Source organism: Myxine glutinosa, chromosome 8, assembly GCF_964187855.1.
Source record: "Myxine glutinosa chromosome 8, kmMyxGlut1.1, whole genome shotgun sequence".
In the NCBI taxonomy this organism is placed as follows: domain Eukaryota; kingdom Metazoa; phylum Chordata; class Myxini; order Myxiniformes; family Myxinidae; genus Myxine; species Myxine glutinosa.
In genome coordinates, this window is record NC_136268.1 from 139,586,333 (window position 1) to 139,658,421 (window position 72,089).

Sequence of the window (72,089 nt, forward strand, 5' to 3'; positions counted from 1 at the left end):
CAGGCCTTCGGCCTGGGTGTTAATCCATGGCCCAGTATTAGATACTTGTGGGGTCACCCGTGGGAATCCCACGGGCATGGACGTGTGTGACATTCCGACATATTGAGTTAGATGCTGCACCTGCACATTCAGTTTCACAAAATGGTTACTGGCAATTTATCAGATGCACAAATGATGTAATCTACACAATGTATTTACTTCTAATAACATGTGAATGCATGTGCGTGCACACCCACACACACACATATACACATACACACACACACATGTACACCCACACACATACACACACACACATACACATGTACTCCCACACACGTACACACATACACACAAACACATCTCGTTTTTTCATTTCTGTTCCTCACAATTCTGTCTCTCTCTTATTCACAGACACACACACATACACACATACATGTATACCCACACACATACACACACACACACACACACACACACACACACACACACACATATATATATATACACACATATATACACACACATACATACATACACACACACATATATATTGTTGCGGATTCGGGGTACGGCACTCCCGTTACCAAGGGGGGGGGGGGGGGATTAGTCCCCTTGTCCTTTAAGCTGGCCGTCTCCGATCCTGGAAACTATGACGTCACTTCCGGTCGGTAGTAGCCAGGGTCATTGGTCAATTACGTCCCAAATACCTGCTTACTAGGACCGACCGTAAGCGAGGAGATAATTTCCACCCGAGCCGCAGCGTTAATGGATGCGCCGAGCGAAGCGAGCTGCGACTCGGGCCGTTAACAAAAAGACTAACCCGATTCTGAGCGGTTCTGCCAAATCGCGCCGCAGGTACTCAATTGAGGAAATCACGAAAGCGATCGGATGAGAGGAAACCAAAATAAAGGAAGAACAGATATTTATTAATTATGTTCACGAAACCCGAAGAGGAAATGAAAGAAGGGCATATACAAGAAGAGGAAGAAGCAGATACACAGGGCAAGCTTAAACTACACAATCTTACTGCACAAACCCAGGACAGAACAAACAGACTTACACGGGAGTTGGTAATGGTAGGGATGGTAGGAGGAGAAGGGTCCAAGCAGAGGGTTTGGGTGATGGGATCCGTCCAGGCTCCGGCCCCGATCCACGCTCCAGCTTCGCGGCGAACCCGGCAGGCAGCGCTGATGAAATTGGTTGCACACGAGCGGACCTTACTCGGCGGGGTTGCCAAATCGGGGAGGGTATATTGCTCTTCTCTCCACTCGTACTTCGGGCTTCCTCACTTGTCTCCGACCCGTCCCTTCTCTCTGGCTCACGCCTCTCGTCTCCTGGCTCACGACCCACGCACGACTCTCTCCTCACCACTCCTTCCCAACCACTCATCCTCAAGTAGTCCGCGCGCGGCGCTTATATTGGGTTTTTGCGTATCAAGCTTCGGCTTTTAGGATACACCCACTGGTGAGCTCGCCTCGGCCCTGATTGGTCGCGAGGGCTCACCGGCTCCGCCCCTTGATAGTGCATTGACGGGGCCACGCCTTATTCCTGGAGCTCTGAGGACTCCTCCCCCTTCTTCTCCGAGATGAAGCACATGGGCAATGGCGTCTTGTGGGGAGAGAGAAAACCACTCGCACCGCTTTTGAAGGGAACTTTAAGGCCTACTCTTATTTCATTAATGCAACATGGATTCAACTATTGGGAACAGATCCTTAACTGAACACATATTAAGGACATAACTGAAGAGGTTTCTATGGTGTCCTACATGTTGCTTGTGGCCTATCTAGGGTGCGATCTTTGACCTTTGGAGATGGGATATTTACAGGGAATTATTTACAAGGCTTATTATTTTACAAGTGAAGGTTCTAAAAACCGTAACAATACACACACACACACACACACACACACACACACACACACATATATATATATATATATATACACACACACACACATACACACACAGCTACACACATCCCACATGGCCCACTTGTATATATCCCACATCCCACATGTATATACATGTTTAAAGTGTATGTGCCCTTCCCCCCCCCCTAACCGCCTCCCCTCTCCCCCTCCCCCCTAACCGCCTCCCTCTCCCCCCTCCCCCCTAACCACCTCCCCTCTCCCCCCTCCCCTCCCCCCTCCCCCCTCTCCCCCCCCTCCCCTCCCCCTCTCCCCCTCCCTCTCCCCCTCACTCTCCCTCCTCCCCCTCCCTCTCCCTCCTCCCCTCCCTCTCCCCACCCCCTCCCTCTCCCCCTCCTCTCCCCCTCCCCCTCCCCCTCCATCTCCCCCCTCCCCCTCATCTCCCCCCTCCCCCTCCTCCCTCTCCCCCCTCCCCCTCCTCCCTCTCCTCCCTCCCTCTCCCCCCCTCCCCCTCCCTCCCTCTCCCCCCCTCCCCCTCCCTCCCTCTCCCCCCTCCCCCTCCCTCCCTCTCCCCCCTCCCCCTCCCTCCCTCTCCCCCCCTCCCCCTCCCTCCCTCTCCCCCCCTCCCCCTCCCTCCCTCTCCCCCTCCCCCTCTCCCCCTCCCCCTCCTCTCCCCCCTCCCCTCCCTCCCCCTCTCTCTCCCCCCCTTCCTCTCCCCCTCCCCCCTCCCCCTCCCTCTCCCCCTCCCCCCTCCATCTCCATCTCCCCCTCCCTCTCCCCCTCCCTCCCTCCCTCTCCCCCTCCCTCTCCCCCTCTCCCTCCCCTCCCCCCCTCCCCCTCCCTCTCCCCCCCCTCCCCCTCCCTCTCCCCCCCTCCTCCCCCTCCCTCTCCCCCCTCCCCCTCCTCTCCCCTCCCTCCCCCCTCTCCCCTCCCCTCCCTCTCCCCTCCTCCTCCTCTCCCCCCCCTCCTCCTCTCTCTCTCCCCCTCCCCCCCTCCTCCTCTCTCCTCCCCCTCCCCCCTCCTCCTCTCTCTCCCCCTCCCCCCTCCTCCTCTCTTCTCCCCCCTCCCCCCTCCTCCTCTCTCTCCCCCTCCCCTCTCTCTCCCCCCTCCCCTCTCCCCCTCCCCCTCCCCCTCCCCCTCCCTCTCCCCCTCCCCTCCCTCTCCCCCTCCCTCTCCCCTCCCCCCTCCCTCTCCCCCTCCCCCTCCCTCTCCCCCCTCCCCCTCCCCCTCCCTCTCCCCCTCCCTCTCCCCCTCCCCCTCCCCCTCCCTCTCCCCCCTCCCCTCCCCCCTCCCCCTCCCTCTCCCCCTCCCCCTCCCCCTCCCTCTCCCCCCCTCCCCCTCCCCCCCCTTTATTTGGGTGGTGTATAAAAGTAATATATCTTAACAGAAAAGAAAAAGCGAATTTTAAATATATGTCGACATTTCCCCCTTCTGTTATTTAAGGCGGTGTATAATACACGTGTTGCGATTTAAAAAAATATATCTCGGCATTTTCCCATGTGTGCGTGAATGTTCTCAATTAATTCTGACACCGAGTCTAAAACCATCGATAAAAATGAAATCAGGTGCGTGTACTTCACTTTCATTTGTGATCTGTTTAAAGATGGCCGACTGATAGGCGGCCATTTTCTTGTAAAAAACAACAACCCGGTATTGAACACATCCTCAACCATTTTTCGAAGGTACATTTACTGATCTTCTTCAGATGTGGCACACAGATAACGAATGATGAGTTACATATGCAAGTTATCTTATTTCGAGATCAGATCCAATATGGCCGACTTGCACCATTTTGTTACTTAAACGTGTACGCAACCATTTATCGGACATGCATGGACCAATTTTGTTCAGACTTGGCACAAAGACAATACATAAGAGTATACATATGCAGAAGATTTTGTTTTGTAATCCAATCAAAGATGGCCGACTGATGGCCTTTAACTCCGTACAGCAAAATTACTAAAACCACGGGGGCTAATGACATTTTATGTCTTTTTATCCTTGTTTACCGTCTGATTGCCGTGAAACCCAAATACAGTCCTTCTACTTTATGGTCCGCAGGATCGCCCGGTCTTAGATTTTACAATGTCGTATCAGGGGTCTCCCAGAGGATCTGGGAGGGTGCCCCAAAATCAGCAACGGTCTGAACTACAACCTCGAGATGACCGTCCGCCCACTCGGGGCTATTTATTTTATTACGTTCGGCAGATCGGCCGGCCTTAGGCCTGGGTTTTAGTCCATGGCCCAGTGCAATTGGAATGATCCCAGATATATAAATGATATATTATTTATGCACATAAGCCATACGCATGTTTTTTGCTTCATGTATGTACATCGGAGTGCTCCCCCCCCCCCCCCCAATCACTGAACACGGCATTATACACCACCCAAATAAAGGGGTGTTTACTGATATTGAACTGAAACTTGGCAGGGGACATGTATTGCAAAATCAATTCTCACTCTTGTTTTCATTTGTTTCCTGCGGTTTGATTCTGCTTTCCATCCTTAATGGTAGTCTCCTTTGCTCTCCTAGGCACACACTTTTTCTTAATTTCCTGACAATTCTACTATTCCCCCAATCCTCACTATCAATGTAGCCTGGCACCATTTTGTGCTGCTTGTCTTGCACGCATGCCAGATATTGTGCACCATGATCCCGATTTTGGCCATCAGCTCGGCTTCCATTTGTTCCTGCTTGGCATGGCAGATATAATTTTTTGCTGCCAGCTTGTCCGCCAGCTCAGCCGGCCCAGCTCTCATGCCATTACACAGTTTAGCCTACCTTGCGTCCATTTTGGCCTCCATCCTCTCAAACATGGCCATCATGGCCTCAAATTGTCAGCTCATGCCTGGTTGTGGCATCACCAGACTGCTGTTTATTATTGCTCGTTCGTTTGGGGGGGACTGGGCTAGCTCAGGGTGTAATATAGGGTACAAGGCAGTGAAGGTAACTCCACCGGGCCTTCTAAAAGTCCTTCTTCAACAATGTCAAACTGGTTAGTGGTGGTGTCTAACCAGTACGTGCCCCCTGGTCCTGCTCGCCTTGACTTGATTGTAGTGACCGTCTTAAAAAAAAAAAAAAAAAAAAAAAAAAAAAAATCGCTTGACATGCACTCCACAATTTGGCTTTGAGGCGACGGTCTCCCATGCCTCAGGTCCACCGAGTCCCACTGAACAATGTAGTCACACCAGACAGCCCCGGTGAGTTGTAGTCATAGTAGTTGTGTTGTTTGATGAGATGCAGCCATTTGATTATTCCACCAATTGTCAGTCTGCCATTGATCTGTTTCATTAATTATCAAATGGCTGCATCATATAAGACAAAAATGACTGCGTTTTACAAACTACAACAAGAAAAAGAGCAATCAGAGATTGCAAACCCTCGCCAGGATGCATTTTCAGTGGTTTTTAAGGCTTTTGTGTTAAAACAAATATGGCGGCCGAACCACGTGACTGATGGTCATTATTTTTTTTCGAAACTAATTTATTCCTAGATTACGCTCAATAAATTTCATCTTAATCGGATGAAGTTTTGTACTTGTCGAATTATGATGTCATAATGGAGGCACCTATGACATCATTAACATATTTTATTCCCCATGGAGAGTTCTTTACAATGAGCCATGTCTCAATTTTTTCTATTCAGCGTTTTCCGAGATATGGAGGTGCAAATTTTTTCGTTTTTTCCAAGATGGCGGCCGAACCATGTGACCGATGACGTCATCATTTTTTTTTCTCCACCAGTTTCAGCCGACGTGGTGCTCAAGATTTCTCATCTTGATTGGATGAAGTTTTGTACTCGTCGAATTATGACGTCATAATGGAGGGACCTATCATCATTATTTTATTCCCCATGGTGAGCTCTTTACAATGAGCCATGTCTCAATTTTTTCTATTCTGCGCTTTGAGATATAGAGTTGCAAAGTTTTTCGGTTTTTCCAAAATGGCGGCCGAACCACGTGACCTATGACGTCATAATTATCATTAAAAAAAAATCTACAGGTGGAGTTGCACCTGTGGTGAAAATTTCCTGTCAATCGGACCAACGGTTGCAGAGAAAATCATATTTATTCTGTGCGGACAAACACAGACTCAAATGCAATACCCTCTCCTCCAGCGATGGTAAAAATTGTCTTTGGTTCTTTATTTTAAAAGGGGTATTCTGCAAGTCATTTACAAACCAAATCCCACACATTAACAACAGGAAACAACTGCAGTAATCAGAAAAGGCATTTATTATTGGCTCTCAACCCTTTCCAAAGTACAGAATTCCTGCCTTTGCACAATGCTCCCTAAACATAAATCTCATCTGTTCAACACATTTTGCTAATCCGACGGGGTGAACATTGAAAAAGTTCACAATGCAAGCAACTACTTCCTACCTTCAGAAAAGCAGTTGCAAAAGATCACTCACAAAATCGCAACATTAAATCTCAGATTCTTACCCAACACCGAATGGACGGAAGAACTTGGTTTGAAAATCACCTTCAAATTTTACGCTTTCACCATCTCTTTTACAAACCAAAGCAGTCTCTTTTACAAAAGATTTACACCTTCCCCGATGTGGTTTTCACCCCAATCCGAAGGGAGTTTTTTTTTTATTATAAAAGTTTTCAATGAAAATCTATACCAAAAGCGCCACCTTCCGAGCACCACACAATCGAAACGCAAGATGCAGTTTCTTCAATCAACGAACGTAACACCAGAGTTCGCGAACTCAGTACAAAATCGGCCTCGTGTACGCATCTTCATGGAGGAAATCGCCAATTTAAACAGTGGAGACGTGTGAGCCATCTAATTTTGACATCTCAAAATAATTTAGCGTCGACTTTTTAGAGGTTAACAGGAAGTTTTCAAAATGCGGTTTGAAAAAGATCTCTCGACTCTGAGAAACAACTGTTTTCGATGTTCATGTTTCTACTCTTCAATTTTAGGAAGAAGTTTTGTTGGCCATGTGAAATCAGCATTGGATGTGACAAACTTCCGAACCGCTCGCCTCATTTTAACAACAAGTAAAAGTTCATCATCAACCTCCCTTCCTTTTGATGTTGGGTTCACTTTTGTGATCCTTGGTTTCATTTCTGTCACGAATGAGATTAACTGATAATTACAAACCACTTTAGGGTGTTCAGGAATGTTGGACGGATGAAAGCACATTACAAACTTGGTCAATACAAAATGTTCCGTGCGCTGACATCATGGATGCAAAGGCTTCTCGCAGCCGGAAACAATCACTCGGGACAACATCGATTGTGCACTTAATGTATAATGAAATCACTGTATGATGAATGAACATAACCAAAACCCAGAAATCATCACTCAGAAAGAAGGTGGGGTAGTTAAACGCATAAGCAATGCCGAACACAAGTTAGAAAGGACGAGGTAAGAGGGAGGAGAGGTGAAGGGACACAGTAGCAAACTCCTCCACACTCTGGGGTCAGGACTGAAAGTGCTTTTGCTGTGCACCAGGAATGCAGTGCATACATCGAACGAGTTACCAAGTAGCAAGAACTGCTTCAAGAAAGTTCTCCCTTCCAAACTCAACCAATTCCAATGTCACTCATGCCAAACGTACAAACACAGAGCCTCGTGTTCATGAAGACACAAAATAAATTGAACAAGCTCTTTCAAAATATGTTCACTCGACTACATGTTAGGCCGAATGCATCATCTGGGGTTCACCTATTTGGTTGTGGAAACTTGTTTCAACAATAATGTATAATGGATCATGTGAGGTCAAGATCGATTTGTGCATGGAGATTTTGGAAAATGACCTGATAATGAGGAGACTCAAATAGTTGAAGATTCAGAATCCACACACAGGTTCTGCATCTCAAATTTTCATTAGGACTCATTTTCAAGAAATTAAACTCGGCAATGTGGAAATCGGAATGATTGTGTTACTTTAATTTAAAAAGGGCCCATTCTTTAATAGCGATTGCGAGAGGAATTGAACATTTTGAAGAACTCCAAATCCAAAATAACTGACTGTCGACCCATAAATCTGGACTTGTCTTCATCCATGTGTTTGAACATTTGGCATTGTCACATGCAGTCAAAGACGCCAGTCAACGCATTGCATCATATGCAGCCAAAGATCCCAATCCAACATAAGGACAACAGGAAGAATCTTTGCTGGGCGAGGCTTTGACAAAGTACCAGATTGTAAGCCAATGCTGTCTGCATAAAATGATACTGGGTAGTGTGGCAGAGGTTAAGTGACATGGAAAGCTAGTCGAGGATGCGTGCTACTACAGATCCCGGCTCGGATGTGCTGCCCACACCGTGCCACATCGACTATGACTAGTTACTACATTCTCCCGTGCGCTTCTTGCGAGCTTCGATCACGCCCTTGGATACGCTGTGCCGCTCTCCCGCAAAACCGAGCCAACAAGCAAGATCGATAAACGCTGTTGTTAAATTGACTTTCCAGCCAAACTCGCTTGTAGCGTAGTCGTAGGGGAAGGTGTGATGGTAATTGTGGTATCCTTCACCTAAGTAAAAAAAAAAAAGAAGAAGAAGTTAGGCAGATAATGATAAGGTGATATTGGGGAAAAGGAAGGATGGAGGGGGTAAAACAAAATGTATTTTTTAGAAATATTATAGAACTAATAACACGTACAAGACAGTTAAAGTTTTCTTTTTCCTCTTTTACAAAAGGCTTCAGAACCAAAGCATGACTTCATTTTCGGTGACAAGAATGTGCCATGCTGGCTGGAAACTTCATCAAAAAGGGTTAACGTCATTGCTGAGTTTCACCCACTCAGGACCATTCCTTTATCCTCACCAGAGAAGAGGGTATTGCATTTGGATCGGTTTGTTTGTTTGAGTATGTGTATTACTTACATTGGACCCTTTAAAACCCCAAGGCCCTTTATGACCCCCCAATACCCTTTCAAACTGTTACAACCCTGAGACTCATTAACACCATGAAGACCCTAAGCACCATGAAGACCCACAAATACCCTAAGACCCCTAAAACTCTTAGGACCACAAAGACCACTAAAGACACCTAAAACACTTTAGAGCCTTTAGAACCCTAATAACCTTTAAGAACCGTTAGAACCCTAACACCCTTTAAGACCCGATAGAACTGTAAAACCCTTTAAGACCAAAAAAACCCAGAAGACCCAAAAGGCTCCAAAAGACCCTTAAATACCCCAAAGACCATGTAGACCCAAAAGACACAAGAGGATGCAAAATACCTTGAAGACACAAAATACCTAAAAGACGCCGAAAACCCTTAAACACCCAAAAGACCCTTAACCCGAGTCCGCAGGCGTGAGTCTAATGGACCCGGTACGTTTTTTATTTTTGCTAGAATTTGTTTATAAAAACGCTTGACACTCCATGAATGCTTCTACAAGTTGGTGATAAACATTTATTCACTTTATCCAAAAAAAATTTTTTAGTTCCGAGAAAAGTTCCGACAAATTAAAATTTTCCTTAAAATGCAGTCCTTCGGGTCTGCAAGACCCGAGTTATTTTTTGCCTTTCTTTTGTTCTCACAGTACCTACTTTGCATGTGAGCTGTGCTATGGAAAGTTACCAAACTTATTCACTCGGGTATAAGTCATCTCTGACGTAATTTCCGGTCACGTGGTTTTTTTTCATTCCATTTTCCTTCCTGCTTTACGTTTTCCTTTGCTGTTTACGTGAGTTGTGTTTTTGGATCGTTCACAACTTCTCGTAGCCTTTTCTCGTGTTTGGACATCGGATTATTGCTTTTGTCGAGGTGAGCTTATTTGACACCATTTTACGATTTTTACTTTTTATTGAATTTGCATTGTTTTTTTGATGATCTCCCAGACCCAGACCTGCATCAGTGTAAAATTTCACAAAATCCTTCAGTACGATTTCAAAACAAAACGATTAGTGAATCCACTTTCTTGAGCAAAGACTACTCAATTAACCAAACCTTTATATGCAAAATAAATCATTTGTATAAAAATATAAAAGTAAAAGCAAACCAACATTTGAAAGAAAAGTTCAAGCATATATTGTTTGTATGGGTCTTATTCAAAAAAAGTGTATAACTGAATCACCATTATGGCGGAAATACTACTGCAGGAAGCCTCTACTTTGCATACAAAAGAATAACCAAAAAAAAATAAAAATAATAACAATTCACACCAATGCGCTCCTGGGGTCTTTTAGACCTGAAGCCCTGCATTATCGTTAGAACAATATAGCTGGCGCACTAGAGTTAAATATCCAGAGGACCAAGAGGACTGAAAATACCCTTAAAGACCCGAAATACCTCAAAGACCCAGAGGCCCCAGAGCCCCAAAAGACCCCAAGAACCCAAAATACCCTGAGGACCCAAGGACAAAACCACACACGTCTAGGTGAGGGTGTCCAATCTCCGATTGTTCTTTCTTGTTACACTTTTTTGTTCTGACAAAGGGAAAACGACTGAAATGTCAGCTTCACTTTGGTTCACATGCCAGTTGCATCGTCATTTTTCAGAAAACGTCACAATCCTTCCATAGCTGTGAGGGAAAGTTTGACTCCTTATTCAGAAATGGAAGCAAACAAGGCAAAGAAAATATGGAATATTGTCAAGTGTTCACCGAGTGGGAAAGAAAGCCTCCATTGATGCAATTTTGTTGAGAAACAGAACCTGCACAACTCCACAGGCTCAGGGACCACTCCAAACAGGCTGTTAAACCCCTTGGAAAATGCATCGACAAGAGCTATCAACTATAGCGCATGAAAAGAAACTTACAACAATCTATAGTGATAATGTAACCTTGAAGGAGCCTTTAGACTTAGAGCATCAACTTTGGAATTAGCAAATCTTCCGTTGACACGCAGGATAGAACAAACATTGAATGTAACCAAGAATGCATATACAAACAAACATTTCAAACTGAGTAATCATGTAACATTATTTACTGGCAAATTATCCATTGGAGATTACCAAAGATGGATGGAGGTTATGTTTTCACCTCTGTTTGTCTGTCTGTAAGCAGATCTCAAAACGTTATGGCCAGATTCGCACGAAATTTGGTGGATGGGTTGGGTGTGTGACAAGGATGTATTGAGTAGATTTTGGTGAAGATCTGGATACCACAATTTTTAGTGATTCCTCACCATTGAGAGATGGGCCCAAAACTATATACAGCAGGATATCTCCGGCCTATCAGTGGGATACAAAACGTAAACTGTTCAGCCTGGCAGAGGTATGCGCTCTACCGAGTGCCATTCCATTTTATTTTGTATTCGTCATAATCGATCAACAGAATTTGTAGCTTATTGTGCATCATAATAAGTAAAAGCTGCACCTGTTTACTCACCAATAGCAGCGAAGACCACAAAGCGGTTCTCACGTGGGTTGATCGTACGGTCATATGGACGCATGCCATACATGTGCGCAGCGCTGTTCACCAACCATGTGCAGTTCAAAACCAAAATGTAACGCAGCACTGCTGCCAGGAAGTAGGCATTCCAGAGGCTCTCGCCCCACAAGGCCCATGGTACAACGGTTGGTATTACAAAGCACATGAGAACCACCGATTTCTTGTAATACCTAAAGGGGGAGATTATGTGTACATGCATTTAATTGGCACTTTCACATTATGCTTGTTTAAATGGGTACTTTTGTAAAAGCCGACATTAATATCATAACAAACTATGCTGAAAATTTTGAGACACTCAATCAACAGCTTCATACGTTTTGACAAAATATTGGCATCAATCTGAATGTGGAGTGTTTGGGATGTGTGTGTGTATGTATATGTATATATATATATATATATATATATGTATCACTATATCAGTGGGGCATGCTTTTACACTGCAAGCAATGACTCAAGGACATCCGACATGCAGACATTATTATTTAAGAGCTTTATACATTTGATGAAGTGGTTTGTGAGAGACATTTATATTCAGGAACACAAGGTTACAATGATATGCAAGCCAAAAGACAAACGAAAAACGTTGCTCAGTTTATAATTAACTTAATCAAACAATAACCAAAAATGGCAAGTCAAGTGACCCAAAATGCAATACAATTAATCTGTATTGTGAAACAGGAGTGTCTGTCTGTCCTTCCCAAAACTACTCCCTCGGTTTTGGGGCTAGTCCCGCCAGTCCTGTGGAACGTTCTCGGGTCCCAGCGGATGTCGTAAGGTAGGTAAGGAGCTTACATAAGTTCCTCGACAAAATTATGATTTTGAAATTGGTTCGATATGGACTTGCTCCCGAATCAGGAAGTGAACAGACGACAATGGGCTGCTTTGATAATATCTCAATACAATCGTGATTTAACACAGTATTTTGTTATAGTATCAATTTATGATTGGAATGATGCAGTTTGGAAAGAAAATAGAGATATTGAGGTTAAATATGAATGAGGAAATTACATGAGGGTCTCTACTTTATAACTGTGGCATTTGCGGATTCACCATATGCAGATTCGCCATATGCAGATTCGCCATTGACTGGGGATAGAACTATTCAGACGGGGTACGGTTTTTGTCAAAATCGTTCACGAACCTGCTGTCTATGTCTGACATTGGACTGAAGGTGGCACAGGAATGTGGAATTTATTGTTTCCATGGTTCAGCATTCACCGTTTACGCATTGTTTGTTTGCTTTTGGTTTCCCACTCGTGTGTAGCACGGGTACCTCGCTAGTATGCAATTAAGTGTGCTATCATTACTACGATTACTTAGGAATTAACAAATTGCTAATTACTACAACTAAGTAGTAATTTACAATACTGCATTTAAACATATCAATACTTAAGCACATCATAGATCAGAGTCAGATATAAGAATCACTTGCAATTGCTTCCTTTCTAATGTACAAAATGTCGTCTCCTTCGACTGTTTTTAAAGCCCATTGTGGTTGCATTCTGCAAACAGCGAAGTAACGCAGGTAAATCAACAATAAATCATTATAACAACCTCTTTATGAAATTTTATAGCCATAGTAATTACCCTCGTCAGAGGAGAGGGTATTGCATTTGGGTCTATTTGTTATTGTTTTTATTTGTTTGTTTGTCTGCACAAAACGTGAGTAATGTGTATAAATTACATTACACCCTTTAGAACCCCAATACCCTTTACGACGCCTTACACTTTCAAACCTTTACAACCCTGAGACCAATTAAAAACACAAAGACGCTGAGCATGAAGACCCACAAAGACCCTTTAAAACATATTAGAGCCTTTAGTTTAGAACATCCAATACCCTTTGAGATGCCTGGTAACCATTAAAACCTAACACCCTTTAAGCTCCTTCAGAAACCTAAAACCCCTCAAGACCCAGAAAACTCAAAAGATCCAGAAGACCCTTAAAGACGCAGAGGACCGAAAAAGACCTTCAAGACCCTGAAGGTCCGGAAGACCTTTAAATACCCCACCAAAAGACCCAGAGACCCCAAAATACCATGAGAACCCAGAAGACCCAGAGCCCCACAAGACCACGAGGACCTAAACTATCCTAAACACCCAGGGGACCCAAAAGACACAAAACATCCTAACCACACACGTCTTGGCGAGGGTCAGCAATCTCTGATTGCTCTTTCCTGTTTTTAATGTAAATACGGCAAAAGGTATAAAATGGAGGAGGAAGAGGCGTTTGTTACCATTGCCTAGTAACCTGCTCCAGTACCAGCTCCGGTATTTCGTGTCATCTGGCAGTGAGCAGACTGAGGATGCACTGGCAGACTTTTATTCGTGGATATTTTCGTTTCAGGAAAAATGGCTTCAAACAAAACCCCAAAACAAACAAATCCTAAAATTAAACAACCAAACAAAACCCTAACACCAACCAAGCAAAACCCGAACACCAACCAAACAATCAAAACCAAACAAACTAACACCATTTCAATGTTAGAGAAAGACTTCAGAATCAATGGCATTGTACCCAACAGACATCCATGTAGAATGTGGCATCACACGATTTTAAATAAAATGTGGACCGACATCGTGTGCGTTTACTAATGCATAATTAAAGAAAATTAATATATGGAGTTCATTCAGTTTTGGGATGTAGTGACACACGTGTTCCTTGTAGATTTCAGAAGCTGAAAACTTCTTATTATTATTATTTAATGGACACTATTATCCCACCTTGTGGGGTCGGCCAGGGGAAGATTGGCCCAAGTCTTCACGAACCGGCTGGCCAGGCCTGACATTCGCCGAGTTAAGGCAGGAATTCTGGAATTTGGCCATGGTGCCGGTGATACTCACCTACTTTTTAAAGACACCATGCATGGGATCTTTAACGTCCACCAACAAATGCTGGCAGACGGGACTCCTAGTTTAACATCCATCCGAGGGACGGCACACGCATTGATGAATCACCCTGCCTGTGAAACACCAAACTGACAGTTTATAGCTGGGTCGGGATTCGAACCAAGGCTAGACAGCTTAAAGGCAAGTGTGCGTACCTGAAGGCCATCCTGTCAGCCTATTTCAGAAACTGAAAACAATGCCCTTCAAAGAAAAGAATGTGTTTGCTTTGTGTCGAATGTAATTATTGTTGAGGAAATAGTTTCCGAAAAGTTAATTTTCTACCTTAAAACACGAATCATCACATCGTGAGAACAGTTGAGAATGCCTGTTGTGGTCAAGAAGCATTGCAACAGAAAAACCATACACTCACACCTCTCCACCCTTCCTCCTAAACTCCAGCCCCACGCGGACGGACGGACGGGCGGACGGACGGACGGACAGACGGCCGACACACACACACTTTCCAACCCCACACAACTCAACACGAGCTTCACGTACGATATAGAGCCATTTTATCTGCAAACAGCTCAGCTAGAAACTAGTCTGCAAAATCCCAAATCGAGGAGAGGCAAAATCTGGTTTGGCGTGATGTCACTCGTAGTCAGAGAATGTGTTGGTTTTATCGAGAGATGAGAAATAAAACTTTATACAAACCCAATTTTGTGTGCTAGTACCTTCTTCAAAATTGTCGACCTTGACATCAAACATCCAATTTCTTTCTTAGCTAAGGCTTTTCCGAGAGTAAATCAACAATAAAATGATAATAAAGCAAGGAAACTTGTTTCAATAATAAACCAAACCAAACCCATTTAAGCACTTTTCTTCCATTCCAAAAATCTAGAATCATCACACTGCTACTGCAAAGTCAGTCAAACATGGCGACATTTCATGATGTCTCATTATGGCAAAGCAACTTGGACTAGGCCAGGCTGAGCCAAATGATAAATGGGTCTTCCCAGGCCCAATGTAAAACAGCATATTAATCAAAGCCTCTCTTTTGCTCCAATGAAATGTTAATTCCCGAAACATCAGCTCCTCGTTGCTTCCCGCGACGGCGGTTGGCATACCTCGATCCACATCCGTCAGGGTTAAATGTAACCACATAATGTACGACACTCAAAACTATGGAACTAAAGGTTTGCATTTGCTTTGAAAATGTAATTTATGGTTCAGTCATGAAAGGGACTACTTTCATAACAACTATTCAACGGAATCAATTTATAAGCAATTTCATAGACGTTTTTGTTTAAAATAAATCAGACAAATTGGATTTTAGAGCCGCAATCATTTCACAACACATGCCATCCAACTCGTCGTTTTCTTTATTTAAAAAAATAATCTTTACTTCAAAAGGAGACTTGATATTTTTGGCAAAATTCCTCAGGGACGAAACAAGTGGCTAATTTGTTTTATTACTGATAGATATGTTCGTACAGGACAGATGAGGGGATTTAATGGTATGAGAGGGCTGAGGAACAAAAACAATCCCACAATGAAAAATAAATGGAAACAACAACAACGATCTTGGAAAAATTGGTTTTGAAAAGCCCCGCAACGAGAACACCATGAAGTCATCCTACAAGGTGAATGCTTCGAGAAAAGTCTACGTTAGATGGGTCCGAGCAGGATAAAACGAGGAGCTGTAAGTAAATTTCGATGCCATGAGCAGATTTGTAGGAATTGGAGTGACGATGTGTGAAGTGGGAAGAGGAAATAGGAAATCAGACAAAAAAAAGAACAGACGTTCCTTTCAGAGTATAGTTTTATAAATTCCTGTATTTAATCCGTGATACCAGTCAAATTAATGAAGGTTTCATTGTTTTCCTGCATTTATAACTGTTATAAACAGTTGTTTCCAACTTTTTCCAGCTTCTTCTTCATTCATATGCAGCACAAGGCTGCGGGGTAGCATCTTTGGATGAAGATGCAGGTGTGTCGCTGATGCAATGCCCTCTGCTGGTTAGAGCAGGAATTTGTAATTTGTTCAGGCTCGGCAATAGCTCGCCAACTCTTCGCGAAGAACACCATGGAATCTTTAACGTCCACCCACTAATGTCAGTAGACGGAACGTTGATGGCAGTTTATAGCTGGGCCGGGATTCTAACCCGGGCTAGATAGCTTAGAGGCGAGTATGCACGCCTCCAGGCCATCCTGTCAGCCCACTTTTTCTTGCACATGAGTGTGCTTGAAAGATGACCGAACCATCGTTCATTTTGCTTAACCCTTAGATGCAGGCATCAAAAATCCTACATAAACGCAGCCATTGGGCCTTGGAGGCCCAACGGATGTATTCGTGTAGTTTTTTTATTTTTTATGTTTTATAGATTTTTTTCTTTCATATCCTTTTTCAATCCAAGTCGATGCTCATGGATGTGTATTTGCTCAGAAAATGTGAATCATTCATCCTATTATTTGGAAGAATCCCACACAAGTAATGAATCTTTATTTATTTATTTTTTGCAAATTTGTTTTTTTTGTTCTTGGTTTTTCAACTTTTTTATCTCTAAAAAGTTGAGGCTCATGAAGGAGTATTTGCTCAAAAAATATGATTCACTGATACTTTTATTTCGAATATATATGACCACAACTGTCAAACATCCTACACCAATGCAGCCATTGGGCCTCAGAGGCCCCACAAATGTTCCCACTAACCTGAATGAAATTTTCATATTTTTGTCACTGAATTATTTGTAACCAAATTATCGGAGCATATAATGAGACTCATATCAAGAAAACAATGATATAACATAATAGTACAACATTTATGCGGGGCCTCGAAGGCCCCAGGCCTACATTCGTGTCAGATTTTCGGGTTATAAGTGAAGAATGAAGATTTTCCCACGAGCCTGAATGAAATTTTTATTTATTTATGTCACTGAATTTTGTGTAACAACATGAAAGTTGGCATTGACATTAAATTTTGAAAATATGAGACAAGATTGTGAAATCCAAGATAGATGGAAGGTATGTACAGCATTTGAATATTTTGAAAGAGACGAGAGTACTTTCCAATCTCGAATTGGAAATATTACAAACTGTCCAATTAATTTTTCAATCGTTTCTCTATAAACAAATTGTGACATCTAATGCACTTTTTCTAGTGGAAATATTTGCAGTTTGGTAAAGATATTGAAGCGTCCAGGGAAGATTATCTCGCACCTTGTACGTATTTAACATCACTTTGTTGCACCGTGCTGTCTCTGGTCTTTTGTCCTCGTTGTATGCCCATCATAGACAAGTAATGTGTTACTGCAGTGTGCTCAAACAACCATGTGGATAACCTGACCTGTTCACCTTCCCAAGGAATATGAAATTTGTGGTGAATGCAATGTGGATGAAGTATTTTGTACGACTTGACTATCCCGTAATGAAGTGTTTATATCAGTGACTGGTTAATGCGTGACTCGTTCAAAGATAGACCTCAAGTGAAGGCAGAATTTGAGTTACATCTCTTTGATCAAACTAGAGCAATGCGACTGTGTCGCCAATATACCACCGCGTAGTCCTTGACCGTGACAACAAGTAGATGCCTCGTTCACCGTTAGTAAAAATAAACAAGTTTGATTTAAATCCCTCCAGCTGTTTTCATATATCACATTTTTACCAGACAAGACAAGTTTCATATCGATCGGTGAAGCGGTTTTGGAGAAAGGATTTTTTCAAATAACAGCTTTCAAGCTGATATGGCTGCCAAATCACGTGACATATGACATCAAATGTGCAAACTCTGCATAGTATGGGTATGGGATCGCATTTGTAAAGTTTCGTGCTGATCGGATAAGGTTAGTTTTTCTATCCAAGATGGCTTCCAAACCACGTGACCTACTATGTCATAATTTTCAATCTAACAATTTTCAAACTTATCCAACACCATTGCTGCATATGCATTTGTAAAGTTTTGCATCAATAGAATAAGTGGCTTCTGAGATATAATTATTTAATATTTTCCTTCAATACAATTGGCTGCCACACCGTGTGACCGATGACGTTTTCGTAATCAACTTTTAATCGCCATGCCTAGTCGTTGCCATGCAAACTTTTAGGTTAAATCCTATATGGCTGCCAAACCAGGTGACCTATGATGTCATAGATTTAATATTTCAACACAAATGCGTCATTGATCATGTGCATACAATTTCTGATTTTTAGGATAAGGCATTCGATTAAAACATTTATGGCTGGGATACCACTTCACCGATGATGTCGTCATTATCATGCTTTTGTTCCCCATTGGGAGTACTTGACAATGTGCCAAGTTTCAATTTTTTTCCAATCAGCGGTTTGAGAAATATACATTTAATTATTAGAGTTTAATCCAAGATGGCTGCCATACCACGTGACGTATGACATCATAATTGTCAAACCATTCTGCATCGGTGTAGATCCTACCCTGAAAGTTTCGTCTCAATTGGACATGTGGTTGCTGAGAAAAATGAGGTTTAGCCCGTACGGACGGACGGACGGACGGACAACCTGAAAACATAATGCCTCCGGCCACCTACAAGGGCGGAGGCATAAAAAAAGACAAAATAAAGGAACCCTACCTACATCATTTTCTGTGCTGGATCTGTGGCGAAATACCACAGAAGACAGCGCGATTCATGAATGTGTTTCCCTTGGATGGACGTTAAACTGGACGTCCCGTCTGCCAGCATTAGTTGGTGGACGTCAAAGATCCACCACACTCCCACCCGCAACCTCCGCTCTGCTGGTACCAACCTCCTGACCCCCCCCCCCCCCATCCGGACCAAATTCAGATCCTGGGGGGACAGGGCCTTCTCCATCGCTGCTCCCACCCTCTGGAACTCACTACCTCACACCATCAGAGACTCCTCCTCACTCACCACATTCAAAACATCACTCAAGACCCACCTGTTCAACACTGCATTCAACATTTAACCCACAGCATTTAACCCCTGACGATCTCTTCTCCTTCTCCTTCCTTTTGCTTTGATAATTATTTACCTGTTGATTTTTGTCTTTTTGCACTTGTTTTTTTGTACTCTGTCAAAGCGTCTTTGGGCTTCTTGAAAAGCGCTATATAAAATAAATGTATTATTATTATTATTATTATGGTGTCCTTTGCGGAGAAGTAGGTATCTCCGGCATCCTGAACGAATAATAAATTTCTGCCATAACTACAGTAATGGCAAACCACCCATTATAACCCTTGCCAAGAAACTGCAGGTTCAGCAGCACCGACGCTCTACAACACAGGTACATCAGAAACAGCTTGGTAACAAATAACCTTGGATGTTGCATTAACCAGATCATCGAACTTGAAATTGGCACTCTAGTAATTTCATGCCATCGGTGATGCTCCATGGTTATAAACAACAGCAAACATACACCTCAGTCACTGGCATCAGGGCCTGCCTTTCCTTTAAAGCCTTCAGGTAATGAAAATGGCCTACCTCAGGAATTTATTATGTTTATTTTGGCGGCGGTGATGAAAGCTTGTCCTATACCATGTACTGTAATTGCTTCAATGTGGTTGCATTGTCAATGGTCATGTTCAATTTGTCAACCAAGATGAGTCAACTGCACTTTAAAGGGAATATGCATCAACAATCGAGTTGAACAAGTTTTTCCCTTTGGGCTATTTTGATGGTTGTTGTTCCTATTGCCAAGCACATCATCATTATCCCCACGGTTTAAAAACAAACAAACAAACAAGCAAAAAAAACCGGGGGGATATTGTAATCGGGCTCTCTGCCTGTCTGCCCATCTGCCTGTCCGTCTGTCAGGCTATCTCTTCAAACGGTTGTGCAGAAATTCGCCAAACTTCGTAATCATGATCACGACATGGCACAAGGTGCAAGAGCTCATTGTACTCCCAAGCTGGCCTCCAAAGCCAGTCCCCAACTGGGCATCCTTCGTTGTGCAAACTCCTTCCTTGGCACTACTGACCTTCTCACTACATACAAAGCTTTCATCCGCAGCTCAATGGAATACTGCTCTCCTCTCTGGGCTGGTGCTCCTGCCTCACACCTAGCTGGGCTTCACGCTGTGGAAACCAAAGCTTTCAGAATCATTGGTATCTCCCACGATGAAGCTGATTCTGAGGACCTTTCACTCTCTCAACACAGGCAGCTTGGTGGTCTTTCTGTCTTCTGCCGACCCCTCTACGGCCTTGCACCCCCAGCTCTCTCTGTGCTCTGTCCCCCAAATATTCCTACAGGTCGCACAAGATCTGCCGGCAACCCTCTTCTGGTGAAACTGCCCAAATCAAGACTCTCTTCTCACCTTCACTCTTTCATTCCTCTTTTCTCCCACCTCTGGAACAAACTCCCCCACTCTCTTCAATCCCACTCCAGGTCTTCAAAACAGCTGTTCACCACCATTTCTTATCTTTCCCCATACAAACCCTTGATCTTTTCTATCCCTGCTAATACACCCCAAATCCACCTTTTTCAAATTCCGTTTTTCTTTCCTGAAATTCTTTGTAGTGTCCCTTTGTTTTAGACTGTGAACCCCACCCCAGCCCTCTCCCTTACCTCCTACTGTTGTTGTGCTTCTCTCTCTATCCCACTCTCGTCTCCTGCTCCCTTTATTATATGTTCTATGTGTTAGCTCTTACACTAGAAATAAATAAATAAACAAGAAATATGTCATGCATAGCACGATAGTTCAGAAATCCCTAAAATAAATTGTTGGCATCAGATGACCTTAAAAATAATTGGTGGTTGAATTCAGTGACCTGGTATGGAAATCCTCTTAAAATTTCAAGTCAATCAGATGAAAATTGAGGATTTTAGAAATTTGCACATGTTTGCACAGAAATTTGGCCTATGTTGACCTTTTGGCCAATATTGACCTCAAAAATACTTGGTGGTTCAATTAATTGACCATATGTGCAAATCCACTTAAAATTTCAAGTCAATTGGATGAAAATTGAGGATTTTAGAAACTTGGCCTATGTTGACCTTTTGGCCTATGTTGACCTGTTGATCTTTTGACCCCAAAAACAATAGGCTTCTTGCTTATGACCAACCCTACCATTTGGTGAAGTTTCATGAAGATCGGTTGAAAATAGTGACCTGTATGCGACTGAATGACAGACAGACATACATACACAGACAGAGAGACAGACAAAGAGAATGAAAAAAAATCACTCAGACCGACACTTGGCAAAAGAGAACAACGTGGAATGGCACTCAGTAAAGCATCCTTTTACCTCACAAATTGAATTTGGAATTTGGTGGTTGAATTATGTGACCTCATATGCAAATAGTCTTCAAATTTTAAGTTAATTAGAAGAAAATTGAAGATTTTAGAAATTTGGCCTATGTTGACCTCAAAAGTAGTTGGTGGTTGAATTAAGTTAGCTGACATGCAAATCCTATTCAGAGTTCAAGTCAATCGGATGAAAATTGAGGATTTTAGAAATTTGAAAAAAAGTGGTTGACCAACCAGTTGAAAGTGGTTGACCAGTGCCTATGTTGACCTTGCGACCTTAAAAAATAAATAGGATTTTGTCGGACCACAAACTTACCATTTGGTGAAGTTTCGTGAAGATCGTTTTAAAATTGTGGCCGACAGGCAAAAGTATAAGTGAGCGGACAGACAAAGAAACACACAAACCAGTGATCAACATACTTGTCAAAAAAACATTTTTGCCTGGTGATAACGCACAAGACTGACCAATATACTTGAAAAATCTTCGATTTTCGCAAGTAACAAACAGAAAAAACAAATTGACTCAAATGCAATACCCTCTCCTCTGGCGATGATAAAAAATATTGATAGGAGTGGAATTTGGACTATGGATGCACGTTTGGCCCAAATTTGCTGTGTAAAGTATTGTCATACAAGGAAGGCCAACGTCACCTTAAAGAAATTTAAACTGTTCATAAAAAATTTTTTTAAAGACGAAATACAGTCCCTTTAAGCAAGCTGAGTTTAGCGAACATATGCCATATGAGCATATGCCATATGGCTAACCCCCGCTCTAGCGGGGAAAATGGCCTTAAAACGATCATTCATTCATTCATTCATGCCACAGACAAGTCCTGACGTATATCCATCACATAAGTGCGACTATTTTTCATACATGTACAAGTATTTAGAATTTTGCTTATTACCCTCGCGAGAGAGTACTGCATTTGGGTCTGTCTGTTTGTCTGCACATAATGTGCCAACGTAGGCCACAAACACCACCTAGTGGCCAGTCATAAATGTTATCTTTTTTTTTCAAATGAATGTGTCTATAAAGTATGTACGATTAGAATGCAAGTACGTCTATAAAACCAGACAAAATAAGTCCTGGTGAGGGTATGCAATATTTGATGCTCGTTCTAGTTTATGATTGCGCAACCAACTTCCTATGTTCTTTTTTTTTTTTTTAACTGAGTGCTATCTTTCCATGTCAGCATCCATTTTACATGTGCAAACATATTTACTATCTGAGCTATCAGATAGTAAATTTTAGTAAATAGTAAATTTTAGATAGTAAATATATCAGATAGTATCAGAGCTCCATCACTAGGAAACTCTGATCTTTGACAAATATTCTGATGAAAAAAAATCCCAACATATCCATCACTTTCAACAACCATATACTGTTAATTTGGTGAGTGTCTTTTGGTAAGTTTATTTTGTTGAGTCCTTGGCAATGTAGTTACATCCTCTATAAACTGTTTCCAAAAATTATGACTGTACCATTTAAGGTGCGTTGTCACCAGTTCCCGATTTCTCCAAGATTTGCGATGCCAATAAATAAGGCCCAAGGACATACACTACAAAGTTAGACTTCACCTGGATAAACCTGTTTGTTCTCCAGGAGCTGTATGTCGCTTTATAATGAGCAATAGGATTTCATGGCATAAGTTGCAATGGCGATCCACAATATCACACATTTAACAAAAAAATTCTCCCAACAGCACTCCAACAATAAAAACAATATCAGCTCTGAAATCTACATACCAATCAGACATCAACAATTTCATCTTCGAAAGGTCACATCCACATCACCATTGATCTCTTCACAACATTAAAATGAACGATACTCTGTAGAGCGCATACCTCCGCCAGGCTGAACAGTTTACGTTTTGTTTCCCACCGATAGGCCGGATCTGGATTTGGACCTGAACCATCATCTTGTTCTTGTCATCTAACCAACTCATCCACCTTGTTTCGTCCGAATCCATCCACAACTATTTGAAATATGTTATATACAGTGCCTTCAGAAAGTATTCACACCCCATGACTTTTTCACATTTTGTCGTGTTACATTTAAAATTGATAGCATTGAGTTTTTGTCACTAATCTTCACATAATATCCCATAATGTCAAAGCGGATTTTTTTTTTGAGAATTTTTTTTTACAAAATAATTGAAAATGAAAAGCTGAAATGTCTTCAGTCAATAAGTATTCAACCCCTTTGCTATGACACTCCAAATTGAGCCTAGGTGCATCCAATTTCCTTTGGGCATCCTTGGGACAGCTCTACAACTCCATTGCAGTCTATCCCGCCTGTGGCAAATTCACTTGATTGGACAAGATTTAGAAAGAAACATACCTTTCTATGCAAGGTCCCATGATGACAGTGCATGTGAGAGCAGAAACTGCACCATGAAGTACAAGGAACTGTCTGTAGAACTCTGACATAGAATTGTGGAGAGGCATAGATCTGGGGAAGGGTATAAAACAATTTCTAGATTGGTGAAAGTTTCCAGGAGCTCCATCACTAGGAAATGGAAAGAATATGGATTATGGATCCACCCAGACTCTTCCTCGAGCTGGCTGTCCAACGAATCTGAGCAACTGGGCAAGAAGGACCTCAGTCAGGGAGTTGACCAAAAACACGATGACCAGTCTGACAGAACTACAGACTTCCTTGGTTGAGATGCGAGAACCTGCTGGAAGGACAATAGTCTCTACAGCACTTTACAAATCCTTGCTTTATGGGAAAGTGGTCAGACAGAAGCCACTCTTGAGAAAAAGGCACATGACAGCACGCCTGGAGTTTGCAAAAAGGCACGTGAAAGACAGAGCATGATGCAAAAGATTCTGTGGTCTGATGAGACAAATATTGAACGCTTTGGCCTGAATGCAAAGCGCTACGTCTGGCAGAAGCTGAGCACAACTCATCACCCATCTAACACCATCCCTACTGTGAAGCATGGTGGTGGCCGCATCATGCTGTGGGGATGCTTTTCAGTGGCATGGACTGGAAGACGTGCAAGGATAGAGGGAACAATGAACGGAGCCAAATACAGGCAAATCCATGAGAAGAACCTGCTTCAGAGTGCAAAATACTTCAGACTGTGGCAAAGATTTAAGTTCTAACAGAACAATGACCCCAAGCATACAGCCAAAGCAACACTGCAATGACTTCAGAACAAGAATGTGAATGTCCTTGAGTGGCCCAGCAAAAGCCTACACTTGAATCCCATTGAGAATCTGTGGAAAGACTTGAAGATTGCTGTTCACCTACGATCCCCATCCAACTTGACAGAGGTTGAGCAAATCTGCAAGGAAGAATGGGAGAAACTCCCCAAATCCAAATGTTCAAAGCGGATACAGACATACCCAAGAAGACTCGAAGCTGTAATTGCTGCTACAAGTGCTTCTACGAAGCTTTACCTCAAGGGGTTGAATAGTTATGTAAATTAGATATTTCTGTACTTGATTTTTAATTATTTTGTAAAAAAAAAAAAAATTCAAATTACTAATTTTTTTTCCCACTTTGACATTATGGAGTATTGTGTAGATCAGTGAAAATAAATCTCGATTTCATCCATTTTAAATTCAGACTGCAACAAGAAAATGTGAAAAAGCCAAGGGGTGTGAATACTTTCTGAAGGCACTGTATATATCTATCGTTCTTGAATGGTGAAGAATCATTTTAAAATTATTTTAATGTTCTTGCATCTGGATTTGGATCTTAACCAAAATTGAATTAATTCTACCTTGTCATACACCCTAACTATCCACCAAGTTTCGTCGAAATCAGTCCACAACATTTGAGATATCCTGCTACATATCGTTTTTGGCACGATCTCTCAATGGTGAAGAATCACTTTAAAAATTCTAGTAGCCGGATCCGGACCTTCACCAAAACTTTGGCCTCGTCACATACCCATCCTGTCCACCAAATTGTCCGAAACCCTCCACAACTTCTTGAGATATCCTGTTCACAGACAGACAATACAGACAAAGACAGGGGTGAAAACATAACCTCCTACCCACCCACCTTCCGTAGCGGTAGTAACTAAAGTGACGTCAATGTTGTGCCATCACAAATTCCCATGCTTCCCACCTAACGCCGATTTAAAAGATGGCAAAATTGTCCACTAAGAATGATCCAATATCAAATTTTGAGTTAAAAAACAATCTTCTGTGACAAATCTTTTGTTCTGAGCCCTGTAACACTATGTCCCCACCCCCTGGTTGGGATTCAAAGTTCAAACCCAAATAATTCAAATCGGATTCAAATTTGAACTGGGATTAAAATCCAAAAAGATCATGACATATTTCATGCATCTCCAAATGTTGATTACATATACAATGCGTCAATAAAAAAAGACCGATAGTCTAACAACGGCGTAGCCGGGCTTGGATCTCCTGTCCCCCATCAAGTGACCAGATCCTCAGCTATGATTGGTGGATGTCTGCAAAAGATATACATACACCACATGGACAGACAAACACTGTTCCAGACTGCATTGCCCTATGGGCTATGCTGTAAAAAAATATGGCTGTTGAAGCACATGACCGATGATGTCATCAATATATTTTTTTCTCGACCAATTTATTCCTAGATCATGCTCAAGAAATTTCATTCCGATCGGATCAAGCATTCTACTTGTCGATTTATGACGTCATAATGAAGGCAATTATGACCATCATTATAACCACCTTTAGAGGCCATTTTTCCCCGCAAAGCGGGGGTCGGGAACCGTGGTTGTTGTTGTTTTTCGGTCCCCTTTTTGAAGCAATGTTTTACGGCCGGATGCCCTTCCTGACGTTAACATATGTTATTCCCTATGGGGAGTAGTTTACAATGAGCCACCTTTCAATTTTTTCCATGGAGTGGTTTTGTAGATATAGAGGTGCAAAGTTTTTCGGTTTTTCCAAAATGGCGCCCACACAACGTGACCTATGACGTCCAAATTATCATTAAACAATTCTACAGGTGGAGATGCTCTTATGGTAAAAATTGTGTCAATTGGACCAACGGTTGCAGAGAAAACCAATCTTAAAGGGAATAAATCCAGCAAAATGCCGGCGGAAGGGACATACATACATACAAACATACGGACAGACAAATGCTGTTAGACTGCATTGCCCCATGGGCTACACTGTAAAAAATGCTTTAAAATGTGCTCGTAATAGCATTTTTGGTATTTGACCTGTGACCCGGTCCCTGGGCAAGAGGTCAAAAATGATACTGCTGATGCACCTTCTTGACATGTGGTGATCATAACTACCAAGTTTGGTGAACTTATGCATATCAGTTTAGGAGAAGAAAGCATTGCAGTCAGATGTACCGACGGACAGACAGACAGACGGACGGAGCCAATTACAAAATCCCACCATTTTTTGGTTTAAGTGTGGGAAATATAAACCTAAACTTCCATCCTGACTACGAGACACAACAGAGACCATAGTATGTCAACATGAAAAACCTATCGACAAGTAATCTTATTCACAATTTACTAATTGCCATTTCCCCGGGTCCCTTTGCGAGATCTAAAAAGAAAACACATATTGAAAAGTACAATACAAATATTCATAGATTTGTAAATATTGTGATCACCATAAGCCTCTCAATTTAAAATGTGGAAATTTTTTTAGAGGCTCTAAGCAAAAATAAAACCGATGTATAATGTCAGAATGCTAGAAATATAGGCCTCACCTGCGCTGCCACATGACGACAGGGTCATTACAGAGGTCACTGAAGTCAAGACACTTCCCACCAGCAATGACCTCGGGTCTTTTTCTGAGCAGTAGCCATCCCATGTGAGAGAAGAAAAATCCCCGACGTGCATCGTGAGGATCTGCATCAGTCTCGGAGTATTTGTGGTGCACACGATGGTCACGTGACCACTCATATATGTCATTCTGCAAATCAGAACAAAAACTTTAAAGGTGATGAATTCGTTTCGAGTAAGAGCCAAGATTAAAAAAAATTTTTTTAAATCACTCATTCTTGGAATTCACCAACTCATTACAATTTTTATTCTACGACTACAAGAACATTCCACTATTACCACTTTTATTCTACGACTATAGTACATGTAAATAGGTTTAAATTAATTGTTCCACCAGTCCACATGATCTACAACTGTAAAACCTGTGAAAACAACTCAGACAAACTTTGGCAAAGTGAAATTTTCACCCTGCATTGACTGCTGGCACATGCCTCCTTTCCTGGTGTAAAACCACCGTGGACCAACCAACATTGAGGTGTAGAGCGGGATACCATCCTCCTATCCCATACATGGCTGGTGAAATACATTTTTCTACAACTACCATTTATTGTAATGGCTCCAATTATTCCCAGTTATACGTGGGATCGGCCGGGAAACGTTATTGGCCCAAGTCTTTTACAAACCAGCAAGTCGGGCAATTGCACAGTGCAAGATGCAATAATCTTTATACAGCTGGAACTCCAGTGCACAACCATAAGGGGCATGGAAGACCAGGTTTGCAGGAGGAAGGAAAATAAATAAATGACACGAGTAACCCTCCATGCCAAACATTTTTAAATAATAAAAATTCGTCATTCCCCATCAACCCCATCATTTGAAATAGAAGGCTGACTAAAGTTACATACAAATAATTTAAGTTGTTTCAGTAATTATTCATAAAATTATTTGTCGGGCTTTGACGTAGAGTGTCCAAATGTTCAGGGTGCAACATTTGCGCATGTTTAAAGGAGTTACACGCCTTTTCTCTGGTCTAACCTCTGGTTGTTTTGGTTTTTTTTGGTTTTTTCAAACCACCCTTAAGCAATCCACGTTTCAGTATCTCGGAGGAAAAATAAGAACGTTTCATCCACGTTTAAAGTAACAACCGCTTTTTATGGGGGAGGAGGGGCATATGGGGAGGGAGGGTCTTCTACTTCATAAATGAATTATCAAAATACCTACACAAGTTAATCAGAAAATAAAGAAATGCATATAAAAATATGATCATGAGTCACCAGTGCTGCGACAAAAGGCTGGACTTCCACGTGGCCACCATTCTCAATGGACCATCAATAATGCAAAGCATTGACTCATGTGCCTCCTAAGCCCCTAGAGTTGTGTTCAGCTCTGACTCACTCTCCTTTTACCAAAATAAATAAATAATGTATTAAAAGTACCCACAAGTGATGTAGTGACTTGTGTGTCTTAATTACATGCCAGAGACAAAATTTCCAATTCATATACCTGGAAGGCCATGGAATTGGCAGTTGCAAGCAAAATGCGTAATGTCAAGCTGGCTTTGTAGGAACGATGACTCCAAAGGCGATGCACACCTGCAGTGATTCCCAGCGCCGAGAAGACAAAGCAAAACATACCTATAGGATGGAGGGCACAAAAATACAACCAGGAAGAGGTTATTGGGATGTTCACAACTCTTTAGGATGCGGTTATGTTCATGGGGTAGGGGCAGTCATGAGGACACAAGGGCTTAGCAGCTGTGTCTTTGCATCGTTTATATGGCATTCAAACCATGTATTAAGGACACGTGATAAGCTGAAGTTGGCTGATGTGGTCCAGCTGGGTTTCCGTTGAATCATTTCAGCATAGTCAAGGTAAGAATGTCCTGTCGTGTGTACCCCGGTCTGTGGAACTGGCCGGGAACCAGGTCAGGGGTCATTGTCCAGTCAAAACACGTTTTCCGACCTCCGACTAGCCTCAGGCTGCCAGACTAGTCTCAAGCGAGAGTTACAGGCTCCAGTTACGGGGAGATTGCTCCGCCCCTGCAGCCATCAAGGAGGGCTGCACTGATGTCAGTGCTGGTTGTCGTTGGCTGATGGGCATCGTGAGATTCATGTACATGCCCCTAAGGCAGAAAATTGTGACTACATGGCGGCGCTTTATAAAAGCTCATGCTCTGCGCCGAGGGCTCGCTCTCTCACTTGAACTTTGTGATGAGACAAATGTCACATTTGTTGCGTTTTCCTGGGTGTGCCTGCTCATCTGCTTCACACTCGCTCTCTGGGCATGTCCTAGAAGAATGGTGCACGGTGTCTCGTGGAATTTACAAGACAATTCTGGCATGTCATAAAAAGGAGCTTCCTATAATGAAAACAAGGAAGCCAACTGTTATTGCCATGATGGCATTGTCACGAGCCAAATCAGTGAAGGTTCGCAGCATCCTGACAAGGATAAATACCTGTACAAAGCATTTTATAGAAAGATTACCAACTCAAAATTCAAAGCAATTATTCTTTTAACTTATTATACAGGTGTCATGATCACAGTTGGTCTGCAACTCACAGAGGAACAATGAACCAATGCACCACTGCAAGGGAACCCAAGTCATTTCATATAATTAATACAACAATCTTCATTCTGATAGTTCTGTTCATTATCATTTTGATCGAACTATACCTGGACATATTGTAGCCACAAACAGTAAAAGTGTGACTAATTTGTTACGATCTTTGCTGTACAATATATTGTGATGTGTAACGAATGGCTTGCTTACTTGCTACCATGACAATACTTTTGTCACCATCACAAGTGCAACATCAATGAACAGCTGTTCAAATGAAAACTAAGCTTTGTTTTGTAACAAACTCAAACAACTTGTTTTGCCTTGCCTCTGGAGAAATGTCGAGATTTGATATGGACAGTAGGGTTAAAAGTCGGCTTTGCAGATGAAACAAAGCTTCAAGGTAAGGTGGATGGCAGAGAGGGTAGAGATCTCCAGATACCTTTATAGATTGGGCAAAACATTGGCAGATGCAGTTTAACACAAGGAAAAGTATGGTGTGGGGATGGGTAAGAATAATGAAGTGGAGACTATACAGTGCCTTGCAAAAGTATTCACCCCCCTCCAATGTTTTCACATTTTGATGCCACCTGAGCTTATTTCATGGCGCTTTCAAATGAAACTTAAAAAATAGTGTCTTCACAAACGACTCCAAAGTGATAAAGCTAAAAAAATGCAGATAAAATGTGAATAAATTAGATTAACAGAGAAAATCAGATGATTCTCAGTTGCATAAGTATTTAAACACTTTGCCCAATTAACCTTAAATCATTAAAGGAGATAATTATTTGTTTGAAAGTTTACAAAATAAATGTAATACGTTTTATCTGCATGTAATCAGTGTTTAACTTAAAAAGTAAACTTCCACACTTATCTAGAGTTTTAAGGTGCAACTCAATTGGTCAACCAATAAGGTAAACATGAAGACCAAGGAGCTTTCCAAAGAAGTCAGAGATAAAGTACGTAGTGCAGAAGCACCATTCAGGAGAGGGTTACAAGAAGATTTCAAAGTCAGTCATTATCCCTTTGAGAACGGTGAAATCCATCATGAAGAAATGGAAGACGTATCATACCACCCACACTCCACCCATATCAGGTCACCCATCCAAACTAAGCAGCCGCGCAAGCAGGAAACTGGTTCGGGATGTAACTGCAAATCCACCAACGACTCTGAAAGATCTGCAAGGCTCTATGTGCAAGATGGGGGTCAGTGTTCTTCAATCAGCAATATCCCATTCCCTTCATAACACTGGCCTCTATGGACAGGTGGCAAGAAAGAAGGCATTACTGAAAAAGACACATCTAAAAGCTCGTATGAAGTTTACAAAGAAGCATCTACATGATACTGCAGGCGAGTGGAGAAAGGTTTTGTGGTCAGACAAGACAAAAATTGAACTTTTTTGGTCTAAATCCAAAGTGTTATGTCTGGCACAAGCTTGACACTGCATATCACCAGTCAACACCATCCCTACTGTCAAGCCGGGTGGTGGCAACAGTTATGGGGCTGCTTTTCATCAGCAGGGACTGGCAAGCTTGTCAGGATAGAATAGACAATGGATAGTGCAAAGTACAGGAGAATCCTTGATGAAAATCTGCTTGAGTCAGACATGAATCTGTAACTGGGTAGGAGATTCACATTTCAGCAAAACAATGATCTGAAGCGCAAAGCTAAAGCCACAATGGAGTGGCTGAATAAGAAGAAAATAAATGTCCTTGAGTGGCCCAGTCAAAGTCCTGACTTGAACCCAATTGAACATTCATGGCGAGAATTGAAGATTACAGTCCATCAACGATCTCCATCAAACTTGGCAGAACTAGAGCAATTTTCACGTGAAGAAGGGGCAAAGATTTCACCATCTCACTGTGCAAAGTTGGTAGAGATCTACTCAAAAAAGACTCATATCAGTCGTTGCTGCAAAATGGGTTTCCAACAAGTACTGACCTAAAGGGCTGAATACTTTTACAACCAGTGTGTTTTGATTTGTACATATTTTTGCAGGTATTACTGACACGTAACCTCTAACTACAAGTGTTTTGTTTGATCTCTTCAGTTATGAATAAAAAAGTTATTTTATGAAACAACTCCACCTAAGTTATGAAAAAATTGCTCTACATAATTCGTAATCGTACTAAAATACGCAATTTGGCGTCTATCTGTTTGATGATGATGATGATGATGATGATGATGATGATTTTTTGACAGCGATACATTCCGTCGTTACTTATCCAATCTCCAACTTGACAGGAGGACAAAGGGTTACACAATGAAGGTTGTAGCGCATTAATGTGCCCCCCTCCCCAAGGGGGTTTTCTCCCCCGAGCGGGTTTTCCCCGCCATTGCAGTCAATGGGTTGCGTGTTGAGCTGTACATCGATGTTAAGTTAGCTTTATCATGGCGTTTTCCAAAGGCCACTTCCAAAAACAAAACTAACGATAATAGCATAATATTAATGTTATTACAAAACAATATTAAACCAATAATGTCCCACCTCCCCAAGGGGTTTTTCCTCCTTGAACAAGCGTCGAGTCAACGTTTATAAAAATGCCAAAAAGATTTGTATTTTGCATTTGAGCTTAGCTTATCATGGCGTTTTCGTGGGAGCAACGGCCTCTACCAGAAGTAAAAATATTATAAACCACAAACACATATGATTAGCTTTTTAAACAGTCGCTAATGCTGTTTATAACACTAAATAAATAAATTTGGAAGAATCCTGACATCCATGAGGTAAGTTTTGCTTACAGGACTGAGCGAAGATCTACTGTACTCTATATACCCCAAAGGGTTGGGTTAATAACATGACTCTTCCTGCCTCTAACGTGGCGTTTTTCGTAACGAACTTTTTAAACTCGCTCCTGCCGTTTAACACAAAACTGAAAGGGAGGAAGCCCGGGTTGTGCTCATTTACCAAGCAGCTAGATAGCGCTTGCCAAGCCAGTTGTTCAACGGTTTTGAATGGAATGCTTGCTCGAATGCTCAAACCACTTGGTGATCTCTCCACAAGAAACTTGGTAAATGAACACACACCCAATGTTCTTGAGACCCGACCATAGATTGACTGTAATCTCTATACCCCAAAGAGGAATTACACCTTCCAGTCAGGTGGCTTCGTGCTGTATTTAAAGATTACCGTTACCGGGCGGATAAAAGCACAATATTTGGCATGAGGCTCCAATAGGGCCTATTAATTCATGTTAGCTTAGGAGCCCTCCGGAGTTATGGAACTATACACAGAAACTGGGTTCTTAATATTCCAATATGCTTGTATATTTTCAGTGTGTGACTCAACATGGAGCTAAACTGAGATCACTGCGTGATTTGCCAGCGGGACACTGCTGAACCCTTGAAGTGTCCCTTGCAGAGCCCTGGGACAAGTGGTGACAAAACAGATGCCTACACATCATTCCTGACCAACGTAGAACAGTTCCGGGCCATTGGTGCTCTTCCAGCTGAACTCTATTTTGGGAGTGATGAAACTGGTGACAATTTTGCTTTTCATTCTGCTTCCTGGCACAAATTTTTTCCATTTAAAATTCAACAATTCTAAGTTGCAAAGGCAAAGACGAAGAGAGAATACAACCCTGATGATGAACAGAAAAGGCACAGTAAGTGCAAAGCACTGAACGTTCAAAAGTGTTTCTTCTGCGAGAAAGGCGGTGGAAAATGTTCTCCATGAAGTTTCAACATTTGATGCCGACAAAAATATCCGGGACATGATCACAGAGCTAAACGACACCCAACTTATGACTAGAATAGTTGGAGGATATCTAATTGCAATGGAGGCAAAATACCATCTGGCATGTCTGGTCAAGCTGAGAAATCGCTATCGTAGTCTCACTCGCAAGGCAAGCCAAACACCTGAAAACACAGATGAGAAAATGAACGACTCTCAGGCATTTGTAGAACTGACCAGCTACATTGAGAAATCTGTGGACTCTGGAACTCTCCTCTTCAAGCTGTCCGAGATCCACTCTCTGTATGTGAATCGTCTTGAGGAACTGGGCATCAAGAAACTAGTCAACAAGATCAGACTGAAGGGTCATTTGCTAGAACGCTTCCCAGAGGCACAAGAACAGTATGATGGGAGAAACACGGTTCTCATTTTCAAGGAAGGCATGAGAAATATGTTGAAGGAAGCTCTGAAGAATCGAGACTTCTCAGAAGATGCTGTTATCCTGGCCAAAGCTGCTACGATAGTCAGAAAAGACATCTTCAGCCATCAGGGCTTCAAATTCACCGGTTGCTTCCCTGCAGAATGCCAAGAAGACTCACTGCCCTCAAGCCTCAAGTCTCTTGTCTCCATGATCTTGAATGGTTCCAAATTGAAAGATCAAGACTAGCATGACTCGCAGGCTTGCCTAACCATCGGCCAGTGCATCGTTTGCAACACAAAGAAAAAAAAAAAACATCTCGTACTGCTGTGAATACCAGACACACTCTGGAGCGTGAGTCACCCCTCCCCATCTACATTGGCATAAATGTGCATGCACTGAGCAGAAGCAAGAAACTCATCCAGCAGTTATACCAGATGGGCATCAGCATTTCTTATGACAGGATTATGGAAATTGAGGACTGGATCGCCACTTCTACCTGTGAACGCTTTGCAGAAGATGGGGTCGTGTCTCCTGCTTGTCTCCGGAAAGAGTTGTTCACTGTTGGTGCCCTGGACAACCTAGACCACAACCCCAGCTCAACCACTTCCCGAACCTCATTCCAAGGGACTGGAATCAGCCTTTTCCTGACTGATTTCCACGGGACTGACTGTCATCCTGCATGACAAAACCAGTCCTTTGAGCTCTGTCAACGAGACAAGAAGGGAACTCTTCTGCCAGAAGAATCGAGCAATGGACATAGATGGCTTAGTGCTTACTGCTGTTCTGCACTCTTCCATGCAGAACATCCAAAAAGCTTGGTTCTGGCTGGCTGATCCTTGTACATGAATGGTAAGCTGTTCTCCATGCCCTGGGGTCCAACCTATTTGATTGCAATCTCGGGCCATTAATGTATTAGACCACTTTTCCAACTGCCTTGTCACACCAAGCAACACGTACAGCCACCTGTGACAAAGTGAGAATACCCCGAATGAGGCTGAGCAGGTAGTAAACACATTTATGTACATATGTAAACACACAACACATTTATATGCACACATATATACGTGTGTAATATATATATATATTGTTACGGTTTTCAGAACCGTCACTTGTAAATAATAATCCCTTGTAAATAATTCCCTGTAAATATCCCCATTTTCCAAAGGTCAAAGGTCGCACCCTAGTTAGTCCATATTGCAACACGTAGGGCACCATAGGAACTTCTTCAGTTATTTCATTAGTATGTGTTTCAGGTAAGGCTCTGTTTCCAATAGTTTGACTCTGCGTTGCATTAATCAAATAACATAGGCCCCTTTTCAAATCCCATTCATTTTGCGGCTTAGCCTCTCTCCAAATTGGGTTACGCGCCTCTGCTCGCCCAGCAGCGTTCGCTGCATTGAGCCTTTGCTGCCTTAAGCGCTCTCCCCGAACGCCATTAACCATGCGGTCAGAGCGGAGAAAAAGGGGGAGGAGTTATCGGAGCGAGGCATAGCCCTGTTAAGGGCGGAGTCGGTGAGCCCTCGCGACCAACCAGGGCCGAGGTGAGCTCCCCGGTGGGTGTGTCCAAAAAGCACGCGGCTTGATACGCGAGCGCGTAATATAAGCGCTCGCGTGGGACTACTTACGGGGGGGAGAGAGAGCGTGGCAGAGCTGGAGCTGTGAGTTGAGAGAGAAGGCGTGCTGCTAAGAGCTGTGACGAGTGAGCTGAGAGACGAGCTACTTCGAGGACGACAGCTGGGACGTCTGCCGAATATCAGTCTCGAACGTTGGAAGCCTCCCTCCCCGATATATACCCCGTATTAACCAAGGTCCGCTCGCTTTCGCCCGCCGCGAACAGCGCTGTCTGCTGGGGTACACCGTGGACCAGGGCCGGAGCCACGCTGTTCATCTGCCGAAACCTTCCCTCCCTACGATCATTCCTCCATACGTGTAAGTCTGTTTGTGTTGTCCTGGGCGTGATATTTAAGGCTGTATAAGGTTGCCCTGTGTCTGCTTCTTCTTCCTCTTCCACTGTACATTCTTGCTTTCATTTCCTCTTCAGTATTGTTAATAAATTCTGTGTTCTTCCTTACTTTGGTTTCTGTTCCTCCATTCGATCGCCTTAGTCTTTTCTCCATTGAGTACCTGTGGCACGATTTGGCCAATCGCTTTAATCGGGTTTAGCCCTTTTGTTAATGCCTCGGACTGCGGATTGCTAAACCGCTCGGCAATTTCCATCTGTCCGTGGTTCGAGCGGGAATTATCTCCCCGCTTTGCGGAGAGATTGGCACTCAGGTATTTGGGACCAACCAATCTTGACCACCCTGGCCAATCTCGACCGCAAAGGAGCGTTATAATTTCCAGGGCTGGGGGATCGGCCAGTTTAAAAGACAAGGGGGTTAACACCCCCCCCCCCCTTGGTAAGGAGAGCGCCGACCCCCGGATCCGCAACAATATATATATATATACATATACAGTCACGTGAAAAAGTAAGTACACCCCATGTAAAGTTTGACTTTTTCAACATATTTCAACATACAGCTATTTGATCTACATTTCAACAATATTGATAGACAAAGGTGATATTATATAAAGGATTATTACTTCACGTGTTGTACCACTCGTGACTACCACTCTTTGGAGGGCAGCCTTGCACATTCCTCAAGAATTTTGTTCAAATTCGAAAAACCGGCATCTCGTCAAAAACGGGACGATGCCATAAATTACAAAACTAGAAAGCATCTCAAAATGCACAGCCTGTCTGCGTCCGTTTTGTACCCAAACTAAAGTTGACTAAAACAACAGCTAAAAAAAAAATGTTAATTTTATTAATTTTTGTTTTCCATATTCTCAAAATAAAGGTTTGTTGAAAATTTAATGACAAAAGCACATATGGTTAAAAAGGTATGGCTTGAACGCATGCACGGGCGCACGCAGGCACGCGAAGCGATCGCAAAACCCCGCCTCATGCTGGTAGTCGTTAAAGATCCCACGGTGTCCTTCGCAAAGAGTATGCGAGCTATCGTGAGCACCAAATTAAAATTTTCTGCCCTAACCAGCAAAGTGCATTGCATCAGCGGCACAGCCACGCCATTAGCCAACGATGCTACCCCGCAGCCTTGTGCTGCATACGAATGAAGAACCCCCGCTCCTCCCCAAGGGGGTCGCTCTGCCCCTCAGCTGGACATGTGGATTCATCGTGGTAGTCGTACAAAGCTTTTGGTGCAATCTCCCTTATTCTTTTAACGAACAATGAAGCACTCTTAACGAACAAACAGATGCAACATCGATATATAATGAAGGGAAAGTATGTATGTATCATCTATTCTTCCAAGAGGATTTGACCAAAGAAGCTGAAATTTTCAGGGAATAATGAGGGCACCATGAGGTTGTGCCGGTGGTGCAGGTTTAATTGGATACCATCAAGTTTTCAAAAAAACTATAACGACACTCTTCGACATCACAAGATTGACCGATATGCATCCACCCACATTATTACATCATTGTAATACTTGTATCAAGTTTGCTTTAAATCCATTCAGGTGTTCTCGTTATCACATTTTTACCTGACATGACCTCTGACCTTTGACCTCTTGACTCCAAATTCTAATCATTTAATCTTTACATCATTATACATACCCGTACCAAGTTTGAATTAGATCACTTCAGCCTTTCTCAATTTATAGACATATTAGACTTTGACCTCGGACCTCTTGACCCCAAAATTAATCAGTTAATCTTTACATCATTCTACATAATTGTACCAAATGTGTTCAGAATCCCATCACTGGTTCACAAGTCATCATGGTAACAGGATTTTTACCTAACATGACCGCCGACCTTTGACCTCATGACCCCAAAATCTAATCAGTTCATCGTTACCACATTATACGTACCTGCACAAAGTTTGACTAAGATCCCTTCAGCCATCCTTAAGTTATTGCGGTAACGAAACCTATCACGGACTGACGGACAACCTGAAAACATAATGCCTCCGGCGACTTCGTCAACGGGGGCATAAAAATGGGGAGTGGGGTTGCAAATTTTCAAAAAGTCTGATAAGGACTAATTCGAGAAAATATCAAAATAAAAGTTGCAGAAAATGGTCGATTTAGTGGAGGCAGTGACATCGATTCCTGGAAAATGAAAATGATGAGAAAATTTATTTTGGGAAAATATTTAGTGTGCAGCAAAAGTCTAATTGCAATTCAAACACGTGCATCAGAATTCCAAGAACAAAAAACTAGAACAATGCGACTGTGTCACCAATATGTCTCCGCATAGTCCCACAACGGGTAGATGCCATCACTCTGCATATGTATAGGTAGGGGATCACGTTTGTGAAGTTTTGTGTTGATCGGATAAGGTTCGTTTTTCTCTCCAAGATGACTGCAAAACCACGTGACCTATGACATCATTTTCAAACTATATGCAACAGTGCTGTTAGATGATATTTGTAAAATTTCGCATCGATAGGGTGAGCGGTTTCAGAGATATAATTATTTAACATTTTCCTTCAATCCAATATGGCTGCCAAACCATGTGACCTATGATGTCATATATTTAATATTTCAATACAAATGGGTCATAGATCATGTACATGCAATTTCAGATTTTTAGGATAAGGAATTAGATTAAAACATTTTTGGCTGGTATACCACTTCACCTATGATGTCATCATTATCATGCTTTTGTTGTTCCCCATTGGGAGTACTTGACAATGTGCCAAGTTTCAATTTTTTCCATTCAGCCGTTTCCGAGAAATAATTTTATTATTTGCTTTTAATCCAAGATGGCTGCCATATCATGTGACCTACGACGTCACAATCATCATAAAAACATTGTGCATGGGTGTCACTCATACCCTGAAAGTTTCGTCTCAATTGGACATGTGGTTGCTGAGAAAAACGAGGTTTAGCCCGTACGAATGGACGGACGGACAACCCAAAAACGTAATGCCTCCGGAGACTTTGTCGGCAGAGGCATAAAAACCCAAAGCAGCACAAGAAAAACATTGGATTCCATTTGTCAGGCTACAAGACAAAGGCATCACCAACAATCGGAATATTCCGCTCGGAGAGCAGCTACTTTCTAGTCATAACAATGGGATGCACAATTTCCTAAATAGTCAGGGCCCTTAGGGATATTTTGGGGCCGTTTGGTTCAAATTCTTCCAAAAGCACCAAATTTGGCCCAGATGTTGCCCATGCCATACTCTTTCGATTTTTGACGGGCGCCAAGACGGGCGCCCCCCCCCCCCCCCCGGGGGCCCCATATTGGCGAAATACTAAATGGCCGCCACCGGATTAGAGGAAAATCAGTTAAATGACCAAAAGGGTTGGAATCATGTATGATACCACTTTTCAGGGGTTTTCGAGGTCGAGGAATCCAATTATGATGTTATTTTGATGATTCGAGGTCAAGGTCAACCCTCAAGGTCATCTTAAAGGTCATTTTTGAGTCAAACGTCAGTTTTTGAGTTTTTTGTCAAGATTTACGTGAGGTTCACCATTTTATGTTTCTGGGTTGGGTAATCGAACTCTGACCTTATTTTTGCCAATTAGAGGAAATATTTACATGTCTATTTCCTAATTTTCAGGCATATGCAGTTCATCAGTCTAATTACAAAGGTACGGATTTTGATGTTTTATGAACTGTATGCCATATCCTTGTGTTTAATTTTTGTGCGATCATGATCCGGGTTCATGTATACATGATTGTATACATGTCATAAATATGACGTCATAGGTCATGTGACCTGGCGGCCATATTGGATTTTATGAAAACCTTAAAAATGGATCCCTGCCTTCATTTTTCGATCGATTCATTTTGAACTTTGACCACTTATAGTACGCCATGTGATTGGATGCATATCCTAATTATGACGTCATAGGTCAGGTGACATGGCGGGATGGACCGGTATGGTCCCCGGATCATACCGCCCTTGGCGCCCGTCAAAAATCGAAATAGTATGGCATGGGCAACATCTGCACCAAATTTGATGCTTTTGGAAGAATTTGAACCAAAATATCCCTAAGGGCCCTGACTAAAAGGACGAGTTCATTCCGTTCAAACCGTCTTCTATATTGTCTTTCACAGACTGGTGCACCTAACCTGCAAATGCACAGCTTGAACAGGTACTCAATTTCCTCGCAGGTAAGAACAGTAGAATTACCTGTTAGCAGGAGGAGGAGCAAGTGCCTTCTACCCAGCGGTGGAAAGCTCTCGGGCGGCGCTGCCTAGTAACTATAAGCACACAGATGCTGCTGTTGGCATCATGCTCACCGTATCAGCAATGGAGGCCCAGACTCCACAAACAAAGACAGGTGTGCTTTGGGGAGTCAAAACATATTTCCCTTTTTGAAAACGCAATTTATAACATCTATAACATGGGATAAACCTCATGTGGTAATATAACGCTTCAACGAGCAAATGCAATTGGGTGACGGAGCCGGTCACTTAATCAGGAAGCGGAGAAAATCCCAACATATTTATCTTCTAGTGTGGACATTGCAGTTTATGGGATTTTGTGCAAAACATGACAAATGCTTAAAACGTCAGCTTCGCTCTGCGTTCCAGGCCAGGTAGAGCCACCTTTAGCAGATTAAAAACCCCATATTGCACGTTTAAATACGGGTGTTATTGACAATGGTCGGTTCCCAAATTTATTTGATCAATAGATATCTCTGATCGTTACAAAAAAAAAACCTGTTGGGCTCAATTTCTGGTGGAACAATCATCCCCCGACGTGAAACCTCCAAACGATTGAGTCTTTGGAACAATTTGATTGGGATTCAAACCTTGCACCTTCAGGTGTGGTACAGGTGCTTAAAACCACTGAATGAATGAATACCCAGGATTCGATCACTGGAAACATCAGCATAAACTATCGTGTCGTGTGTCGCCAGAGTTGGAATCCCGAGCCAACTACAAACTGCCATCCTGGTGTTTCACAGTCTACGCTTCGATGTCCCTCGGATGGACGTTAAACTGGGCGTCATGCCGGCATTTGTAGGTGGGCTTTAAAGATCACATCGAGTCCTTCGCAAAGCTATTGCTGGCACTGCAATCAAATTCCTACAGGGGGCACTGCATCAGCAGCAGAGCCATGCCCCAAGATGATGCAATCCAGCATGGACGAGCACCAACTGAAATGAAACGAATCCTTTCATAGTGGGAGGTCCAATCAATGGCACGATTCTCATCACACACTCATTTCCACCTCATCGCACTGCGTGCGTGGCCAAGGAACAAGTGTGTGTATGTATATATATATATATATATATATATAAATAAATAAAAGAGACAGAATTGTGGGGAACAGAAATGAAACAACGAGGTGTGTGCGTGTGTGTGTATATATATATATATATATAAATAAATAAATAAATAAATAAGACAGAATTGTGGGGAACAGAAATGAAAAAACGAGATGTGTGTGCATGTGTATATATATATATATATATAAATAAATAAATAAATAAGAGAGACAGAATTGTGGGGAACAGAAATGAAAAAGCGAGATGTGTGTGCATGTGTATATATATATATATATATATATATATATATGTGTGTGTGTGTGTGTGTGTGTCTCAAGTGGAGGATTCAAACGTCAATCCCAAATTAATCCCATCAGCTTCATCTTCGCTTGCAGTTGTTTCGAGGAAAGAGGCTCAAGTCCCTGCAGGTATTCCCATCGTAATACCCATTACCTGGCTAATGATGCAGGGAAGGAACCCAGGTTCAAATGTCATGTCCAATAGTCTTGTGACGTCCCGCGTGTGACGTATGTACGTACGAGCTCCTCCACGAGCCTTGAATTCGTTAATCCTGTTGATCCTCCAATGGAATGCAAAACATAAACACCACTCGCTCCCTCACTCCACTCAGTATATAAATAATGATATCACGGTGGAATGAGACGATTATAAATATAGAAAGAAAACTGTAAAAATAAATATATCACAGAGAGCCGAGTTGTGTTGTGTTGTGAAGGCAAAAACGAAGACGAAACGAGTTCGCACATATTCTATGTGACGGAAACGGGGATTGGATCATCAGGTGAGTGTCGAGCGAGTGAGTATACGCACTCCAAAGAATGGTGAGTGGGTTGCTGCTGGGGATGAGAAAGAGCGCGTAGAGTGAAGCAGAGTGCAGGATGAACATGGTCACCACGTTCCGCCACACGATCCTCCACGGCGGCGGCGGCTGACTGGAGTTGGACTCGACGAAGGCTTCCTTTACCTCAGAATCAGCCTCGGCCGCTCCATCTTGCTCCACAGTGACGTCTTTGCGTTCCCTCGGAGCCATGATCAGCGATCACTGTTTCTGCGAATTAAGACTAGAAAACCGGTTAAACAGGAGATCGGTTTTCTTCTTCGGATTGATTATTCCCCCTTTTTAATTTTATTAAATGTCCTGCGCTCATTCACTTGCGTACGAAATCCACACTCCAGATTACGACCATCGTCATTACGCCTGTCCCTGTCCCTGTCCGACGTTCAGCTCCAGTTCCAAAGTAGAACTCCGCGGCGTTATCAGCGTTCGACCTCAATATATATAACACCACCTTCTGTTGCCAAACCCAACAGACGGCGAGTACAAAGCTACGTGCTCCAGGCTCCAGCGGCAAAGCTCCAAGCAGCAGATTGGTCCCTGAATGGGCAACTCATGGCTCCGCCCTCATAAACACGGTCTCCACATCCTCGAGCATCTCCCATTGGCTGCCGTTGCCGCCACGTCAGACGCAAGGATCCTCCCCATTGGCTGCGGTAACGCGCGATCGTCATACATCGTAACGCCATTGGCTTTGGATACGTCGCACGAGTTCGCTTCAGCTCCGGCCGCGGATCGGGTGGTGAAAGGGACGTGTGAGATTTTCATCAAGAATGTTCGAAAAATTCCGGCTGATTCAACCTTGAAGGGAACCTGCGAACCGAACATCGTTACAACGATCGTCACCGAAACGAGCACTCACTCGTCTCTGTGCAGATCAATTTCATTACCCTGCGCTCGTGAAGCTAAAACGTGGTTAGGCATTCGAGTGCGTCCATACATGTGGCATGTCTGCATTTTTTTAAATTCATTTTCTCGGCAACAGTTGGTCCGATTGACACGAAATTTTACCAAAGGAGCACCTCTGCCTGTACAAATTTTTTATTCATAATTATGACGTCATAGGTCACGTGCTATGCACGCCATCTTGGAAAACACCTGTATATCAGCGTTTACAAATCAAATGATTGCAGCATTCATAAATCAAATGTTATCAGCGTTTACCAATCAATTGATTTTAGTATTTACAAATCAAATTATATCAGCATTTTCAAATCAAATGATTTCAGTATTACAAATCAAATGATACCAGCATTGACAAAACAAATATTAGCGTTTACAAATAAATTGATATCAGCACTTACAAATCAAATAATATATTGGCGTTTACAAATGAAATATTAGCGTTTACAAATCAAATGATATCAGCATTTACAAAACAATATCAGCATTTACAATTCAAATAATGTTGGCATTTACACATCAAATGATATCAGCGTTTACAAATCAAATAATATATTGGCGTTTACAAATGAAATATTAGCGTTTACAAATCAAATGATATCAGCATTTACAAAACAATATCAGCATTTACAATTCAAACAATTACACATCAAATGATATCAGCGTTTACAAATCAAATAATATATTGGCGTTTACAAATGAAATATTAGCGTTTACAAATCAAATGATATCAGCATTTACAAAACAATATCAGCATTTACAATTCAAATAATGTTGGCATTTACACATCAAATGATATCAGCGTTTACAAATCAAATGATTTTGGCATTTACAAATCAAATAGTATCAGCGTTTAAAAAATGATAAGCATTTACAATTCAAATACCAGCGTTTACAAATCATATATCAGCATTTACAAAACAATATCAGCATTTACAATTCAAATAATATTGGCATTTACACATCAAATGATATCAGCGTTTACAAATCAAATATCAGTGTTTACAAATCAAATCAAATCAGCATTTACAAATCAAATGATATCAGCGTTTACAAATCAAATGATATCAGTGTTTACAAATCAAATCAAATCAGCATTTACAAATCAAATGATATCAGCACATACAAAACGATATAAGCATTTACAAATCAAATAATATATTGGAGTTTACAAATGAAATATTAGCGTTTACAAATCAAATGATATCAGAATTTACAAAATAATACCCAATTCAAATAATGTTGGCATTTACACATCAAATGATATCAGCGTTTACAATTCAAATAATGTTGGCATTTACACATCAAATGATATCAGCGTTTACAAATCAAATGATTTTGGCGTTTACAAATCAAATAGTATCAGCGTTTACAAAACGATATAAGCGTTTACAAATCAAATACCAGCGTTTACAAATCATATGATATCAGCATTTACAAAACAATATCAGCATTTACAATTCAAATAATATTGGCATTTACACATCAAATGATATCAGCGTTTACAAATCAAATGATACCAGTGTTTACAAATCAAATCAGTATTTACAAATCAAATGATATCAGCGTTTACAAATCAAATTATTTTGCCATTTACAAATCAAATGATAGCATTTACAAATCAAATCATATAATATCAGCGTTTATAAATCAAATTATATCAACATTTACAAATCAATGTATATCAGCATTGTTAGGGTTGTTACTAAATGAGAGGTAGTGGTGTTAGTAGTGTCGTTTACTCGTAAAGAGTTAGGGTGGTTATTAAATGAGAGGTAATGGTGTTAGTGAGGTCGTTTACTAGTAAAGAGTTAGGGTGGTTATTAAATGAGAGGTAGTGGTGTTAGTAGGTTCGTTAACCATTAAAGAGTTAGGGTGGTTATGAAATGAGAGGTAGTGGTATTAGTAGGGTCGGTAACTAGTAAAGAGTTAGGGTGGTTATTAAATGAGAGGTAATGGTGTTAGTGGGGTCGTTTACTAATAAAGAGTTAGGGTGGTTATTAAATGAGAGGTAGTGGTGTTATTGGGGTCGTTTACTAGTTAAGAGTTAGGGTGGTTATTAAATGAGAGGTAGACTGTTAGTAAAGCTGTAGTTGTGTGGTAAGGTTTTAGTAGGGTTGTTAACAAGTAAGGAGTTAAGGGTTGATATTAAATTAGAGGAAGAGGTGTTAGTACTGTAGGGTTGTTAAGTGCCAGGTAGGTTGTTAGTAAAGTTGTAGTTGAGGGATAGAGGTGTTAGTAAGGTTGTTAACTAGTAAAGATTTTGGGTTGTTATTAAATGAGAGGTCGTCTGTTCATTAAGCTGTAGTTGATATAGGTAGTGGTGTTAGTACTGTAGTGTTGTTAAGTGAGCGGTAGATTGTTGGTTAAGCTCTAATTGGGTGGTGGAGGTGTTAGTAAGGGTGCGAAATGAGAGGTAGAGGTGTCAGCAAGGTTATTAAATGAGAGGTATCTGGTGTCAGTAAGGTTGTAGTTGAGAGGTAGCTGGTGTTAGTAAGGTTGTTGAATGAAAGGTAACGGTGTTAGTAAGGTTGTTGAATGAGAGGTAACAGTGTTAGTAAGGTTGTTAAATGAGAGGTATCTGGTGTTAGTAAGGTTGTTAAATGAGAGGTATCTGGTGTTAGTAAGGTTGTAGAATGAGAGGTAACAGTGTTAATAAAGTTGTAGTTGAGAGGTAGCAGTGTTAGTAAGGTTGCTAAATGAGAGGTATCTGGTGTTAGTAAGGTTGTTAAATGAGAGGTATCTGGTGTTAGTAAGGTTGTTAAATGAGAGGTATCTGGTGTTAGTAAGGTTGTAGAATGAGAGGTAACAGTGTTAGTAAAGTTGTAGTTGAGAGGTAGCAGTATTAGTAAGGTTGTTAAATGAGAGGTATCTGGTGTTAGTAAGGTTGTAGAATGAGAGGTAACAGTGTTAGTAAAGTTGTAGTTGAGAGGTAGCAGTGTTAGTAAGGTTGTTAAATGAGAGGTATCTGGTGTTAGTAAGGTTGTTGAATGAGAGGTAACAGTGTTAGTAAAGTTGTACTTGAGAGGTAGCAGTGTTAGTTAGGTTGTTAAATGAGAGGTATGGTGGTTGTCACTGGGCAGTGATGACAGGTAGAGAAAGCACTTTGCTCCCCCTGCTGGAGGTTGTGCGCATCTGGACGATTCGATGAATTCTTTCCCAGATCGTTCCGAAGACATCAGCGTTTTATACAGTTGTCTCCACACAAAACGCGAGTTAAAGCAGCGGCGGCCACTCCCTCGTTTTGGTGTTTACAATGTAAATGTAGAAGTGCAGCAACTCCGAGTCGAGGCGAAAACCGCCAACGGTGAAACATAGACAGTAATTAAATAATGTGCACAGCCACCGTGGGTTGAACGACCGAACGTAACCCCGACATCGGCAGCTATTTTTGCTTCCTCCATTCTCCAACATCGTTGTTCTTCGGTTCCCAACAATTACTGGTTGTTCGCCATTGCGTCCACTTCTCTGCCACCCACTTCAAGATCCTCAACCCGTGCACAAACACGAAGCCACCTTTATCATCCAATTAGGTGAGAATTGGTCGTTCGAAGTGCATTCGTAATTGTTTTTGACCGACGGGCAGAGACTTAATGGCGTCACAAAAGTTAAATGAAGTGCAGAAAAAATAATGACATGTAAATAACAGGGAGTGTTGTGTGGGTGAGTTAATTAACGCGCGTTGGTGAGTTGGGGTGTGCGAGGCGGGGTCGTCACAAACACAACGCTCTCGAGTCCACCTTGAGTGCACGTGCACGGTGCATGAAAAATACTTTGATGAATCGTTAACCTGAAACATGATGACATAACCGAGTGTTGCGTCGATCAAGGTTCACGTGATGTAATATTTCCAGGGTTGGGTGGGGGCAATAAACGCAGGGTTTAACTGGAACGGCACTCAGTGGAGAGCATACATACCTCCACCTGGTGAACAGTTTACGTTTTGTATCTCAGAGTAGACCAGAAAATCACAATACAGAATCACATTTAATCAAAATCAATCGCAGGAATCACCAAAGGTCCAGTCTTTCATACCCTGATCTACCCCTCGTTTTTGGCCATATCACTCAAAGGTGAAGAATCACTTTAAAAATTCTACTAGCCGGATCCGGATCCGGATCTTCACCAAAGTTTAATAGATTCTTCCTTGTCAGACACACAACCTGTCCGACAAGTTTCGTCCAAATCGATCCATAACTTTTTGAGATATCCTGCTATGTATCGTTTTTGGCCCGAACTCCCAATGTGAAGAATCACTATAAAAATTGTAGTAGCCGGATCCGAATCTGGATCTTCACCAAAATCTAATCATTTCGTTATTGTCACATACGCTACATCCCTGCCAAATTTCTTCCGAATCCATCCACAACTTTTTGAGATATTTTGTTCACAAACGGACAGACAGACAAATGAAAAATCACTCATAGAGCGACACTTGACAAAACAGAACAAAGTAGAATGGCACTCAGCAGAGCATCCTTTTGACCTCACAAATGATTGGTGGTTAAATTCTGTGACCTGATATGAAAATCGCCTTCAAATTTTAAGTTAATCGGATGAAAATTGACAATTTTAGAAATTCGGCCTATGTTGACCTCAAAAAATTGTTGGTGGTTGGTTTCAGTTACCTGATATGAAAATCCTGTTCAGATGTCAAATCAATCAGATGAAAATTGAGGATTTTAGAAACTTGAGAATAGTGGTTGACCTTAGGCCTATGTTGATCTTTAGGCCTATGTTGACCTCAAAAATAGTTGGGGGTTGAATGCAATGACCAGATATGCAAATCGTCTTCACATTTTAAGTTAATCTCATGTAAAATGACAATTTTAGAAATTTGGCCTATATTGACCTTTTGGCCTATGTTGACCTCAAAATAGTTGGTGGTTGGTTTCAGATAGGCAAATCCTATTTATATTTTAAGTCAATCGGTTGAAAATTGAGGATTTTGGAAATTTGATTTTAAAAAGTGGTTTGAATTTTGGCCCATGTTGACCTTTGGCCGATGTTAACCTTTTGGCCTATGTTGACTTTTTGGCCTATGTTGATCTCAAAAATAATTGGTGGTTGAATTCAGTTCGCTAATATGAAAATCCCATTCAAATTTCATGTCCATCAGATGAAAATTGAGGATTTTAGAAATTTGGAAAAATGTGGTTTACCTTTAAAAATTTATATATACTCTTTATTTTGCATACAAGATTGAGGCTCGTGTAAGAGCTGGCACAAAAAACACATATTAGCACATAAAACACAAAAAACAAACAGACACATAAAACAATAAAGGGAGGGGGAGAGAAGATGGGGAGAAAGAGAGAAGCACACAAGCACAATAGTGGAGAATAGGGACATCGGGAGATCTGTGGGAGGGAGAGCGCTGGAGGTGGGGGGGGGGGGGGGAGGGGGTGGGTAGGAGGAGAGCGGGAGAAAAGGGGTACACGGCATAAAACAAATTGACACTACTAGGAATTTCAGGAATGAAGTCGGAGATTGAAAGATGTGGATTTGGGGAGAATTAACGTGGGTAGAAAAGATCAAGGTTTTAGATGGGGGAAGATAAGAGATGGTGGTGAACAGCTGTTTTAAAGATCTGGAGGGAGGAGTGGGATTGAAGAGAGTGAGGGAGTTTGTTCCAGAGGTGGGAGAAAAGAGGAATGCAAGAGTGAAGGTGAATAGAGAGCCTAGATTTTGGCAATTTCACCATAAGAGGGTTCCTGGCAAATCTTGTACGACCTGCAGGAATATTTGGAGGATAGAGCCCAGAGAGAGCTGGAGGAGCAAGGCCAGAAAGGAGTCGGTAGAAGACAGAAAGACGATCAACCTGCCTGGCGTGAGAGAGTGAAAGGCCCTCAGAGTCAGCTTCATCACAGGAGATTCCAATGTTTCTGAAAGCTTTGGTTTCAACAGCATGAAACAGAGCGAGGTGTGAGGCACGAGCACCAGCCCAGAGGGGAGAGCAGTATTCCATTGAGCTGCGGATGAAAGCCTTGTATGTGGTGAGGAGCTCAGGTGTGCCAAGGAAGGACTTCACACGATGGAGGATGCCCAGTCCGCGACTGGCTTTGGAGGCCAGCTTTGAAATGTGGTTTTACCAGGAAAGATCATGGCAGATAGTGAGACCCAAAAGATTGAGTGACAAAACCTCTTCAAGAGAATTGTTGAGAAAGTAGATGGGAGGGTTTTCCAGACGGTCTTTTCGGAGAGATATAGTGAGAGCGTGAGATTTGTTATGATTGAAAGACATGTTCCACTTGTTTTACCAGTGTGTGATTTTGTCCAGGTCTGCAGAGAGTGAAGAGGCTGCAGCCTGCCGATCTGAGGGATGAGGTATGGAGCGGCAGAGAGTGGCGTCATCAGCAAAGAGATAGAGAGGATTTTCAAGAGAGTCAGAGAGATCAATGATGAAGACCAAAAAAAGCACAGGGTCCAGAACACTGTCTTGGGGAACTCCAGCCTGAACAGGAAGGGGAGATGAGAGAAATCCATTCAGGGCGACACGTTGACTGCGACCGAAGAGGAAGTCCACAAGCCATGTGTGGATATTTCCATAGATACCATAGGAGGAGAGTTTGGTGACCAGAGCGGGGTGCCAGACCGTATCGAAAGCACGTGCTATGTCAAGGGAGACAGCTCTGAGGACCTCCATCCATTGTTGAGACAGCAGAAGCAGCATGTCCAGAGTAGAATGACCTGGTCTGAATCCAAATTGATGATCTGAGATCAAGCCATTGGAGAAGCGGAAGGATTTAATATCGGAAGCGATGATGGATTCCATGACCTTGCTGATGTTTGAGAGCAGGCTGATTGGTCTGTAGTTGCAAGGAAGTGTTTTTGCACCTTTTTTGTGTAAAGCGGTGATGTTTGCTGATTTCCAAACTGATGGCAGATGACCTTGAGAAAAAGAGAGGGTGAAGAGAACAGAGAGAGGGTGAGATAGAGCGGCAGAGCAGGATTTTAGGACCCGTGGGTTGATGCCGTCTGGTCCAGTTGCAGGATCATAGTCGAGGATTGACAGAAACTTCTCCACCTTGTCCGGAGAGAAGGACACAGAGTCCAGAAGCATCTGCGTTTCACTAGGTAAGGTGGGTACAGAGAGCGATGGATTTGGGACACAAGATTTTGAGGCAAACACAGAGTTGAGGCATTCAGATTTTTCACGTGCAGAGTCAGATGTGTAGCCATTTGAGGTAAGAGCGGGGATGGAGGGGGAACAAACACCAGAAACAGATTTGACCAGACGCCCCTCGGATTTGGAGGACTGAGGCAGGTTTGAGAGTTCAGTCTTGAAAGTAGAGAGATCGTGTTTCCTGGCTCTCCTGAAGGTAGACACACTTGTTCCGGGCTTTGTGAAAGGAAATGAGATTTCCTTCCTTGGATTTGCCTTCCAGGAGGCGAAGGCAAGTTGTTTCAGGGCAACAGCTTCACCACAACATTCCGTGTACCATGGATGGGAGGAAAGGTACGTCAACTGAAGACAAGATGGGATAAATCTGTGCATGAGAGAGAGCAATTTTCTTTGGAAGAATTCCCAGGATGAGTTGATGTCAGAGGCAGTAGTGATGGGAGACCACTCCAGATGATTGATGGCTGCTTGAAGACCGTGCCAGTTGGCCTGATTGAAGTGCCAGACTCGTCGACGCTGAGGACGCTCTCTGATAATGGCCAGAGAGAATATCCACGTTAACAAGGAAATTATCAGATGAACCGATTGAAGCAGAAGAAGAACAGCAGGCATTTGCAGGGAAGTTTGCAAAGAAGTCAGCTTTGGCCTATGTTGACCGTTTGACCTCAAAAATCTATCGGATTTTGTCCACAAACTCTAGCATTTGGTGAAGTTTCGTGAAGATCGGTTTAAAATTGTGACCTGCAGGTAAGAATAAGTGAGCGGACAGACAAACACACACACAAACACACAAACGGGAGTGATCAACATACTTGTCAAATTTTTTTTTTGGCCAACAAACAAACAGACAGACAGACAGGGGTGAAAACATAACCTCCATCCACCTTTGGTGGCGGAGGTAATAAACGTCACCTGCTGCTGCGCATCCATGAGCTTTCTCATTATTTATTATCTCCACCACCGAAGGTGTGCTGAGGTTTTGTTTTCACTCCTGTCTGTCTGTCTGTCTGGTTGGTTGTCTGCATGTCAATTGCCTATACTATACAGGTCACAATTTAAAACGGATCGTCACAAAACTTCAAACTGTGGAGTTTACAAAAAGAAACTATTGATTTTGAAGGCAAAAGGTCAACATATGCCAAAGGTCAACAACTTTGTCAAATTTCTAAAATCCTCAATTTTCGTCTGATGGACTTGAAATTTGAAGAGGATTTGCATATAAGGTCAATGAATTCAACCACCAATTATTTTTGAGGTCAACATAGGCCTAAACGTCAACATCGGCCTAAAGGTGAACAACTTAGGTAGAATTTCTAAAATACTCAATTTTCCTCCGATTGACTTGAAGTCCCGATGTCCCTGCTCTCCATCTTGTTCTCTGCTCCCCTTATCATATGTTTTATGTGTCAGTTTGTCTTTTTTGTGATCAATGTTAGCTCTTACACGAGCCTCGACCTTGTATACAAAAAAAAAAGTTTGAACACGATTTGCATATCATGTCTCTGAATTCAGCCACCAATTTTCTTTAAGGTCAAATTTGTTTTAGTGATTTCCCAAGTGTCGTGCTCTACACGACGATTTTCTTGTTTATTAGCATTTTTTGTCATCGGTCGGCCTGTCTCAATTGTATGTTTGTCTGTGAGTGTGATAACTCGTGAACACTTTCAGCTATCTTTGTCAAACTTTACCAGAGGATTCAGAAGGAAAAACGTGAGGCTGTCAATGTTATTTGACTATATATGTCACAGGTCAAGGTGACAGTGACATCTGACCTTATTCCTCACAGCGGTCTGGAAGAGCCCAATCTAAGCCACGCCCACTGGACTAATCCGGACTATCGTTCCTGAGCAACTGGTGGGAAACACCTTCCCCGATACATGAAAGCAAGCTTCGTCTGTGAACATGACCTTTTTCAGGTAATCTTCATCATCCTCTATGCGACTGAACATTTCCAAGGCAAACACCCTGCATTTGGGTCTGTCATTTCGTTTCAGTTCCTGCAGAATCTGCACCTTATAAGCATAAAGCTTCAGTCTTTTATGCAAAATCTTGTGTACAGTGGTGGTTGGTAGTCCCAGTTCTCTGGACGCACGTCGGATTGATTTTCTGGGACTTTGTTGAAATGATTCACACAGTCGTTCAACGTCTGCTCAATTGTGCTTGGTCGACCGGTACTTTTCTGTTTCTGACAACTTCCATTTTCCTTAAACCTGTTCTACCACTGATACTCGTCTGCGATGGCGAATTCCTTCCATACCTTGCATTGAAATGACAATGAACTTCTTTTTTTTTTTGTATACTGAATCGAGGCTCGTGAAAGAGCTAAAGTCGTTGTCTTGTCGTCTAACTTGCGTGTCAGATCTCGTCTCGATGAACCATTCGACGCATTGAGCTTTTATTGTCGCCATTTTATTTTGCATTAAACCACCAGACCTGAAAATAAAGAACGTTTTGAGTTTCTCTATCATATAAAACAAAGGGTATTGTTGTATCATTTGTGCTACTAAACATGTCAACAACCAAAGTTGTCCAGGTTTTTGGAACACCCTGTATTGTTGAAAGGTGCATTTCATACCTTTATTATCAATTGCCTTTGGAGTTAATCCGAATTGATGATGTGAGATGAGGTTGGGGGCCCTTTGTTGGGGGCCTCCAGTATTGATGAGGTTGGGGGCCTCCAGTATTGCTAATTCCAATATGGAGAGAGGACCCGCAGGGTGGCTTCTTGGCAGCTCTCCCACCGAACACTACTCGTTTCATATCACATGTTTGCAAGTCACAAACGAAGTTTACATTGTATGTCTATAGTTCGTGTTCTAAGGTTTATTCCTTCCATATATCGAATGCCACGAGACAAAGGTAGACGCTTACAAAGTCTCTACTTGTCGACCGGGTATGCAAAAGTGCTTGCTACGGAATCACAAAAGTATTTCAAGTACTTCAATTTTAAAAAAAGAGAAACGGCTTCGATGTGACGGCCGAACGCACGTGATGACGTCACGTAAACGCGATGACGTGCGGCGTTCGAATTGACGAAGATAATAATAATAATAATAATTCATTTATTTTGTATAGCGCTTTTCATGAAGCCCAAAGGCGCTTTGACAGAGTGCAAAACATAATGCATAACAAAACATGAAAACAACAAGTGCAAAAAGACAAGAATCAATAGGGAAATATTTAAAGCAAAAGGAGGGAGAAGGAGAAGTGATAGTCAGGGGTTAAATGCTGTGGGTTGAATGTTGAATGCAGTGCTGAACAGGTGGGTCTTGAGTGATGTTTTGAATGTGGTGAGTGAGGAGGAGTCTCTGATGGTGTGAGGTAGTGAGTTCCAGAGGGTGGGAGCAGCGATGGAGAAGGCCCTGTCCCCCCAGGATCTGAATTTGATCCGGATGGGGGGGGGGGGCAGGAGGTTTGTACCAGCAGAGCGGAGGTTGCGGGTGGGAGTGTGTCTGGAGAGGAGGTCAGCCAGGTAGGATGGGGCCAGGTTATGGAGGGCTTTGCAGGTCAAGAGGAGGATTTTGTACTGGATTCTCTGGGAGATGGGGAGCCAGTGAAGCTTGTAAAGGACGGGGGTGATGTGGTCACGGGTCCGGGAATGGGTGAGTAGACGGGCAGTGGAGTTCTGAATGTATTGGAGTTTATTGGTGATTGTTGAGGGTGAACCATAGAGGAGGCTATTGCAGTAGTCCAGACGGGAGGTGATGAAGGCGTGGATGAGGGTTTCTGCAGCCGTGGAGGAGAGGGATGAGCGGAGACGGGCGATGTTTTTCAGGTGAAAGAAGGCTGTCTTTGTGATCTGTTTTGTGTATTTGTCGAAGGAGAGGGTTTGGTCAAAGATGATGCCAAGATTCCGGATGTGAGGGGAGGTGGATACTGGGATACCGTCGATGTTGAGGGCAAAGTTATGGGTGGATTTTGTGAGCGTTTTTAGGCCAATGATGATTATTTCAGATTTATCACAGTTAAGTTTGAGGAAGTTGATTTGAAGCCAGGATTTTATTTCAGAGATGCAGTTTGTCAGGATAGAGTGGGTGTCGGTGGAGACGGACTTGGTGGAGATGAAAAGCTGGATGTCATCGGCGAAGCAGTGGAATTGGAGACCATGACGGCGGATTAAGTGACCGAGGGGGGACAGGTAAAGGATGAAGAGGAGGGGGCCAAGAACTGAACCTTGGGGGACACCTTGGGGGAGGGGAGCAGTGGGGGATTTGCAGTTATTGATGGAGATGAACTGGCGTCTGTCAGAGAGGTATGATTTAATCCAAGAGAGGGCAGTGCCGGTAACGTTAAAGGTGGATTCAAGTCGGGTGAGGATGATGGTGTGATCGATGGTGTCAAAGGCAGCGCTGAGGTCGAGGAGGACGAGAATATTGAGGTTGCCAGCGTCAGAGGAGATGTCAATAATATCCCAAAACTCCCAAAGTCAAGTGACCAAATGATCCCATCAATGAAACAAGATCAATTATCATGTTCTAGAAGTGACACAAAATCCTATATTTCAGAATTGAAGTTACATTTATAAATCGGGATTATTGGTGTTGGGATTTTAAAATACTTTTTCTCATTTGAAGTTCGTCCTTGCTTCGTTTGCTGCTCTTGGTATCGATCTACAATGAAATTTTGTTGTGGGTTGAAAGGTTTTACCTTTGAATCTTTGATACTGATTAGTTCAGGCCAGAGTCTGTTCCACAGTGGACTTTAAGAGTGATTTTACTCTTCAGGTACACTTGTAAAATGACAATGAAGTTACAGGTTAACTGCAGAAGGAATCAAGGGTAAAGGCCTTTCTGCGGTTGGAAATGATGTCTGAGAAATACAAGTCCAAAGTCCATAGGTCGATGCCAACATTTACCTTGAATCTTAATAGAATGACATCATGTTCCCGAGCTGACCGCATTGGCGGCGTTAGGGCCATGCTTGATACTGACCCTGCGGTCGCGTGGGGGCCCCGATTCAACAAAGGGCCCCCACCTGACCGATTGTGGGACACAATCATGGGATACCGATCGTGGGAGCAAACAAAGTACTGCAGCTACAACTTCAGTCTCACAACACAATTCGTCCCCCTGGCTATTTTGGTTGAGATTGGATGATTAACTACTGATTGCAGCGGCCACAGACAGACAGACACCAAATTGCGTGTTTTAGTACGACGACAGGGGCTCCGGGGGTACTATCAGTTGTTTTTTTTGCATGGGGCCTCCAAATAACTAACAGGAGCCCCGGGGCACTTATTTTTTTGTATGGGGCCTCCAAATGACTAGCAGGGGCCCTGGGGACACTGTTGGTTTTTTTTGCATGGGACTCCAAATGACTACCAGGGGCCCTGGGGGGCACTATTGGGGGGTTTTTTTTGCATGGGGCTCCAAATGACTAGCAGGGGCCCTGGGGGAACTATTGGGTTTTTTTGCATGGGGCTCCAAATGACTAGCAGGGGCCCTGGGGGCACTATTGTTTTTTGCATGGGGCCTCCAAATGACGAACAGGGGCCCAGGGGGCACTATCTTTTGCATGGGGCTCCAAATGACTAGCAGGGGCCCTGGGGACACTCTTGTTTTTTTTGCATGGGGCTCCAAATGACTAGCAGGGGCCCTGGGGGCACTATTGGGTTTTTTTGCAAGGGGCCTCCAAATAACTAACAGGAGCCCCGGGGCACTTATTTTTTTGCATGGGGCCTCTAAATGACTCGCAGCGGCCCTGGGGGCACTATTGGGTTTTTGCATGGGGCTCCAAATGACTAGCAGGGGCCCTGGGGGCACTATTGGGTTTTTTTTTTTTACATGGGGCTCCAAATGACTAGCAGGGGCTCTGGGGGCACCTTTGGGTTTTTTTTAGTGGAAAAGCTATAACAGTGGTGGAATTATTTTGTTTACAGATGGCCTAAATTGACGCAAGCCCCCCCCCCTCCTCCCCACGACAAAGATAATGCTTGGCATCCAACCCCAAGTGACCAAAAATGGCGAAGCCATTAAAATTCCCTTTAGGATGGGTGAGGAAACTGCCTCTGCTCAGCTGGGAAAATTCAACCTACGACCATCGGTTTTAATTCGATTTTCATTCTCCTCGATGTGTAGTATACACCCCAACTACAGAGCAGTCTCGTTTTAAGTGTGGTTTTAAGTTACCAGAGTTGCCTTTCACACATCTGCCATTTGTCGAAACAGGGTCAGCCTGATCGAAGTCAGACAGTAGGGGTTTGGCTGGAAGAGGCTATTCGAGATGCTGACAATAAGTTGTACTTTCTAGGGATTGAGCTGATCATCCCGACCAGTAATTCCTGGCACTTTAGACCCCGTCATTTCTATCCATTTGGACCCTGGATCCTCGTCTTACCTTCTATATAATGCTGAAATAGCATTTTGTTGAATGCAAGGGAAAGGTGAGTTAGGGAGCAGTTAAAGTCAATTACATTTGGAGTAGAATGAGTGAGAGTGGGGGAGAGTGGGATTTAATTCCTTTTTCTTGATTTTTCCTGAAGGAAAACCATTACCACAAGTGCAGACAGGTAAAAACAAAAAGAGCTACATTCCAGGAACACCACCCCAATGCCAAATAAATAAATAACATGTACTCCAGCGCGCGACATTGCCGGGTGCTTTCAGCATACATTGAGAGGGAGGGAGTGGTGTACAATAATTGATTAATTGTGTAACAAAAATATATAAATGATCGTAAAATAATTAATTTCTTAATCAATTGGCTAATGGCATACCCAACCACCATAGTTTCATCAGAATATGTAACTTTTCAAAAATTAATAAAGTAATTAATCGAAAAATTAAATAATTAATCGATTCATTGCTTAATCAACAAAGCAAAAATACCCTTTATAGCCAAATCACTTGGCCACGGGAGTCTCCAAATTTCAGCTTCCTTGCTCAAAGGATGGCTGAGATATCGCTCGGACAAACAAACAAACAAGAAATATGTCGTGCATAGCACGATACTTGCGAAATCCCTAAAATAAGTTGTTGGCCTAGGATGACCTCAAAAACTAATTGGTGGTTCACTTCAGTGACCAGATATGCAAATCCTCTTCAAAATTCAAGTTAATTGGATGAAAATTGAGGATTTCAGAAATTTGCCTATGTTGACCTTTTGGCCTATGTTGCCCTCAAAAGTACTTGGCAGTTGAATTCAGTGACGATATGCAAATCCACTTAAAATTTCATGTCAATTGGATTAAACTTGAGGATTTTAGAAATTACGCCTATGTTGACCTCACTTCTTAAAATATAGTTTGTGGTTGAATTTAGTGACCAGATATGCAAATCCTCTTAAAATTTCAAGTCAACAACAACAACAACAACATGCATTTTAAGGCCATTTTCCCTGCTAGAGCGGGGGTTAGCCTTGCGGTCCCCATGACAATCCTCTCCATCTTGCCCTATTTTCTGCATCTCTCCTTGTTAACCCCCTTGCCCGCATTTCTTCTTCCACCATCTTTAGCCAAATCTTTCTCGGTCTTCCCCGTCCTCTACTTTCCTTCTACATTCATTTCCGTCACTCTTCTCAACCAGTCACTTTCATCCTTCCTCAACACATGACCAAACCATCTCAACCTGTTTCTCTTCACAGCATCAATCACAGGCTCTATTCCCATCATTTTTCGCAATTCATCATTTGTCTTCCTCTCTCTCAACGATACTCTGCACATCCATCGAACCATTCGCATTTCCACCCTTTCCAACCTTCGTTGCTGCTCTACGTTCATTACCCATGTCTCACTCCCATAAATCATAACACTTCTCACACATGCAGCATACACCTTTCCCTTCAGCTTCAACGACACTCCCCTCCTCATCAGCACGCCACTCAGTTCCCGAAACTTCTTCCATGCACATCTCCCTCTAGCAACCGTTGCCGAGTCTGAACCACCTTCTCCATTCAGCATGTCTCCGAGGTAGCAAAATGTTTTCACACCTTCCAGCTTCACGCCGTTTCCAAGATCCAACTCAACATTTCCTCCATCTGCAGCTCCCTCTGTGCACACCCCACATTTGAATGTATCTGCCACACTGGTTAATGATCCTCTCAGACCACTACATTTTTGATGAACCCACTCAGCGTACATTGTACATTGAATGGAGTTCACTCCGACACCCTTCCTGCACACAGCACAGTACAGGACCACTTCCCAGTTCTTTCCACCTCACCACATGCTTTACCACTTGCCATCACCTTCGTCTTTCCGATATTCACCTTCAGACCTTTTGTCTCCATACATTCCTTCCACTTGTTCATCTTTTCCTTCAGTCCATCCATACTTTCCGCAATCAACACCAGATCATCTGCATACAACAACTCCCACGGTAAACCCTCCTTTACGTTCTGAGCCAGCACCTCCATCACAGTTACAAATAGTAGTGGACTTAGTACCGACCCCTGATGCACTCCCACCTTCACCTCAAACTCACTACTGTTCCCGTCCTTCGTCCTTACAGCTGTGCGCACTCTTTTGTACATTGCCATCACTACTCTGATGAACCATTCCTCCACTCCTAACTTCCTCATTGCCCATGTCAATACTTTGTGTGGAACCCTATCGAATGCTCTCTCCAGATCAACAAACCCAAGAAACAACTTCTTCCTCTTCTCCATGTACTTCTCCTGCAACTGCCTCACAATAAAAAGTGCGTCTGTCGTTCCTCTTCCTGGCATAAATCCAAACTGCATTTCGTCGATCTTCACTTTCTTCCTTATCCTCCTCTCCAACCCCCCTTCCAATACCTTCATTTCATGCTCCAATAACTTTATCGCTCGGTACGAGCCACACTCCAGAGGGTCACCTTTCCCCTTGTATAGAGGGACGAGGGTACTCAGTTCCCAATCCACTGGAATGCGGCCTTCTTTCACCGCCAGATTACAGATCTCTGTCATTCTCTTCACACCCCCTCTTCACACCATCACGGCTGCGGGGGCCCCGTCAGCACCACGCCACGGCGGCCCGGTCAGCACCACACCACGTCGGCCCGGTCAGCACCACACCACGTCGGCCCGGTCAGCACCACACCACGTCGGCCCGGTCAGCACCACACCACGTCGGCCCGGTCAGCACCACACCACGTCGGCCCGGTCAGCACCACACCACGTCGGCCCGGTCAGCACCACACCACGTCGGCCCGGTCAGCACCACACCACGTCGGCCCGGTCAGCACCACACCACGGCGGCCCAGTCAGCACCACACCACGGCGGCCCGGTCAGCACCACACCACGTCGGCCCGGTCAGCACCACACCACGTCGGCCCGGTCAGCACCACACCACGTCGGCCCGGTCAGCACCACACCATGTCAGCCCGGTCAGCACCACACCACGGCAGCCCGGTCAGCACCGCACCACGTCGGCCCGGTCAGCACCACACCACGTTTGCCTGGTCAGCACCACAGCGGCCCAGTCAGCACCACACCCTTGGAAAGGACTTCGATGCTGTGGAGAGATCGAAGCAAGCCTCCTTGCTCGAGCGGACCGGAAGCGGAAGTCCATATATATCTTAAAAAAACACCTTTAGAGGCCATTTTTCCCCGCAAAGCGGGGGTTGGCCTTTTTCGGGCACCATGGTTGTTGTTGTTTTTGTTGGTCCCCTTTTTGAAGCAATGTTGTACGGCCGGATGCCCTTCCTGCCGCCAACCCTGTTTGTCGCCTTTTACGACAAACAGGGATTTACCAGTGAACTCATACTCAATTTGCCGACCTCGGAAGGATGGCAGGCTGAGTCAATCCCCCTGGCGTTAATTCAGCGATCGACCGGGATTCGAACCCAGGATCCTAGGATCCTAAGCTGGCACCCTAGCCGCTAGCCCAACACCAGGGAAGTCCATATATATATTAAGCACATATATATATAATGTGCACATATATATAAGGATATAATATATTGTGGGCTTTCACTAAAAATACTAGCAAATAATAACGGTGGGGTAGCAGAAAAGGAGGTGGGGTTGAGAGGTTGGGGTATTAAATCAAGCCTCTGAAAATATCAGCACCACACACCACGTCGGCCCGTTTGGCCCAGAGCCTGGCGCGATGTCCAAGGACATCAGCACGTCATCCGAAAACACCTCCGGTTGGTGCGAACCACTCGGTCAATGGCGCGAACCAGGTCCCGACACGCCCTTGCTCGCTTGGCCCCGAGGAAGGCCTCGCTGGGTGTTCTCCAAACAGGGGCAAAATCGCCCAAAGTCAATTGTGTTTTTTTTTTGTTTTTTTTTTTGTATACAAGATCGAGGCTCGTGAAAGAGCGAACATTAATCACACAGAAAGACAAACAGACGCATAAAACAAACAACATCGGGAGCGGCAGACAAGACGGGGAGAGTTAATTGGTTAACAAATTAAAATTTCAAGTCAATCGGATGAAAATTGAGAATTTTAGAAATTTCGCCTATGTTGACCTCACCTCTTAAAATATAGTTTGTGGTTGAATTTATTGACCAGATATGCAAATCCTCTTAATATTTCAAGTCAATCGGATGAAAATTGAGGATTTTAGAAATTTGACAAAGTTGGTGCCCTTTGGCCTATGTTGACCTTTTGACCCCAAAAAACAATAGGCTTCTTGCTTATGACCAACTACACCATTTGGTGAAGTTTCATGAAGATCGGTTGAAAATTGTGACCTGTAGGCGACTGACATACATACAGACAGACATACAGACAGAATAACACCCAAGACAAAGCAAGTAACAAACCAAGAAGAAACCACGAAAGACGTCCTGCAGAACACGATACTTGTAAAATACACCCTCCACCCCACCCCCCAAAAATTACCATGGATACATCAAATTGTCCATTTCATTAAGACTAAAATTGACGATCCTAATCAAAGCACAGGTCAAGCAGATGAAACTGATTATTATTTAGATGAAAATTGATGATTTTAGAAGTTTACCCTTGAGTTGACCTTTGACCTTTTGACCTTACAAATACTTGCTTTCCCAATTCAGTGATGCATTATGCAATTTGATGTTTAATTTTCAAGTTAATAGGATGGAAATTGACGATTTGTCAGATGACAATTGATGATTTTAGAAGTTTGACCTTGAGATGACCTTTGACCTGTTGGCCTCAAAAATAGTTGGTTTCCAAATTCAGTGACCAAATATGCAAATCCTGTTCAATGTTCAAGTCAATTGGATGAAAAATGACGATTTTATAAATTTGACCTCAAGATAACCTTTGACCGCAAATTCATAGGCTTCTCAGTCGTGATTACCTCTACAACTTGGTAAATGATCAGCTTAAAATTGCGACCTGTAGGCGACTGACAGACAAATAAACAGAGAAAATAACAAAGTCGACCGATCAATATACTTGAAAAATCTTCGATTTTGCAAGTAACCAGAAAGCAAACAAACAAACGGAGGGAAAATTGCGTACTCCCTTTAGGCGCGTCATCGCCGGGCCCCAATGTAGCATTTGGATATGGAATAGGGAGGGAGCGATGTACAATATTTCCAAGTCAATGAAAATAAATACAGTCAGGAATAAAGAATTGATATATTTACAGTATTTTAGAAACAGTTCACAGTTCAAACAAAATAATTTTTTTTAGAAACAGTTCACATTAAACCAATAAGAAAGCAATATTTAGAAGTTTATCATAAGGACTCCGTCAGTTAAACTGCACAAGGAGCGTCATACACACTACACACTATCGTTTTTGTAAGTACGTAAGTACCCATAGGTATCAAAAGAGAATTTCAGATACACAACCAGGATGACACCAAGGATCTAAAAAAAAGATGACAGCGTCATCCACTGAATAAAGGCCGTTTCCGAATCTTCCTCACCCGGACACCTGTAGAGCAAGTTTTGCCACAGAAAAAAAAAAGTTGGCCTAACAACATTCATCTCTACATCTGGGCTCGATACCAAAATGAAATATAAACAAGCATTCTGAGTATTGCGCTGCAATACATGTCCCCTACCAAAGTTCAAAGTGCCATAACTTTGTCAAAAATGATCGAATATGCAAATTTATGCATGGTTGATGCTGGTTTTCAAACTTGATCTGAGGTATGCTGAGACACGTGTGTCACGCCTCGCCTCGTTGATAAGCCCGCAAGGTCGCTCCGTGGAGCGGCCTGCACGTATTGACTGTGTGAATTACATAAATTATTACCAACTCACGGTCTGAGGTACTAGCGATTCAAGAGATATCCATTTTTTTTATGGCACATTGGAGAAGCCAATGCGAGGTTTCTTCTTCTTCCTCAGCTTGTCACAACTCTGTCAAATGCGATCGGGTTTAAAAAGTCAGAATTTGACCAAATCTGTTTTATTCGTTTGTTAATATACCTCAGCTATTGACAAATCTTAAATTAGAATTTTATTTGAGGTTAAAATGACTGCGACAGGTCGTGTCCAACGATGCTTTCAGTCTGTACATGTGATAAATAATTAAATCCGCACACTTGACGCCTCTTCTTCTTCACACAATAACAACTTCTAGCTTCCAGACCGTACATCCAATCATCTTGAAATTTTGCACACTTGTTACTCTTCATGACTTCTACTATATTATGAAGTTTCACGTCGATCAATAAAGCGATTCAAGAGATATCCATTTTAAAAATATTTTCGTTTAATTAACGATATCTGCCAAACCACGTAAGCTATCGCAAATTCCAAAAAGGCATTTTAGTAGATTGACATGCTGAACAGATCTGTGAAGTTTCCCCTCGATTGGATCAAAAATGAGGGAGGGGCTCGGTTTTAAATGTTCATGCTTAAAAACGTCATAACTCTGAAACCATGTGACGCATGACGTCATGCTCGCTGACTTTTTTGTTCGTCATGGGTATGCGATTCTGCCTGCAAAGCTTGGCCTCGATCTGTTCAGCCGTTGCAGAGAAAAAGGGGTTTTCGTATTTTCACGAAAAACAATATGGCGCCCGAACCACGTGACCTGTGACGTCATAATTACCATTAAAATATTCTACAGACCGAGTCCCTCCTATGGTGAAAATTTGATCTCAATTGGTCCTATTATTGCAGAGAAAATCTTTTTTAAAGGAAATTAAAACTTAAAATGGCACTGAGTTAAGGATCATCAGAATTATCAGAATTCCCAAAGTTCAAAGTGCCATAACTGTCAAAAATGATCGAAACGTCGTGAAGTTCGAACTTGATCTGTAACTTATCATGAGGAAACGATGTGCCAAGTTTGAAATCATTAGCATTAAGCGTTTAGAAAAAAAGTCCGGAAAACTATTCTTTGCGTGACGGACTGACGGACTGACAGACGGACCAGCGGAGGGACGGAGGGACGGAGGGACGGAGGGACGGCGTGCAAACCTATAGTCCCCTCCGGTGTACACCGGTAGGGGACTAACTAGAACGACACTCTTCGACGTCACTACATCGACAGATATGCCTCCACCCATATTATTACATCATGACAATACTTCTACCAAGTTTGATTTAAATCCATTCAGTTGATCTCAAGTATCATGTTTTTAACTGACATGACCTCTGACCTCACCCAAATCACAAAAGCACCTCACTCCTCACCTTTGATGCCAAAATATTGTTGATGATAGCTCATCTTTGCATCATATATACTTATACCAAATTTTGCCAAAATCCCATCACTTGTTCACAGGTTGGCATGGCAACATAAATATTACTTAATATGACCTCTGACATTTGACCTCTTGACATCAAAATCTACTCAGTCCATCTTTTAATCATTGTACATACCAGTACCAAGTTTCACTCAGATTCCTTCAGCCGTTCTTAAGTTATCGCGGTAACAAAATAGTGAGAGAAACAAGCATAATCTCCCTGCTCTCGGATGTTGTGTTTGTGTGCTTCCCCTTTTCTCCCCATCTTGTCTTCCGCTCCCTCTTTTTGTGTATTTTGTTTGTCTGGTTGATTTGTTTGTGAAATAAATGTTAGCTCTTTCACGAGCCTCGATTCAGTATACAAAAAAAAAAAAAAAAAAAAAAAAAAAATTGTAACTTACCACGACCTCTGATCTTTGACCTCTTGACCCCAAAATCAAATCAGTTTATCTTTGCATCATAATACATAATTATACCAAGTTTCGTGAAAATCCCATAACTGCTTCACAAGTTAGCTCGGTAACAGAAAATTTTACTTTGAGGAGGAGAGGGAGAGAAGTTTCACTTGAAACTTTCACCTGAATTAGCTTTGCCTCCATCTTGGCCCAACAATTTCTGAAGGTCTATCTCGGATAGTTATATGAAGATATTTGGACTCAAACGTAGATAAATTTACTATCTGTTGCAATATATTTGACATGGGTATCACTTTTACATTTTTAGTATGTTAGGGATACACAACTAAAAGCCTTAAAATCGGTTGGCTGGCAGGTTGACGGTACCAAGGGGGGGGTCTCTGATTGCCCGGAATTCGGAGGCCAAATTGCATTCCATAGGGAAATATACGAGACTAGACGGATTTATGGGAAAAGGCCATGTATAAACTTCGAGGTGCATTTTTGGGTAAAAGTTGGGAGCCTCACTTTTTAACATAATTAGGGTATGCTGAATCCGATTAACCCGGTTCCCAAGCCGAATTTTGAGGGTTTTGAGCTTCTTATTAGCATAAACAAAATGGCAGCCAAATTGCCATTTTTGGACACATTATTGGGACAAGCATTTATATATCATGTATATACATGCAGCTCTATGTGGTAATCTAATCTAATCTAAGTTTTGTCCACATCACTGCTACCATTTCACGCATTAACTGGGTGTGACACCACCTCCTATTTTGCAAGTCACACCAAAGGAACATCATGGAAAGTCTTCAAAGAGCACCATAAACTGCTGAAGAACTTGGGCATTGGTGAACTCACAGAGGAGACAATCAAATCTGCAGAAGCGTTCGTCTGCAGAACAACCTCTGTTGATTCAGCACGACATATATTGTTTTCCAAGACTGGTAAACCAGAAGCAATGTCACCGACAAGTGATGCTCTTCATTTCCATTTGATGCGAGTACACTATCAAGCCATGGTATGGAGAAATGCTCATTGTGCCATACCTGACCTTCCTGAACCTGTGGATATGGGATGGAAACGTGGTGATTCAGGACTCGAGACTATTCTGATGTCACTTAGTCCAATCCCGGAAAGTTGCCTCGAGATGATTTGTTGTGCATGCCAGAAGCAATGCAAGACTCGACGCTGCAAATGTCGCTATTCAGAGTTGAGGTGCACATCAATGTGTGCCTGTCAGCAACAGAGTGATGATCAGACCCCTTGTATGAATTTGATGTAGTTTGGCAAAACAACATGTGTGACATTTCTGAATGTTTCTGCTTCATGGCCATGCATACTTAATTTTAGAATAAATAGTTGTATGAAACATTGTCCTATTAAAACCATTTCCCATTTTATAGTGTCCAATTTCAATATCAGTGTGAATGTCTCTTTCAATATGTCGCCAACCATAATATAGACAAGACGGATTTATGGAAAAAGGCCATGTATAAGCTTCTAGGTGCATTTTGGGGTAAAAGTTGTAAAGTTAAAGTAAAAGAGCTGCATGTATATACATTATACATGATATATAAATGCTTGTTCAAATAAATTGTCCAAAAATGGCAATTTGGCGGCCATTTTGTTTATGCTAATTAGAAAGTCAAAAACTCAAAATTCGGCTTGGAAACCGGGTTAATCCAATTCAGCATATGCTAATTATGTTAATAAGTGAGGTTCCCAACTTTTACCCAAAAATGCACCGAAAATTCACATTTCTCAGAAATCCGTCTAGTCTATACAGCACCGTGAAGTTGGCATCAAGACAAAAAAAATTGGGCTCTACATGACATACGTTAAACTTTTAACAGAACTTACAGCATATGTTATTAAGCTATCAAAAAGGGTGTAGAAAAAAGTAGTACCCTGAGTTTGGAACTAAACTTGTTTTTTTAGACCCATTTTCACGTCTCAGCTTGAGGCCTAAAGGAGATGAGGAGGGGGAATAGAGGAGAAGGTATATGGCAGTTTTCCGAGACATGGTGCGATGACCATGCCACCATGATAGCCTCGCACTACGCAATATGTCCACATCCTGACTCCAGGCCACACACCCATCTGCGACCTCTCATTGCCCCCATTGCAGTATGACAAGTCCCATATTCATGGTTCTAGTTACCATCTTCATATCTCTCTGTGAATTATTGATTCCTCTACCCCTTTCATAGATATAACCTTTTGAATAACTAATCGTTCTTCGAGAGGAGTGCAAAAGGGTGGCTTACAAAGTTCCTTTCAACAGGGCTACAGCCAATCTTATTTGCACAAAACATGCAACTACTTTTATACTTGCGACATATTGCAGTTAATTGCACCCACCAGAAGCTTCGATTGAGCGGTTTATTAAGATTACATAATCCACCGTAAAAACTTGCTCATGCCAAGTGGATATACAACGGTCCAAAAGGTAACCACACACATCTAGTCCAAACTGTGAACAAATAAATAAAATAAATAAATAAATAAATAAAACCAGCTGAATGTCATTGAGGTTCATAACCTGCACACACCAGTACAGTGTAATTATTAACAACATAATAGGTGACAAATGCATTTGCAGTCACTGGGCAATTTCAGCAAACCAAGCAAATGCAACTTGATTTGCAAAGTATCGCAGAAGGGGTTAAACACGTGACCTCAAGTTGCATCAGAATCCGACAATTCTGACAACATGGATTTCACAGGATGAAGAAAGCACAAAGGATTTCAACCTGGGATTCCAGCATAGTGCTCAGGTGGGAAAAGAAAACATTCACAACATTAGAATTTCAAAATAGCAGTTTGATCTGGAGGGATTGTAACTTTCATACCAGAGGCAGGTCGGTGGATTATCTATTTTATACTCGTCATCTTTCCTCAATTTTCAAATATATTGCCCATCATTACTTTAGGCACACAAGGATAAGAATATAATGCCTCTTCCTATCAAAGTTAAAAGGATTTAATGCTAACAAATAAATATTGTTACGGACACGACTTATTAAGATGTTATGCTGGGCCGAGCAGAATGGCCGCCGTGTTCGCACAAGTTACCCGATTATACTCGAACGTTGGCCGAATCGCGCTACGCTAGATCAATGAAGGAAAGGACACAACGGCTGGGTTAAATGACACGACACCAGGGGTACAGTTCTCAAGACCTCCGGAGGAGGATATAATATGGGCTATGCAGAACGTTTAGATTACACGGCACAAGAGGTACAGCACAGAAAGGTGGGCACTTATACACGGTCTTATCTTATTCCCGACAGACCACAGACAAACGGGACAAGACTGACTCACACAGGGATTGATGGCAAAGAAGGGCAGAATCGATTCGGTCCGGTCCAGAGACGCGGGGAGGTATTTCAGCGCTCGGAGGTGGCGACTTCTCTCTCCAAGCTGGGGGCGCATCTGACGTCACCTCCGTCTTCCTGCGCATATCCAGCGGGGAGTGACACGCCCTCGGCTCGTTAGCTCCGCCCCAGATGGAATCGGTCTGCCGCTTCTTATTGGGTGCGGGGGGTTACTGGGCTCCGCCCTTGACGAGGAGCTGACAGTGAGCCCCTGTGTGGTAACCCCGTCGGAGCACATGGTCAATGGCGGCTAACCAAGCCGGAGTGAGGACGCGCACTCCCCGCGCCGCTGTTGTTGTTGTTGGTGTTGTTGTTTCATGAGGAAGAGATGCGGGGAGGTATTGGGAGGTCCTAAACTTACTACTGGTGCCATACAATCACATTCTGGTGCAACGAAGAGTCAGAATTAATGGAAACGAGTCCTTAACTGACATAGACTAAGAATAACTAGCAAGATGTCCTATAGTTGTCTATGTGAGATGCGGTGAACCTGGGCACGACATTTAATGGGGGAAAAAGGGGAAGGTCGGGGCTACAGAGTGTTGTTTACAGACAATGGGACTAGGGAATGGGGGATTGGGGATAGTTGGGGAGTATTGGGGAAATAGGGGAATATTTACAAGCGGATATGGATGGAGGCCAAATCCCATATCCGCAACATTGCACCCTTCTCTACCTCGGGGCGTCCCGAACCGATAAATTTTTACCTACGTTAGTGTGGCACTCAGATGTAGTTCCCTCTACTATTAACTCAACCCTGAGTGCGACAGTTTTACAGATGTTCACAAATGAGTAAATATGTCCCCCTGCGACGTTGCACCCTTCTCCTCACAGAAACACACCCACAGGATAACCGAATCGCAGAAAGAATCCTCAAACTAAACATACAGCCGGTAGGGAGCATTATTTACAATTGACGCTACTTTATTTACAAGACTAACCCAGGACCTGTGATTGTTCTTTCTGGGGGGGAGACAGTCTGCTCTGCATCAATGCACCATTAAAGCACCCAAAAACGCACCAAAGCACCCTCAAGCACCAATCGGTGCAGTCACCATTGTTCATGAAAATAAAAACAACAACCCCTAACCCTGCAGGTGTCTCTTGCTCTTTGGCTCCCTCTGCTGGTTATTATTATTGTCTTCCAGTTGTTGTCTTTCTTTCATTTTCTTACTGGCGGCCTATTTGCAATAAAGTGTGCCCCATGTGTCCTTTTTATTTTCTTTATTTATGGCCCACAGGGCCGACTACGTGTGGTTCACCTGTGGGGCATCGGTGCCCTGTGGCCAAGGTCCGCCAGCAAGATTTCGGGCCCTCATGGCCGGTTCCAGCAGAGGGGCCATGCCCCAACCCATGGGGTCCATCAGTGGTGCTCGGCCACAGGCATGTGGTCCATAATGTGGTGCATCGATGCAGACAGCTGGTTCTGAGAGTGCCGGGCGCACAATGGCCGACTCACGCACGCTCCCCTCGGCACCCAATGGCGCACAGGTCATGTGGGAGACAAAAGGGGAAAGACAATGAGCGAGAGGTAAGGTCACAAGGGTACACATCAATAAGGCAATGCAAGGCGAAATGCGTACGGAGGGCGAAGTGAGAAAGCTCGTCCCTACCGTACGTCACCCCCCTGTCACCTACCCTACCCTTGCCCTTACCCCATATGTACAAAAATCTACACATTTACAAATTCGTCACTACTGTCACGTCTTCCCCATATTTCCCCTATACCAAATTCGTCTCCACAATCCCTCTATCCAAAATTTGCCATCACCAAATTCATCATCAATCCTCATAAGGAGGAAGAGATGGAACAACAAAACACAATGTCACACCCACGTCATGATGCGTCTCACATTCCAAACATCTGCACAATAAAATAACAAAACATGGCATGGTGTGGAGGTACGTCATCTCAGGTGAGTGCATGTAGATGGTGCGAGGAGACTTCAATCCTAACTATCCTCTAAATGACATTAACACACTTTACACTACCCGGGGTCGTTCCCTGCCAATCCATTGGCCAACTTACTCTATGGGTTCTAAAAACCAATTCCCATTGACCAAACTGTGGTGCCTCTCAATTTGGGGTCTCACTCCCCCGATTCATCTCCCGGTGCCTTCGCACAATTTCTGGGCTGTGACGTGTAGCTCTCCCAGCAGGTCTACCCACCTGCACACCTCCACCACTGCAGTTGCCTCCGAGCTTACCTGCTCCTTACCCTAACCTAACTACCTGGGGAAGGCCCTCTGGCGCTCTCCCCACTCGGTGCCCTCTCTGGCACTGGGCTACCCGGGTCCGTCCTCCGGATCCTCGGGCCCCACTGACACTAACGGCTCCCAGAGCCCACCTGCGGCCTCACCTGGCCGACATCCTCACAGTGGTGGAGTGCCCAACCAACTACACACACTAACAGGCTACACGCCCAGCCATTTCCACAACACTAATGCACCCATCCACAATACCATTCTGCAACCGCACCACAAATGCCAATATCCAACCACAATTTACCTATACCCTCTACCTAACACTTACACTACCCGCCCCGGGTACTCGTGAAAGGGGTCCACTCTTCCCCCATCCACACCTTCGCACCATGCACACCACCCCGTACCACTTACTCCAACTCTCTCCACACCACTCATTCTCTGCTCCATATATTCCACACACCTGTACTTGCACACCTGTGCTCTCACACCTGGTGCCACCTGCACCCTTCTCTCCCCAAGCGCATTCGCGCTGATCCACAACACTCACTACTCATCCACTGCTCCACACACCTGTCCAGTTCTCACACACACGGCATCATCTCATCTAACTACTCCCCTCTGAAACTCGCGCTTCCCAGTCGTCCCTTTAAACTATTGCGCTCCCTCGTCATTATAATCCACACTAATCTACCTGCGTCCCCACTACAGGTATCAAGTCTCCTACTTAAATCTTGTCACCTGATGTCATCTTCTAGGGCCCTATCAATATCCTAACCCACCCGGGCTAGTTTTCACTGCCATACACCCCATAAACTATAGCGCATTTGCCCCACCTTTGTGAGGGATGACAGAGTTGCCATCCCACCACATCGGGCATCTCCCACTACCAATTTTTGCACATCAAATTTCAACAAATCAAAAATTTGCCAATCACTACTCATCATCTGCCAATCATTACTGCCAATCCTTTGCCAATCATCAAATTTTGTTTTTCTAATTTCGGGGCCAAAACACTATCCTCATCACCCGTCTACTTATTAGATCCTCTCGGTGCGCCGTGACATCATTAAACTCGGTTCGTAAAGCCGAGCAATGAATTCGGGTGGTTTGGTCGCCTGCAGGTTGAATCCGTCCGGCTTTCGGTTCAAGGGAGGTGGTTTGGTTGGACCGAGGCTCCACGCACCATCTCGGCGCGGCACCTTGCGGTCCCGGGCCCGAAGGCTCAATGTCCCTCGGTCGGAACCCCGTCCCCACGAGGGGGCACCGTTCCGCTTCCTTCCACTCGCCCTCGAACCGGACCGGTCGCCTCGCCCGACAAAGCCCGGACTCGACCATGCGGGGCGGGGCCAAGCCCGAATCGGCAACGACGCTTCGAAGAGAAGCGACGCAGCATCGATCCGCGCCGGGCCCTGCATCCAACAAAGCACCCCTCGCACCGAGCGCTCGCATCGGCTATCCGTCGCCCTAACCGCTAACCTGGTTACCGTCGATGCTTTACTTGCATGCTCACAAGCATACGCTACCCCTTTCACCCTCACAAAAACACACCCATTCGCCGACGCACACTTTTTCCTCCCACGCGTGCCATTTCCACTCACACGGGACCCTTCACCAACGCCCGGATGCTTCCTCGATCCCAAGCGCGCGAAAATTCTTTTGTCGCTAAACATCCTCTTACAAAATCTCCCCGCACAATACACAGCACGTCTCACCTTCGGGGTTCTTCTTCCTCCCTGCACCAAAACCTGCAAACTTCCATTTGGATTAACGAGTACATCATCATGATGTGAGCAGGGACTTTGTACATAATCCATTTCTCCCTGCAATTCCTGGGCTACCTCCGTCATCTCTTCAATTTTAATTCCCAGCACTGCTTTTTCTTTATTCACCTCGACGACCGCTGGCTTTAATAAAACACCCTCTACCTCATCGATCGCCGGCTTTTCCAAACCCCGTGTCGCGATTTCTACCCCCGTCATTGTACCCGTGCTTTCCTCCGCTTCGCTCAACCAGCGCTTTTCGACCCGCTTTACCTCCTCGTGCACCCCTGGGACCCTTTCGCCCAACTTGCGGTCTCTGTCCCTCTGCTCCCTTGCCTCTCTATCGGCCCTCATTCCGTTCGTTGTTGCTTCAATTTCGTTTAACAATCGCTCACTGTTCCGGTTCAAAAGGGCTTCCATTTCAGCCATAAATAATTGCATGTCTTCCACCGTTGGTACAAAGGGCGCGGCAAAATTTGGTGCCGCTGTAACCACGTGCGCGAGAGCGCCATTTTGTGCACCTGATACCTCCTCAACCACACCTTCTTTACTCTCCTCCACCATTTTCCCCACTTCTTCCCTGGGGTCCTGGGTCGATTCTACCCCACTCTCCTCTACCGGAACCCAGCCGTCTTGATCTGCCATAGCGCGACTTTCAAAATTCGGGTTTTTATTTTTGTAAAACACAATCAAATTTCGCCGTTATAATTTTGAGCGCGTGAAACGTGCTCCGGGACCGATCCCACTTCCCGACACCAATTGTTACTCTAATAGTACAATTGGTGTTCCAAAATTTGGGCCTAACAAATTTAGTCCCAGGTCCGAATCCAACTCCTGACAACCAATTGTTACGGACACGACTTATTAAGATGTTATGCTGGGCCGAGCGGAATGGCCGCCGTGTTCGCACAAGTTACCCGATTATACTCGAACGTTGGCCGAATCGCGCTACGCTAGATCAATGAAGGAAAGGACACAACGGCTGGGTTAAATGACACGACACCAGGGGTACAGTTCTCAAGAC

General features: G+C 43.2%; 1 protein-coding gene across 1 annotated transcript; it reads right to left on the bottom strand.

Annotated features, from left to right (window-relative positions):
- Positions 1-6,060: 6,060 nt before the first annotated feature.
- On the bottom strand, positions 6,061-42,269 carry LOC137432955 (acyl-CoA desaturase). Its single transcript, XM_068125301.2, has 5 exons — positions 41,699-42,269; positions 28,481-28,611; positions 26,962-27,167; positions 11,148-11,380; positions 6,061-8,342 (listed from the first exon to the last, which is right to left on the bottom strand). Exons 1-5 carry the CDS (start codon positions 41,916-41,918, stop codon positions 8,152-8,154), a joined length of 981 nt encoding a protein of 326 aa, XP_067981402.1. The 5' UTR covers positions 41,919-42,269; the 3' UTR covers positions 6,061-8,151.
- Between the last annotated feature and the right edge of the window lie 29,820 nt (positions 42,270-72,089).

Coding starts and splice junctions, on each gene's coding strand:
- LOC137432955 (XM_068125301.2), bottom strand. CDS start 41,918: ATGGCTCCGAGGGAACGCAAAGACGTCACTGTGGAGCAAGATGGAGCG. Junction 11,381..26,961: donor GTCGTCATGTGGCAGCGCAG/GTGAGGCCTATA, acceptor CTCCCCCTTTAG/GTATTACAAGAAATCGGTGG. Junction 8,343..11,147: donor TGTGGTCTTCGCTGCTATTG/GTGAGTAAACAG, acceptor TTTTTTACTTAG/GTGAAGGATACCACAATTAC.